The sequence below is a fragment of the Aegilops tauschii genome, chromosome 6 (assembly GCF_002575655.3).
Source record: "Aegilops tauschii subsp. strangulata cultivar AL8/78 chromosome 6, Aet v6.0, whole genome shotgun sequence".
Taxonomy (NCBI): Eukaryota; Viridiplantae; Streptophyta; class Magnoliopsida; order Poales; family Poaceae; genus Aegilops; species Aegilops tauschii.
The window spans coordinates 287,283,509-287,355,597 of NC_053040.3; the positions used below are offsets into that span (position 1 = coordinate 287,283,509).

The 72,089-nt window shown below is 43.5% G+C and overlaps 1 protein-coding gene across 4 annotated transcripts; it reads left to right on the forward strand.

The window, feature by feature from the left end:
* The first annotated feature begins 3,156 nt into the window (after positions 1 to 3,156).
* Positions 3,157 to 27,275, forward strand: LOC109752118 (protein PHYLLO, chloroplastic). 4 transcript variants are annotated; one of them, XM_020310985.4, is made up of 27 exons: positions 3,159 to 3,585; positions 3,866 to 4,065; positions 4,155 to 4,272; positions 7,558 to 7,674; positions 7,799 to 7,900; positions 8,502 to 8,558; positions 9,061 to 9,129; positions 9,382 to 9,492; positions 9,556 to 9,750; positions 10,014 to 10,112; positions 10,555 to 11,121; positions 11,244 to 11,468; positions 11,909 to 12,211; positions 12,744 to 12,811; positions 13,471 to 13,629; positions 21,967 to 22,092; positions 22,166 to 22,303; positions 22,374 to 22,482; positions 23,806 to 23,958; positions 24,042 to 24,305; positions 24,408 to 24,575; positions 24,962 to 25,105; positions 25,187 to 25,648; positions 25,780 to 26,076; positions 26,152 to 26,309; positions 26,420 to 26,527; positions 26,711 to 27,275. In XM_020310985.4, the coding sequence occupies exons 1-27, from the start codon at positions 3,217 to 3,219 to the stop codon at positions 26,970 to 26,972; spliced, it is 5,148 nt and encodes a 1,715-aa protein (XP_020166574.1). In that variant the 5' UTR covers positions 3,159 to 3,216; the 3' UTR covers positions 26,973 to 27,275. The 4 variants fall into 4 exon arrangements, with proteins under 4 accessions (XP_073357487.1, XP_020166574.1, XP_020166575.1 ...); XM_073501386.1 differs by lacking the exons at positions 24,962 to 25,105; positions 25,187 to 25,648 and having other exon boundaries at positions 3,157 to 3,585; XM_020310986.4 differs by lacking the exons at positions 3,159 to 3,585; positions 3,866 to 4,065 and having other exon boundaries at positions 4,158 to 4,272; positions 7,498 to 7,674.
* The last annotated feature ends 44,814 nt before the right edge of the window (positions 27,276 to 72,089 follow it).

Consider the following 72,089-nt stretch of genomic DNA (forward strand, 5'->3'; position numbering starts at 1 on the left):
AAGGTGCTAACAAAGTGTGCAAGCTCCAGCGATCCATCTATGGACTGGTGCAAGCATCTAGGAGTTGGAATCTATGCTTTGATGATGTGATCAAAGCATATGGTTTTATACAGACTTATGGTGAAGCCTCTATTTATAAGAAAGTGAGTGGGAGCTCTGTAGCATTTCTGATATTATATGTGGATGGCATATTGTTGATTGGAAATGATATAGAATTTCTGGATAGCATAAAAGGATACTTGAATAAGAATTTTTCAATGAAAGACCTCGGTGAAGCTGCTTATATATTGGGCATCAAGATCTATAGAGATAGATCGAGACGCTTAATAGGACTTTCACAAAGCACATACCTTGACAAGGTTCTGAAGAAGTTCAAAATGGACCAGTCAAATAAAGGGTTCTTGCCTGTGTTGGAAGGTGTGAAATTGAGTCAGACTCAAAGCCCGACCACGGCAGAAGATAGAAAGAAAATGGAAGTCATTCCCTATGTCTCAGCCATAGGTTCTATCATGTATGCTATGCTGTGTACCAGTCCTGATGTGTGCCTTGCCATAAGTTTGGCAGTGAGGTACCAAAGTAATCCAGGAGTGGATCACTAGACAACGGTCAAGAACATCCAAAAGTACCTGAAAAGGACCAAGGATATGTTTCTCGTTTATGGAGGTGACGAAGAGCTCATCGTAAATGGTTACGTCGATGCTAGCTTCAACACTGATCCGGATGACTCTAAGTCACAAACCGGATACGTATTTATATTGAATGGTGGAGCTGTCAGTTGGTGCAGTTCCAAGCAAAGCGTCATGGTGGGATCTACGTGTGAAGGGAGTACATGGCTGCTTCGGAAGCAGCACATGAAGGAGTTTGGATGAAGGAGTTCGTATCTGATCTAGGTGTAATACCCAGTGCATCAGGTCTAATGAAAATCTTTTGTGACAACGCTGGAGCAATTGCCTTAGCGAAGGAATCCAGGTTTCACAAGAGAACCAAACAAATCAAGAGACGCTTCAACTCCATTCGTGAAAAGGTCAAGGATGGAGATATATAAATTTGCAAAATACATACAGATCTGAATGTAGCAGACCCGTTGACTAAACCTCTTCCGCGGGCAAAACATGATCGGCACCAAGACTCCATGGGTGTTAGATGCAAATATGCCCTAGAGGCAATAATAAAGTTGTTATTATTATATTCCTTATTCATGATAAAGGTTTATTATTCATGCTAGAATTGTATTGATCGGAAACTTAAATACATATGTGGATACATAAACAAATACCATGTCCCTAGTAAGCCTCTACTAGACTAGCTCGTTGATCGAAGATGGTCAAGGTTTCGTAACCAAGGACATGTGTTGTCACTTGATAACGGGATCACATCATTAGGAGAATGATGTGATGGACAAGACCCATCCATTAGCTTAGCATATGATCGTTCAATTTATTGCTACTGCTTTCTTAATGTCAAATACATATTCCTTCGGCTATGAGATCATGCAACTCCCGGATACCGGAGGAATACCTTGTGTGCTATCAAACGTCACAACGAAATTGGGTGGTCATAAAGATGCTCTACAGGTATCTCTGAAGGTGTCTGTTGAGTTGGCATGGATCGAGATTGAGATTTGTCACTCCGTGTATCGGAGAGGTATCTCTGGACCCTCTCAGTAATACGCATCACAAGAAGCTTGCAAGCAAAGTGACCAAGGAGTTAGTTACGAGATGATGTATTACAGAATGAGTAAAGAGACTTGCCGATAACGAGATTGAACTAGGTATGAAGATACCGACGATCGAATTTCGGGCAAGTAACATACCGACAGACAAAGGAAATTACGTATGTTGTCATAATGTTCGACCAATAAAGATCTTCATAGAATATGTAGGAATCAATATGGGCATCCAGGTTCGCCATTGGTTATTGACTGGAGAAGCGTCTCGGTCATGTCTACATCATTCTCGAACCCGTAGGGTCCGCACGCTTGACGTTATGAGATGTGAGTTGATGACCGAATATTGTCTGGAGTTCCGGATGAGTTCACGGACATGACGAGGAGCTCCAGAATGGTCCGGAGGTAAAGATTGATATATAGGACGATGCTATTTGGTCATCAGAAAGGTTTCGAAATGTATCGGTAGTCATCGGTTCACCGGAAGGGGTTTCGGGAGGCCCCGAGAGGTTAATGGGCCATATGGGCCAAGAGAGGGGAGCACACCAGCCCACAAGGGGCTGGCGCGCCCCACCTCTAGGCCGCCGGCCCTATGGATGGTAAGGGGGGGAGGGCTAGACCCTCCTGCTTTCCCTCCACCTAAGAGACAGGAAGGGGGGGTGCCACCCCCTCGTGCCTTCCCCCCGCGCGCCCAAGAAGGAAGGGGGGGGTGCACGGCCAGGGCAGGGGCCAAGGGTGGCTGCCGGCACCCTTGGGGTTGCTCTAGGCTGCCTCCCCTCCTCCCCCACCTATATATATGCATGGAGGGAGAGAAGCAACACACATCACGATCCCTAAACCGTGTGCGGCGCCCCTCTCTCTCTAGTTCGTCCTCGGTCATATTTTCGTAGTGCTCGGCGAAGCCCTGCGGAGATAGTTGCATCACCACCGTCACCACGCCGCGAGCCGTCGTGCTGCCGGAACTCATCTACTACCTCGCCCGTCTTGCTGGATCAAAAAGGCGACGACGTCATTGAGCAAAACGTGTGCTGAACGTGAAGATGCCGTGCTTTCGGTACTTGATCGGGCGAATCATGAAGATGTACGACTACATCAACCGCGTTGATAAACTCTTCCGCCAAACAGTCTACAAGGGTATGTAGACACTCTCACCCGCAAAAAAAACTATACATCTTTATGGATAGATTTTGCGTGTGCGTATAATTTTTTTTTTAATTCAACCTTACTCAACAGAGATAAGGTTGCAGGTCGGGAGTGATGGAGAGAAAATCGTTCGTGTGAACCCCCAGTCGGACCGGACGACGAGAGTGTGACGTGGCAACGAAACGAGTCTCAAAATTGTCTCAAAATTCGTACCAGAAAATCAGACGGGGATGAAGCAGTTCGGGCGGCGACACCACATACCAAACGTGCGAACTAATCATTTGGATAAAATATGGTATTAGATGTACTCACGAAAGAAAAAAAGTTCTAGGGATGCCCTTATCCTTCTCTAAAACGCCCACCCCGACTACCTCGCCACGGCCATTCGCTTTCTCGTCGTCGCGGAAATGCTCGTCGTCTCCCTTTCTCCGAGCTCACCCCTCTCCTTCCTCCCTGTCCCGAACCCCCGCCCTTTTGTCGTCTCCCCTCTTCGCCGCTACTGCCTCCACAAACACCACAAGCGCCGGCAATGCCGCGGTGGCAGTGGCCTACCACTCCACCTCCTCCACGCCGTCGCCAGGAGGCGAACGGGCATCGTGATCGACGTCGACGAGGTGAATGATATCGGCGACCGTGACCTCCCCGTGGACGTGTCATTCACTCGGAGGCTCCCGCCGGCGCTCACCCTCGTTGACGGCATTGCCGCACTGCGGCGGGCCGCCGAGGAGGTGAAGGCCAGCCCGCCTGCCGCCGGGAGCGGCGTGATCCGGTTCGAGGTGAGCGGGCGCAAGTTTGTGTAACCGAAACATAGGCTTAGGCGCGGTCGCTACGTGTAGTGTTCTTGGAATTCACTAGTTGATTCGGTCAAGAGCAGCGCTGCATTTTGATTGATTATGAAATATGAATATGACGATGTTTGTGAGGTTGAAAGACTACAAACAGCATTCTCCCTAATTATGTTTACCAGCATTGTGAACCTGGTTGATTTCCCTTCACCTCCATGAACACACCAGTAGACCTAGAGGAGATGATTAATTGAACACACAAATGCTGCAGGTACTTGTTCCACCCAGTACGAAGGCACTCAAATGGTTATGCTCTCAGTTTAGGAGATCATCATTGTTCCCTCAGTTCTATCTATCAAGGAAGCTAAGCTCCAATCCGTCAGTTCAACTTGAAATATCTGGTGTTGGTTCTGCACTTTGCTTGCATGGTTCCTCTTCTCAAGTAAAAGATGGATATGATATGATATCAAGGTGCCTCTCTCGTTCTCGTGCACAGATGCTCCCTTTCGCGAAGCATTCGACACTTTTTCTAACCAAATTAGACATTTTTGTTCCTGCAGATATATTTCATTTGATTCAGATTTGATGGGAGCTTATGGAGCAGTTGGCATGAAGTATAACGAGGAATTATCGTCAATAGAGGAGAAAGCTGGTTCATTTTACTTCTTTATTCCTCAGGTAATAACCTGCGCTTTTCCGTGGGTGCAGAATTCTTATTACCTTGGTGTGAGATACGCATTTCATGTAGAGGTCATTTGAAATTCAGCAGAAAAATTCCTGCACTAGCAAGTTATGTGATATTATGTGTGTGACTAGATATTACTTGATCTCTTGTCCGTGATTAAAAGGTGGACGCTCAAGCACACTCACATGCCTGAATGCGTCCCCTTCAGACCAAGACTACAATTGACAGAGGTCAGGATAAATCTGCGATCTCACAGAGTTCCTACTAAGGCCCACTCATGTGTGCAGAAGATGGGCTGGTTGAGCCTGTTAAGGCCCTGTCCGGTTCACGGGAAATGAAAACAAGGGAAGATAGAGAAATAGAGGAATAGGAAAGGAACGCTCCTGTAAAACAGAGGAATGACGAACATCGGAAACGGCAGAGGGAACCATGCGAAGGAGTGTTCGGGTTGATGGAAAAAAAGCACATGAAAGCATCTTACGTATGTACAGCTAAAAGGACATTGCTGCAGTTTTTTTTATTTGCCTTGCCTTTGACTAGACCTCAAACATCTCATCCCATGGAATATTTTATTAGGGCTTACACGCCAGCCGCGAGTGCTTTACCTCGGGCTTCTGCCAAAACATTGGCTTGGGCTGGATTTTTTCAATCCTCTGGTATCGGTGGGAATCTGCACGTGGAAGGAATTTTCCCTGCAAAATACTGTTCAACTTTCCTTTGTCCCAAATGCTGTTGATGATAACTTTCCAGAGGAAGGTGTTACCCATGAAATTCCTGCAACTTTCCCGTGAACCGAACAGGGCCTAAGTATATTATATCTCCTCTACCTATCAAACTGGTCTTTTGGGGTAGTTCGAACAGGGCCTAAGTACATTATATCTCCTCTACCTATCAAATTGGTCTTTTGGGATAGTTGGTTGATAGGAATATCTAACATGGTATCAGAGCTGAGGTCTTGGGTTCAAGTCTCAGTCCCTGCATTTTCCCCAATCGTTTATCCACATCCACGTCGGGAGTGGGGGGAGGTGTTGGTCATTCCATATCCACGTACGATGTGAATCGGGGGGGGGGGGGGGGGTTAAGTATATCATATCTCCTCTTCCTATTAGATTGGTCTTTTGGGATAGTGTCTTGGTTTCAAGTCTCAGTGTATATATATAAACTCGGGTGAAGAATATATAAAGTCTATTCATCATCTCGGGTGAAGAATAAGTAATTCTTCACCCTGGTGTAAACTCTCTCTACACATGATTCCTTTTGAATGTTGTAATTTTACCTCACGCACGTCGTAGTCTTACCTCACCGACATGTTGTAATCTTACCTCACATGCATTGAATTCTCACCCGCATGTTATAATATTTCCTCATCTCAAGCATGCATGTGGTAATCTTACCTCACACGCCTGACACATTTCTTTCTCATGGTGGATGTTAAGAAGACCTTAACTACACACCATAATATTACCTCGCATGCATTTTGGTTCTTACGGTGACTATAGGGTGCATGAGAAGGTGGGGTGAGGAATAAGAATTCTTCACCAAGGGTATGTATGTATGTATGTATATATATACATATACAAATGTTTCCTACAACCCGGTGGTAGTTACCGCCACTTGAATTTTGTATGCTGTATGTTGTATCTATCAAATCGGAGAGTATGTACGCGTAGTATGCTGTATGTAGTATGTAGTATATCAAATCAGAGAGTATGTATGCGTAGTATGTAGTATATAAGAATGTTTAGGTAGTATACATACTACTTTTTTGGTAGTATGTATCGTAGTTTGAGTATGCGCCTTTTTACGTACAAATATGTACGTATTTCACAAATATAATAAAAACCATGGGCCAACTTACAATTTTTTCATGTAACTCACTTTGAAATCTCTTATATATAGTATATGGACACACTTACAATGAAAGTAGTATATATACTACTACATTTTTGTATATGAGACATGAGAGTAACTACCTCAGGTGGTAGGATGTATTTTCCCTATATATATAACATCCTACCATGTGGGGATAGTTACCCCACATGTCCCATATACTGCCATATGGTACTATATATACTACTTTATCATTTTAAATATGTCCATATACTATATCTAAGATATTTTGAAGCAAGCTATACGAAAAAGTTGCACGTGAGTCCATAGTGTTTGTATATTTTGAAAATACCTTCATATTCATACGTATGAAACAACATACTAAAAAATAGTACATACTACCTAAAAAATAGGATATATACTACCCAAATATTCTTATACATTACATACTACATGTACATACTCTTGGTTTTGACAGATACTACATACAAAACTCACGTGAGGATAACTACCACTGGTGGTAGGAAACATTTGGCCTGTATATATACAGAAGTTGCCACCACTTGCATTTTGTATGTTGTATATAGTATATACAAATCGGAAAGTATGTACGCGTAGTATGTAGTATATAAGAATATTTAGGTAGTATATATACTACTTTTTTGTTGGTAATATGTATTGTATTTTGAGTATGCTCTTTTTTACGTACAAATATGTATGTATTTCATAAATATAATAAAAACCATGGGCCAACTCGCCATTTTTATGTAACCACTTTGAAGTATCTTATATATAGTATATGAACATACTTACAATGATAAAGTAGTATATATACTACTCCCTCCGTTCCTAAATATTTGTCTTTCTAGAGATTTCAACAAGTGACTACATACGAAGCAAAATGGGTGAATCTACACTCTAAAATATGTCTACATACATCCGTATGTTGTACTCCATTTGAAATGTCTAGAAAGACAAATATTTGGGAACGGAGGGAGTACTACATAATAGTATATGAACATACTTACAATGATAAAGTAGTATATTTTTATGGTAGGATGTATTTTCCCATATATATAGTTTATGTAATGTTTGGCAATGGAACACATGCTCTGTGACCAAATTTGGCGATCGAGCGTTCATATTAGAGATCCTGATTCAGTGGCTGGGTCACTGGCCGTACACCATTTATTTATTGTACATCTGAAGTGCTAAAAACGGAAATCAGCTCTGATGGGGAACATGTAAAAGCTAATGAATCATTTTCCTTCGTGATGGGGAACATGTAAAAGCTAATGAATTGTGTTCCTACACATTTATTTTCTGCAAACAATCCATATAACAGGCTCTGGCAATTTACAGAACTGTTTTTTGGTTATTATTTGCAGGCATCACATAGATATTTGATCTTGTAGCATTCGTGATGCTCAGCAACATTGAATTTACAGGTTGAGTTGACCGAATTTGTTGGCTATTCTGTGCTATCATCAACTATGGTTTGGGATCATTTTGTATCTCATACATTTGAGGATTCGGTTTGTTTGTTTGAATCTTGTTTCAATCAGGTATGTGAAACTAAGCACAATGATGATAGATCTTCTGTGTTGCTTAACGTTCTTAAAATCATAGAATGTCTGCATATATCTTCTTTACCACTGGACTTCTTTTTTGTGCACCTTCACCTTGTAGGTATGTGGTAGCTATGATTCTGCAGCTAGCAGCTGTTATGAAGGCATGATGACGAATTACATTGGAGAATCACATTTGTTAGAGACTGTGAATGCTCAGTTGGTAAATATTTCTGTATATTAACTACTTTGGTGATGATATAAGTACATACTCTTGCCTATTTATTTCCCATGTTAGTTCCTTCTGTCATGATGCCGCAGTCCTGTTAAATATTTATACCACGATTAGCTATTTCAGTTATTCCAATGTGCTAGCTCCTTTATCCTAATTAGTTCACGTGGCTTCGAGGCTGAAATAAAATTTAGCTTCCTCATTTGAAGATAAGAAGGGCAGGGTCTTACTTGTTACCGCTATGATAGTACCTACTTATTGGTTGAAGTTTGCAATACTGATTCTTATTTATCTAAAGCTATCTCTTTCATCCATTCTTATGATCAAAAAACCTTTGTTGCAACAGAATTTTTGTTTGAAATATGAAGCGTCTGCATTTTAAACGAGAGATAAAACAGGCTGGCCTCCAATAATTAGCTTATGACCAATGCTAAAGTTAGTCGCTCATAACCTATGCAAACTTTTGGCCATTCATCTTGAACCAGTCTGACAGTTACTGCGGTGGTTATTGTATTTCAACAATACTCCAATATTCCTATTATCATCTAAGACCTTAGTCTTAAGTTTGAATTTACTGGACCCGCCTTTCCAGGTATACTTGGATGGCGAAGTTCTTGTCAAAGTAGATGCTGAAATCAGCATGCAAAAGGTATCCTCTTAACCTTGGTAAGTTACTTGAAATTAACTATTTCTTGCTTTGGTTTTAAAATAACCTTTTCCTGTGTAAAAGATTATTGTGCTTCTTTCTTTGTGGCTTCTGGACGTTGTCCTTATCTTGCTGGAAAGTACATATCACGATTTTGCAATATTAATTCGGGATTAGGTTTTGGTCCTTAGACCATTGATATGGCTCCAAAGTATTTCTTCAGTTTAAAGACCCGTCAAATTTATAGATTTTATGAGTCATTGAGGTGGGGGCGGAACGAATTAGTAGGTGCCCCAGTGTCAGTATCTGTAAATAGACTTATTCCTGTAATTGGCAGACCAAAAAGGTAAAGTTAAGTTTACACCTAAAAATGAACACCAAAGTTGGGCAAACAGAATTTCTATATCAATTTTTCTTCCTTTTGAATTTTTCTGTAGTTTATACTCTCTGTTAAGAGTGCCTTTGAATTATTGTCCTGACCAGAACTGCCATTTGTTCTTTGTAGGAGAAATTTCTGATGTCCGAGCAGTCATTTATTCGCTTTTCACCACACTTCTTATTTTCTGCAAACATGGTAAATTTCTACCTGAGTCTCCTTTGCAACCAAACCGCCAATGAATTATCATTTGGAAACATAGCCTTGGCGCACTAACATTTTTTGTAGCAATTTTCAGCTCTGAGAAAGAACACCAAACATAATCATACAACTATACAATGACATAGACTAATTAGATATGAGAACTGCCATTTATTCTTTGTAGGAGAAATTTCTGATGTCTTAAGCTGTCGTTAACAAATGCTAAAACTGTTCTCTCGTGTCCTGTAGGACCTACGCTCAGAAAGCAACAAAACCGAATCTTCTATTAAGAGCTGCTCTAACATTAATTCGGCATGGGCATCCCTTATAGTTGAAGAGTGTGTCAGGCTTGGTTTCACGGTAATCTTAACACACTAAATAGTTTTGCCATGTCTACCATGCCTCTGATGTGCTTTGCCTTAGTACTTTTGTATAGCTCCAGGGTCAAGGTCATCCCCACTCGCACTTTCTGCCACAGGCCACCCTTTGACAACTTGCATATCATGTTATGATGAACGTTCACTTGGATTTCATGCTCTTGGCTATGGGAGAGGTTCTAGAAAGCCTGCTATAGTAATTACATCATCAGGAACTGCTGTATCAAATCTTCTCCCTTCGGTGAGTGGCATATTTCACTTTCTTAATTTCTTTTCTTTTCTTACTGCTGCCAGCTTTCTACATCATCAGGAACTGCTGTATCATATCTTTTTTATCGAACCATGCGCTACTGCCAACTTTCAGAAGCCCTCTGGCTAGAATGTATGGCTTATGAAGGCATACATATGATCCCTTTGTGCTAATACATGTATTGTATGCTGCATTTTTCAAAGAGAAAAAAAAGTCTATAATATTACTAATATTCAGTCAAGTTTCCCATCTAGGTGGTGGAGGCAAGTCAAGATTTCGTACCAGTTATCTTGCTCACAGCTGATCGTCCTCCCGAGCTGCATGATACTGGAGCCAACCAAGCGATTAATCAGGTGCTTATGATCAATCAATGTTTAAATACAAATTTCTTGATGCCAGCTGTTCCTTTTCTAAAACTGCATGATTACTTCGGTATTTTGGCTACCTTTTGATAGCCTTAAATTACTTAAGATTTTTCAAGCACAGAAAGATATGTCATGCTGTTTCATTCACAATATTATAATTAAATGCATTTTACTCAGAAGTATCAAGACCATAGTGTCTGTTTTATCACATAGAAGTGAAACCCTATATATTGCACAGAGTGTGAACTTGGACTGTTTGAGTTATCAGGACTGCTATTGGAGTTTACGCATTTCAATTATTTTACTTTATTTACTTGCTTTCTTCGCATCCTGTTTGTACACAAATTCATGTCATGGTTGTATTTTTCAGTTCTAATTGTGGACAACGCATCTCAACTCCCCCCCCCCCCCCCCCCCACCCATTTTGCAGGTCAATCATTTCAGTAACTTTGTAAGATATTTTTTTAATCTCCCTCCACCTGGTGATCAGATTTATGCAAGAATGGTTCTTACAACAATTGATTCAGCAGCCTACAATGCAATGCAAGCACCACAAGGTCCGGTGCATATAAACTGTGCTTTTAGGGAACCACTAGATCACAGCAATCAAAATTGGAGTTTTGATTGTTTGAGAGGATTGGACAGGTGGTTTAGAAATGATGAACCATATACTAGATACCTAGAAATGAAAATGGTCTCCGCATTTGGTAATTATTCTTGTTCAGTAATAGAGGTTCAAGATATCATAAAGAAGGCAAAGCAAGGGCTTCTATTAGTTGGAGCTATTCATAAAGAAGATGACATGTGGGCTGTGGCTTTACTAGCTAGACAACTTTCCTGGCCAGTTGCTGCTGACATTCTGTCTGGACTGCGAATGAGGAAAGTTCTAAATTCATTTCCAGGATTTGATAAGAGTATTTTGTTTATAGACCAAATAGACCAAATTCTACTGTCGGACTCTGTCAAAAGCTGGATAAATCCAGATGTTATTGTGCAGGTTTAGCTCCTCATTTGATTCTATTCCTCTGCACCACTTACATTATCTTTGCATTTCTAGGTATTATGTGATATATATTTTTTGTTCTAACTTTCTGAAGCTTGGTTTTGTTCAACTGGCAGATTGGAAGCCGGATTACTAGCAAACGCATGGAAATGTTTCTCGAGTCCTGCTTCCCATCTTCATACATCTTGATTGATACACATCCGTGCCGCCATGATCCTTCACATGTTGTCACTCACAGAATCCAGACTAGTGTAGCTGACTTTGCTGCTAGTTTGTGCCAATGTAATTTAGAAAGGAAGACAAGCAGATGGAAGGATATTTTGATGGTTCTAAATTCAGCGGTATGAACCAGAACATGCTAACTACCTTGAAACGATGCAATGAAATAATTATGGTCATATAATGGATAGATAAGCATAGCTTCTCCATATGTACAATCAGTCCTCTATGGACTTCGTCGTTTCTTGCAATCCTTCACTCCAGCACGCTTTTATATGTTACATCTAGGCTATAACAATGAGTACAAGAGTTTGCCACTCGTTGAAGCTTGAAAATTGTATCGACACTTCATACGTTTTCTATATAAACTTTGTAGCTAACATGAAATAATTTAATATTATCACTCAAGAGATGAAAATGAAGTAAACAGCAGGCTGTAGTTAATTTAGTTCTGCCCATATTGAACAGAGCTTTTACTGGAGCTCCATCTCCCTGGAAATGACTAATAAACTTCTGATTGGTTTCAACTGCCTTTCGTTTTGATAACTGCTTCTTATTCCAGGTTTCACAGGAAATAATGTTTCATGTACATGCGGAATTCTTGCTTACAGAACCATATGTTGCACATGTAATTGGAGAGGCACTTTATGGTGATGCTGCCATGTTTGTTGGGAATAGCATGGTCATTCGAGACTTGAACATGTTTGGGAAGGGCTGGCTTGACCATACTACCAACGGAGATAACATGATGATGCATAATATTCCAGATTTCATTGGTGCAACAGTGTCTGGGAACCGAGGAGCAAGTGGTATTGATGGTTTGCTTAGCACCGCGATTGGATTCGCTGTTGGGTCAAACAAGCATGTAAGTCATTTGTCCAGCTCATGAAGCAGCATGAAAACTCCACAGATATCATGTGTGATTGAATTGGTTATATTAAATATGAAATGTGAGTTTTCTGTACTAAACTAGGGATGAAGAGTGAAAGAAAATGTAACTCCCCAGAGATGATATTCCTAGTTATATCCTAGAGAGAAAGAGAGAAATAAGTACTCCCTCTGTAAACTAATATAAGAGCGTTTAGATCACTACTTTAGTATTCTAAACACTCTTATATTAGTTTACAGAGGGAGTAATAACCTATCATAGTCAGCAGTCAGCAGTAGTTCTCAAACTATTCTGAATAGCTGATAATCTTTTCTCGTGCATTTTCTAGTCAACTTTGACATAACCTTAACATAAGGGTACTTCTCATAGTACTAAATTTGAGTGAACTGTAGCATCACATTCGTTCAAACAAAGTTGCTAATACATTTATGCTGAACCTTTACTGGAGAATACCAAACGCCATTGTAGGCTTTCGGCAAGAACTTGACTATAGCTGCATTATTGTCAGGTATGCTGTGTGGTTGGTGATGTATCTTTTCTTCATGATACGAACGGATTGTCACTTCTCAACCAAAGGTTTGCAGTTTGAACCCTTCTCTGCACCAGTCCCTTTCCACCCTGCAAAGTTTGAACCTTTCTATCCACTATCGCAGCCAATGTCCTTTCCACAATTTATGTTTCACGCTGGCATTCATATTGACTTTATCATTTACATAAAACAATAGATTAGTATTGACTATTGGTACAGAGGCAGACATTTGGCTCTCGGGTGCCAGTGCACCCAAATTGCAAAAAAGGTTAAAAATTTCTGAAACATTTTGTAAACAAACATGATCAAGTGTTATTATCGTGTAAAAAGTTTCGCCAAGGAATGGTTTTCATGGTATTCTGGGTGAAAAAAAAATCAACACTATATACAAGTTTCTATTCACACTTTTTGTCCTCGAAAATTTGTGTTTCGAAAAATCAACACATACTTCTAGTTTTTTTCCTTCGCGGAACTTTTTATATGAGTACAACAGGAGATCAAGTTTGTTTCCAAAAATTGTCAGAATTTTTTTACTTCTCGCACTTTCCATATCAGGTGCACTGGCACCCGAGAGCCAAAGGGGTATTTTCCCTATTGGTATCTTTTTTAGCCAAAGCTAATTTTTATCATCATGTGCTTAAATTATATTCTTTCAGGATAGTGAAAGATATATTTATTTTTTTATAATTCTTTGACATAATTGAAGGGCCCAGAGGAAACCCATGACAGTGATTGTAATCAACAACCATGGTGGTGCAATCTTCAGCCTTCTACCAGTTGCAAAAACAGCTTCGCCCCAAATTTTGCAGAAATACTTCTACACCTCACATGACATATCGATTTCTAAACTCTGTGATGCACACAGGTAAAAACAAGTGATTTAGTTGCAGCTTAGTTGCTTACTTGCATCATGGATGTGAAATTATCAAGCGCTTTTCTTATTTATAACTAGATTTTGCTATTAGAACTATACTGTAACAATAGTTGGTCCTGAAGCTACATAGGATATACTATAGTTGATTCTGGAAGTTGATTATTGAATTTTGGGGGAAAATATCTGTCATGTCTCCCCCTGGACACCCTCTCCCTTTTATTAACTCTTTTCAGTTTAGACCCTGTACAACCAGAGTATTACACACACACACCAACACTCCCCCTCAAGATGGGTTAAAGATGTCAACCATGCCCATCTTGCTACAGATTACAGCACCCTCACTAGGTCCTAACCCTTTAGTTAGACAATCTGCTAACTGCTCACCAGATTTTACATAACCTAGCTTTAACATTCCACCATCTATCTTCTCCTTTATGAAGAATCTATCAATCTCGATGTGTTTGGTGCGGTCGCTGAACAGGGTTATTAGCAATGTTTATTGCAGACCTGTTATCACAATGCAGCACCATTGTGTCGTTTCTTAATACTCGAAGCTCTGACAGCAGGCTCGGCATCCAAATCATCTCACTCACGCTTACAGCCATAGCTCTATATTCAGCCTCTGCAGTAGACCTCCTACAACATCTTGCTTCTTGCTCCTCCATGACACAAGATTACCTCCCACAAATATGCAATAGCCTGATGTGGATCTTCTGTCATCTATGTTGGTTGCCCAATCAGCATCACAGTACCCTTCCACATCAAGGTGTTGGTTTAGTTTGAACCATAGTCCCTTTCCTGGACTTCCTTTCAAGTGCCTTAGGATACGATAAACGGCTTCCATGCGCCCAACCCTTGGGTCATGCATATACCGGCTCACCACTCACTGCATATGATATATCAGGTCTTGGGTGACAGAGGTAGATTAGACGCCCCACTGGCCTCTGATAACTCTCCTTGTTGACAGGATCACCTGATAGAGCACTTATTTTGTGGTTCCTATCCATAGGTGAGGCAATAGGACGACATCCCAGCATCCCTGTCTCATTCAGCAGATCAAGAACATATTTCCTTTGGGTCAGAATTGCTCCCTTGGATGAGCGAGCAATCTCAATCGCAAGAAAATACCGAAGTGGTCCTAGATCTTTGACCTCAAATGCCTTCCCCAGTCTCTCCTTTAGATACTTGATTTCTTCTGCGTCATCACCAGTTATCACTATATCTAGAATAGTGATGTGTTTCTGCCTATGCATGTAGAAGACCGTATGGTCTCCATTGCACTGGGAGTATCCCATCCCAACAACCAGTGGCGGAGGACGAAAAAAATTTAAGGTGGGGCGAACTCTAAGCCTAATAAATGATGTGATGCAATATCAAAATAGCTTTTACGCAATAATAGTCCACTCATAATTTTACGTGATTTTAAACTAATTCAAATACAATGGAAATGCAAGCATATTTAAATAAATCTGAAAACATATGGATAATGAAGCTTTTTTTTTGAAAAAGGAGGCTTGCCCCCGGCCTCTGCATCTGAGCGATGCATGCAGCCATCTTATTAAAAAGTCTCAAAGTATCAGAGAGTCATAAAAGTATTACAGCTCGCAAGCGGAGCAAAGAGAAAAATAAAAAGGCTCAATATCACAACCGGTATGACAACAAGGGACAAACTCCCTAGAATCATATCCTGTTACGCGTTTGCCATCCAAACCGGTTGAATATAGCCCGTGCTACCATCTCCCTCTGGTTGCACCCAGTAACCATTGGCTCCCTGGAGTCCGTAGGAGTGAGTAAGGACCACGTAAAATGGACAAACATTGCGAAGCTATTCTCAGAAAATTTACATCATAAATTCGCAACATGAAAATGTGGAAATTTATAGCTCTCCATGTGATGGCGTTGTGTACTGTTTTTTTTCTGAGAGAGAAAGTGTGGTTATTTTAGAAAAAAAAATAGCGTGTTTTTATTTTGAGAAAGAGTGACAGCGTGTTGTTTTTCAATGTAAGAGAGATAGCGTGTTGTTTTTCAATGTAAGAGAGATAGCGTGGTGTACTGGTGCGTGCAAACGGTGCCCAGCAGCAGGAACTCATGGGCCTAAATAACATGGAGAGAATCTGACGACCGACTAGGCCTACTCGTTTTTCTTGGTTCTCTTCTTTTTCTAGCGACAGTGACTCCAGAACCGGACAGCGACAGCGTATGCGTACATGTAGAAATCGTTTTGCCCAAAATCAAGGTAGGGCGGGCGCCCTGCCTCGCCCTACCGGGAGCTCCGCCTGTGCCAACAACCACGCGCTTGAATCTATCAAACCATGCCCGGGAAGATTGCTTGAGACCATATAAAGATTTCTTAAGCTTACATACCTTTCCATCTGTTTGACTATTTCCGAATCCAGGTGGTATCTCCATATAGACCTCCTCATGTAGGTCCCATGGAGGAATGCGTTTTTCACATCCAATTGATGAAGTGCCCATCCAAAAATCACAGCACAAGAAACAAGTGCCCTCATAGTGCTTATCTTTGCTACAGGTGCAAAGGTCTCATCATAGTCTATTCCATAAGTGCCCTCATAGACCTTTAGCAACCAATCTTGCCTTGTACCTGTGCACGGTTTGCTTCACTGTGAACACCCACTTGCAGCCCACTACCCTTTTTCCGGGTGGGAGTAGCACAAGATCCCATGTCTTGTTCTTTTGGAGTGCACTAAGCTCCTCCGTCCACCTGGGATCCTGCTTTGCTGTTCTCCAATCATTTGGAATGGATACAGATTGAAGAGATGAAATGAATGCTTTGTATGCAGGTGAAAGGCTTGAGTATGACACAAAATTGGCAATGTCATGTTCAAAACCATACCAATCTGGGGGCTTTCCAGCATTAATCTAATTGCTCTGCGTTGGGCAATAGGTAATTCCAAATGCAATGAAGAGGGAGAAGCATCATCACCTATCTCTGATGACGATGAGGATCTTGATGGTGAGAGGCCTGGAACATGAATATCATCCTGGCACTGTGGCTGCTCTAGGGGTTCAGACTATTGTAGTTCCTCCTCAGCTCGTGCAACTTGTTCATTTTCATCTACTGTTTGTTCCCCCTGATTGCGAAGATGCCTTCTCTGGTACACCTGCAACTCCTTGGTTGCACCTATTGTTTGCTTCCCCTTATTGTGAAAATGCCTTCTCTCATACACCTGCAACTCCTTGGTTGCAACCGGTCTCTCAGGAGAAGAAATCACCATAGGGCAGGGAATGGTTCCCACAACTCCTTCCTCTCCCATAGTGCCTCCAACAATTGCTTCTTCTTCCATAGTGCCTCCACTCCCCCCCTCCCTCCTGTCACCACTCTTAATGTCATCACCCTCAATGACAGGGGAGAATTCACCCAAAAACTGCTCCAGGTCCCCTGCATTCTTGTAGTATGGCTCAGAATCCGGAAAAGTCACATCCATACTCACGAACAACTTCTTCTCAATTGGATTCCAGCACATATATCCATTTTTTTTTATGCATAGCCAACAAAATACACTTTGTCGCCCTGGGATCCAGCTTGCCTATACCTGGACGGTGATCATGGACAAAGCACACACATCCAAACACCTTTGGAGGTAATTTAAATTCTCTTTCACCCAATAGAATCTCACATGGAGACTTCATACCCAAAACTCTAAATGGCATACGGTTTATCAGATAGGCCGCTGTCGTCACAGCTTCACTCCATAAATTCTTCGGTACATTCATTTGAAACATCAACGATCTGGTTGTTAGATGTGTATAGTCCCCTTTTCTATATATCCCCATTGTATAAGGGGCTTCCTGCATTTTAGCTCACATGTACATGTATTGGCCTTTGCCCCCCTGTGAAAGTTAGTTGCTTATTATCCAACATGGTATCAGGTGCGAGGTTAGCCTCTCCCTCGCACGATGCAACTCCGTGCCTACTTCGCCCGTAACCAGATCCGCCCGTCGCTGGCAGTCCCTGCCCGGATCTGCTTGGTTCCACTACCTGGATTCGTCCGGTCCTGCCTGGCCATCTCCTCCTCGTCCCGCAGCCGCCGCCGCGTGCCCATCCGGCCGCTGCCACTCCCTCCTCGCCCTGCCGCGCCCGGTTGCCGCAGCCGCCGCCTGCCTCGTCCTGCAGCAGCCGCCGCCGCCGCCCGCCACGTCCTGCAGCCGCCGCCTGCCTCGTTCGGCAGCCGCCACCGGCGCGACACCTTGATCTCCATCGTAGCATCATTGTCTTCTCGCCAATCTTATGCTTCTACGACTATTGCTACCGCTTAGTGATAAAGTAAAGCATTCCAGGGCGATTGCATTGCATACAATAAAGCGACAACCATATGGCTCCTGCCAGTTGCCGATAACTCGGTTACAAAACATGATCATCTCATACAATAAATTTAGCATCATGCTTTGACCATATCACATCACAACATGCCCTGCAAAAACAAGTTAGACGTCCTCTACTTTGTTGTTGCAAGTTTTACGTGGCTGCTACGGGCTTAGCAAGAACCGTTCTTACCTACGCATCAAAACCACAACGATAGTTTGTCAAGTTGGTGTTGTTTTAACCTTCGCAAGGACCGGGCGTAGCCACACTCGGTTCAACTAAAGTTGGAGAAACTGACACCCGCCAGCCACCTCTGTGCAAAGCACGTCGGAAGAACCAGTCTCGCGTAAGCGTACGCGTAATGTCGGTCCGGGCCGCTTCATCCAACAATACCGCCGAACCAAAGTATGACATGCTGGTAAGCAGTATGACTTATATCGCCCACAATTCACTTGTGTTCTACTCGTGCATATGACATCTACGCATAAAACCAGGCTCGGATGCCACTGTTGGGGAACGTAGTAATTTCAAAAATGTCCTATGCACACGCAAGATCATGGTGATGCATAGCAACGAGAGGGGAGAGTGTTGTCCACGTACCCTCGTAGACCGAAAGCGGAAGCATTAACACAACGCGGTTGATGTAGTCGTACGTCTTCACGATCCGACCGATCAAGTACCGAACGCACGGCACCTCCGAGTTCAGCACACGTTCAGCTCGATGACGTCCCTCGAACTCCGATCCAGCCGAGTGTTGAGGGAGAGTTTCGTCAGCACGACGGCGTGGTGACGATGATGATGTTCTACCGACGCAGGGCTTCGCCTAAGCACCGCTACGATATTATCGAGGTGTAATATGGTGGAGGGGGGCACCGCACACGACTAAGAGATCAATAGATCAATTGTTGTGTCTATGGGGTGCCCCCCTGCCCCCGTATATAAAGGAGCAAGGGGGGAGGCGGCCGGCCTAGGAGGAGGGCGCGCCAAGGGGGGAGTCCTACTCCCACCGGGAGTAGGACTCCTCCTTTCCTTGTTGGAGTAGGAGAAGGGAAGGGAGAAGGAGAAGGAAGGAAGCGGGCGCCCCCCTCCCTAGTCCAATTCGGACTAGTCCATCGGTATGTTACTTGCCCGAGATTCGATCGTCGGTATCTTAATACCTAGTTCAATCTCGTTATCGGCAAGTCTCTTTACTCGTTCCGTAATACATCATCTCGCAACAAACTCATTAGTTGCAATGCTTGCAAGGCTTAAGTGATGTGCATTACCGACAGGGCCCAGAGATACCTCTCCGACAATCGGAGTGACAAATCCTAATCTCGAAATACGCCAACCCAACAAGTACCTTCGGAGACACCTGTAGAGCACCTTTATAATCACCCAGTTACGTTGTGACGTTTGGTAGCACACAAAGTGTTCCTCCGGTAAACGGGAGTTGCATAATCTCATAGTCATAGGAACATGTATAAGTCATGAAGAAAGCAATAACAACATACTAAACGATCGAGTGTAAGCTAACGGAATGGGTCAAGTCAATCACATCATTCTCCTAATGATGTGATCCCGTTAATCAAATGACAAGTCATGTCTATGGCTAGGAAACATAACCATCTTTGATCAACGAGCTAGTCAAGTAGAGGCATACTAGTGACACTCTGTTTGTCTATGTATTCACACATGTATCATGTTTCCGGTTAATACAATTCTAGCATGAATAATAAACATTTATCATGATATAAGGAAATAAATAATAACTTTATTATTGCCTCTAGGGCATATTTCCTTCAATAACCTCAGCCTTAACACCTCCTACAGCACAATGAGCGCGGTTTCTCCTTGATCAATATACCACAGTCTATTACGCCATGTTCTAGTTCCAATCATCTTCCCAGTCCTCTTTTCCTGGAAAAAGAAGCATCCTCATCGAATATGACTCTGCACTTGAACTGTTTGATAGCAGAACTCAATGAAAGGAGATTGACTGGAAATGAAGGGACATGCAAAATTGAAGCTAATGCTAGTGATGATGTGCATCCTACAGAACCTACACCCTTGATTAGTTGAAAGGTTCCATCAGCTATCTGAATGGTCTCTGAATAATCATGCGGAGTATAAGATGCAAATGCATCAAGGGAACCAGTAACATGTCTAGATGCCCCTGAATCTATAATCCAGTCAACATGAGGATGCAAGAGCCCAAGCCGGAGTACCTTTGCCCAACCTTTGCCCACTTGGGCATAGTTGGCATAATTACCAAAGTGATCCACCTGAGGTATCGTGCCAGATCCCTGTGAACTTTCTGATGTATGGCTCTTCTGGCATTTCTCCCATTGTGGTGCTTTCTCACCTGTAAGCACGATGTGTGATGTTTCCTCTGCAGCAGCATAGGCTCTGTGCTGACACAACCTCTGCCACGTCCACCACGGCCCCCACGATCACCACCTCGTCCTCCACGGCCCTCACCTCGGCCTCCTCGGCCACCACCACGGGTCGCGCGTCCGCGTCCTCCAGATGGTGGAGCATAACACTCATAGCTCAGATGTCCTGTCCTTCCACAATTGTAGCATTCCCTATTGTCAGCCCCATACGCTGACCGAACGGGATTGCTGCTACCCACCATCACCCGCAAGCGAATCTCCTCCTGGACCATTGCTGAAATTGCCTCTTCCATAGTAGGCAATGTTGTCTGGTGAAACATGGCAGCCCTCCTTGGCTCAAACTCTGTTTCAGCCCCTTTAAGAAGTGTGTAACCCTTCTACGTTGCTGCCAAGCCTCATCAGCCTCAGTATCACTAGAACATGTCAATTGCAATGGATCATAGTGGTCCAAATCAGACCATAGTTGCTGCAGCTCACTGGCGTACTCTTGGACAGTTTTCTCCCCTTGCTTGAGTTCATCCACCTTACTCTGGACCTCCACCATCATCATCACATTGCCAGCCCCAGAGTACATATTGCTCAACGTTTTCCAAATTGCTGCTGCGCTTGCAATTGCTTCAATCATCCTAGCAATCAATGGAGAGACGGAATTCATCAACCATGCTGCAACCACAGAGTTGGTGGTGCATACTCGCCAATCAACACTTGTTCTATCTGCAGGTTCTATGAATGTTTCCTGCACACAGTGCTCTACACCCTTTGTCCTCAAGATCAACTTCGCCTTCCTTGACCAGCTCAGATAGTTCTTGCTCCCTTCTAACTTCAATTCATTCGGCATCAGCTCCAACTTCAACTCGGGAGTTCCCACTGAAGCTTTTGATCCCATTATCCCCATTGCCATAGGATCCTGCAGCAAACTTCTCATATCACCTTTCGTAAAGAGTGTGGATTTTCCCTGAGCCTCCTTCTCCAGCTTATCTTGTGATGCTTTCCTTGCAGCTTCAGCCTCCTCAGGACTCATCTCTGCTGAACACAAGAACAGAGCCCTCCAGGCTGCTGCACTTCCTCACACAAAAGAAAACAACAGGGAGTATACCCAGCAGCTGTCTTCTTCCTCCCCTTACTCACACCCCCGTGAGCAGTCTTCCGGCTGCAAATCCTCTTCTTCCCAGCCTTCGAATCGGCCGTCTGGCCAGCCTCACCAGCTGCACGGCAGGGAGCAGCTCTCCACCTCTATGCATAGTCAATTCTCCCCCTCACCTCCAGCCATCATGGAGCAGCACTCCTCCACAGCCGCTGCGGCCACCACCTCTTGGAAACCTAGCTCTGATACCATATTGAACTTGGGGGAAAAAATATCTGCCCCGCTCCCCCCCCCCCCCCCCCCCCCCCCCCCCGCCCGCCCGCCCGCCCGTACACCCTCTACTTTTTATTAACTCTTTTCAGTTTAGACCCTGTACAACCAGAGTATTACACACACACACACCAACATTGATAAAATGGTGTCTGTTAAGACTTCTGCCAGTTTTACATAATTGGTTACGGAGTCAGCTTTGTTATATGATGAAGTACTTCTTAGTGTTGACTGCAAAATTTTGTGTCTCACCGATGTCACCGGTTGTGTTGCAGAGTGAAGCATTTTTTGGTTCAAACAAAAGCAGAACTTCATGATACATTGGTGAAGACCCATGCAGAACACCTTGATTGTGTGGTGGAAGTAGAGAACCAGATTGATGAGAATGCCAACTTTCATAGGTTTACATTCAAATCTGTTCTAACAGTAATTTAGTCTACCCTGTGAGTTTATATGTTTCTCCTTGTTCTGCAGAACTATAAGTATGTTCGTTGATAATACTGCAACCCACTATCTGGAGTATCTTCTCGGGGATCTGTATTCTAGCACTACGAGTGATTTAGATCGCATGTACAATACGAAAATTCATGCAATAGAGTACATGTTGTACAGGTATGTCCGTAACCATTTAATATGCAGCCCACTCATTCCTGGCATTACCCTCAAACCTTCGTTTGCACAGAATCCAGCTTTCTGCACCTCGTACTTCAGGAATTTCAGATAGCAGTTGTTTCCATGAAGGCTTCATTCTGAAGCTACGTATGGATGACAACATTGTAGGATTTGGTGAGGTTTGTTTTTATCACCACTGCAATTTATATGGCATCTTTTATTTATGCTAACTTAAGTTGCCATTTTGAGTTGCAATAACAACAAAGCCTTTCAGTCCCAAACAAGTTGGGGTAGTGTATGTTAGAGTTATATTATGTTTTATGTAGCCTGTATATTTTCTTCACACTGTATGAGGGGTTTCCTGCATATTTACCACATGCACATTTATATATATAGGTAAAATTGGATGTATCAATGTTGTCTTGGGAGCCTGTTAAGGCTCGTTGGATCATCTTATATTATAGGTGTGTATCAATGTGTGTGTATATATATATAGGAGAAAACAAATCTATCAACCAATCCCTGGTTAACTACTATCTTGGCCATTCAATGCTTTGAGATGCGCATTGGAAATTCCATTTCTCTTCCCTTTCTCCATTTTCTGGTTACTGGCGCTCTCGCATCGAGACATCCCTGTCTCTGTGCAGCAGTCTGCTGATTGCAGCGGCTTGGTCGGCTTAGTGCGTCTCCACCTTGAATGGGTGGCACAAGCTGAATGACTCCCAAAATTAGTCTTAATAAACTGAATAATTCCCAAAATTAGTCTTAATAAACTCCAAATAATATTCCAACATTTTTCCAACTCCTTTTATTTTGAGATGGATGTGTGGCCACACGAGGAAGGATCGAGTCCGGAATGATGATATACGAGATAGAGTTGGGTCAGCACCAATTGAAGAGAAGCTTGTCCAACATCGTCTGAGATGGTTTGGGCATATTCAGCGCAGGCCTCCAGAAGCTCCAGTGCATATCGGACGGCTAAAGCGTGCGGAGAATGTCAAGAGAGGGCGGGGTAGATCGAATTTGACATGGGAGGAGTCCGTTAAGAGAGACCTGAAGGATTGGAGTATCACCAAAGAGCTAGCTATGGACAGGGGTGCGTGGAAGCTTGCTATCCATGTGCCAGAGCCATGAGTTGGTTGCGAGATCTTATGGGTTTCACCTCTAGCCTACCCCAACTTGTTTGGGACTAAAGGCTTTGTTGTTGTTGTTGTATATTATCTTCTCTCACTAATTTTCTTCAGTGAAAAATAGCTGAATATTCTGGAAAAAATCAAAATGTATTGAAACCATGGTACACAACAAATGATTCTATTAACATCCTAATTTCTAAAATTGGGATGTTACAACCTTCCTATTTTACATCTTACAGAGTAAGGTTATTCGAGTTAATGCCTTTTCAGTTTTTTTTCGTACTAAAGTTGTACTAAAGCTGTGACAAGTAATATGGATCGGAGGGAGTACTTCAAACTTAAGTATCTTTTATACATTTCATATAACAGGTTGCACCAATCGAAATTCACCAGGAGGATATAATAGATGTCGAAGAGCAACTTAGGTTTCTGTTTCACAGAGTGAAAGATTGTGAGCTAGATGTTGTTCCTTTGTTGAGAGGGTCTTTCTCCAATTGGATATGGACAAGCATTGGGATTCCTGTAAGATAACTCGAGAAACTTGGTGACCATTCATGTCTGACATCTCAAGAGATTGAAGTCCTCTCTTTCTTTTTCCTTCTCAGCCTTCTTCTGTATTTCCAAGTGTCAAGTGTGGCCTGGAGATGGCCATTCTTAATTTGCTGGCGTCACAGCGGAAATGTAGATTATCTGAAATTCTCACTGGTTCCAACCCCTTACTAAGAGATCAGAGTCTGGTGGAATATAATCAGAACAGTTCTGCAGGCATACATATCTGTGCACTCTTAGACTCCGACGGTACTCCGATGGAGGTAGCACTTGCTGTGACTAAACTTGTTGATGAAGGCTTTACCACAGTGAAACTGAAGGTAGTTCTTCCACTTTTTCAATTGAACTTTTTTTTGTTTCAAAATATTATATCTGCTAATCAATCAATATGAAGAAAATTCTTTCTAAAATCTCTTGTGAAGGTTGGACGTCGTGCAAGTCCCGCTGAAGATGCAGCTGTTATTCAAAAAATAAGAGAGGTTGTAGGATATAAGATCAATATCCGTGCCGATGCAAATCGAAAATGGACATACAAGCAAGCAATTGAATTTGGATCCAGAGTAAAAAGCCTTTGTTTGCAATACATTGAGGTAACCTACACTTTATTCGTCTGCTGTATTAGAAACTTCAAAATAGAGAAAATGTGAAACTCGCCTTCCTTTTGCTGCACCTTATTAACCGAAAAAGGCTTTCGCCCCGCTTTATAAATAAAGCAAACCGCCAGAGAGCACACATACACGGACTAGTTCACACACACTCACCCAAGTCGCACAAGAGGAAGTACAATAGGTTCTGCTGAGGGCACAGCTCAACAAGCCCAAACAAAAAAGAAAAAAAAAGGGCGCCGGAGAACAAATCAGGCGCCTAATCGGGCTCCGGAGGAGGCGGAGGGGGCGGCATTATTATAGAGCTCTCATTTCCCAAGCGACATTCATCTTGTTCTTTCTTGGGAATCTTCATGTTTCTTACTTGACAGGAACCAGTGAGCTCTGTACATGATCTCATCAAGTTCTGTGAAAACAGTGGTTTGCCTGTTGCTTTAGACGAGAGTATCGACAACCTTAAGGGGGGTCCAATCCAAAAGCTTCATCAATTTGTACATCCAGGGATAGTTGCTGTTGTGAGTACAAACTCTGTGAGCTATTTCTCAAGCTTCTCCTTTCATTTCTATATTTCACCTTGTTTCCATCTTGATGGTCAGGTTATAAAACCCAGTGTTGTTGGCGGCTTTGAGAATGCAGCTCATATAGCAAAGTGGGCTCACATGCATGATAAGATGGCTATCATCAGTAGTGCGTACGAGAGTTCTGTAGGTTTGGCGACCTACATACAGTTTGCATATTATGTTGACAGGCAACATGACCTAATCTCCAGACTAAAGAGATATGATTCATGTGGAACTGTGGCTCATGGGTTTGGAACATATCAATGGTTAACAGAAGATGTATCAGAACAAAAGTTAAAAATTCTTGTTCCCCCGCTTGGTGATGGAATGGGAGCTTCAGTGGAAGATGCCCATGGCTATCTCCACCACTTAAATATAAATGATGAGAAGATTGAAAAAACATATAGTGAAGAAAAACTAAACTCATATTCTATCCAAGTCGACGGGGATCATTTTTCTTATGTAGTTAAGGTTCAAGAGGCTGGTGATTGTACAAATGTAAGTATCGCTCAACTTATTTAAAAGAATGTGGTTTATGTGCCTACCTTGTTGTACAAGATATACTGTTTCCCCCTAGGAGATAGGATAGTGCTGCTGCAGTAACCAGTGCCATGATTTAACCCATGTAGGATAAGGTCGTTCTTTTTCTTCATGGATTTCTTGGCACAAGTGAGGACTGGACTCCCATGATGAAAGCTCTCTCTCCCAGTGCACGGGTCATCGCCGTTGATCTTCCTGGCCATGGAGAGTCCCAAATTCTGCAGCGCGATGATGAAAATTTCAATCAAATCTCTCTTACAATTCAATCAGTTGCAGACTTGTTGCTGAAGTTGATATGCAATATAACTGATGGAGAGGTGGTTGTTGTTGGCTACTCAATGGGTGCAAGGATTGCACTCCAGATGATACTAAATGAAAATCACAAGGTAATCTTGTCAAGATTGCAGCTTGTTTGTTTCGCTCTTTATTTGAATGATCCTAAGGTAGTCTTGTCAAGACAGATTAGTGGAGCTGTTTTGATATCGGGGAGTCCTGGATTGAGACATGAAGCAAGTAGAAGACGACGTACTGCTATTGATAAATCACGAGCTCAATTCCTGTTGACTTATGGACTGGAATGTTTTATCAAGACATGGTACTCTGGAAAAATGTGGACCAGGTGGAGGAATTAACTTATTTGATTTCTTGACTCTACGGTAGGAAGAAATTTTGCATAACATGTACTAGTATTTGACATGCCTTTTCTTTTTGGAACCTTTTCTGTTGCAGTCTAAGAGAACACCCACAGTTTGATTCCCTAGTGAGGACACGCAGAAAACACAGTAACATCACGGATCTATCTAAGGTTCTGGCTGACTCGAGCATAGGGAGACAAAAGTAAGATTAGCTTCTGCTCTCAGTAAGATTTCCATTTAGCAATATTCATGTGGCCATAAGATATTCAGTTTATCAGTTTAGTAATATTCACTGATAGCATAGGTGACAAACAGTTTCATAGGTGCATTGCATTGCATTTTGCATGAGAAGAAATGCAACCTCATGTAAGTTTCCATGTATCAGGTCCCTGTGGGAAGACCTGAAACACTTGGAGAAGCCTGTCCTCATCGTTGCAGGTGAGAAGGACGTAAAATTTAAAGAGATAGCGGAGCGAATGTGCAGCGAGACAAGAGAGTACGGCGAACGTGAAGCTGATTGTCGTAGCAATCAGGAGCTATGTGAAATGATCGTTGTCCCGGAAAGTGGCCATGCTGTGCATGTTGAGAACCCTCTCCCCTTAGTTAGAGCCCTGAGGAAGTTCTTGGTAAGGCTACACCAGCCTTAACGCTTTAGTATCCGTGGATTACATAGCAATAGTCTGAGAAATTTTTGAACTACCAGCTTGGCAGGCTGAGTGGTCGGATTATATTTGTGGGCTATAAATGTTGCCGGAAGTAAGGGGTTTTCTTTGTGTCTCAGTCTGCTGTTGCGTAGGGGTTGTAAGTTTGTCACTCGGTTGTTGGTGGCAGTCCGTGCTAAGACTAGCCACAATGGATAGTAACATAGACTACCTCTATAGTGGGGAGTAACATATGTGTGGTAATATGCAACACTTCATTTATTAGGCTATAGACTCATTTTGCCTTGATATGTGTGATGTTACTCATACTAGTACTAACTAGCTATGTTACCATATGCCTCTCTTCCTTCATTTATTGCTTGCCACATCATCTATTCTATCTAGATATGTGTGATGTTACTACCTATGTTACTCCCATTGTGGGTAGTCAAGCGTCGTACCTTGTATTCTTGCGCGAGTCATGAGCCCAACAACAACGACAACAAGATTAAGAGGATAGTGGTCCCAGCCTATTAGAACTGGTACTTGCATTTTTTTAAATTTATTTCGGTCCTTTCGGCGATGTCGGTTCAGTAGGAGGATACATTTACGTTGACTATGAAGATGATTTCATCAATCTTAAGATGATGTACCGGTTTAGTCTAGAAGGTGCTCATAAGGGTAGGGTATGCGTGCTTGTTTTCATAGGAGTGAGTGAATATGCGTATATATGAGCGTTTGCGTCTATACTGTGTTAAAAAACAAAAAAAGAATGACAAAGCCTTAGTCCCAAACAAGTTAGTTGAAACCCCATAAAATCTCGAAACCAACTCATAGTTCTGGAACATGGATAATTAAGTTCCACGCATCCTTATCTATGACTAGTTCTTTGGTAATATTTCAGTCCTTCAGGTTTCTCTTTACGGACTTCTCTCATGTTAAGTTTGGTCTACTCGACCTCACTTAACATTATCAACATACTTTAATGGCATGTGTTGTATATGTCTAAACCACCTCATATTATATTGAACAAATTTCTCTTCGATCGGTGCTATGCCAACTCTAGCATGCATATCATCATTCTGGACTTGGACCTTATCTTTTCTTGTGTGGTCACACATCCATCTCAACATGCACATCTCCTCTATGCCTAACTGTTGAATATGTCGCCTTTTACTCGACCAACACTCAGCGCCATACAACATCGCGGGCGAATTGTCGTCCTATAAAACATGCTTCTTAGCTTTTGTGACACTCTTATCACAGAGAATGGTAGAAGCTTAGCGCCACTTCATCTATCCTATTTTGATTTGATGATTCACATCTTCATCGTTATCACCATTTTTTCTGCAGCATTGACCCTAAAAATTGAAAGGTGCCCTTCTCAGGTTCTATCTGCCCATCGAGGCTAACCTCCTCCTCCTTGTGCATAGTAGTACTTAAACTGCACCCCATGTACCCAGTTTCTCATTTTTAGTTCTACTAAGCCAACAACTTTTGGATTTCAAAGTTTGTCTCCATAGCTCTAACTTTTTATTAAACCCCGCCCGATTATCATCGACTAGCATCACATCATCCATAAAGAGCATACGCCATGGGATATCTCCTTGCACATCCCTTGCGATCTCATCCATCATCAAAGCAAAAAGATAAGGGCTCAAAGCCGACTCTTGCTGCAGTCCTATTTTAATCGGGAAGTCATCAATGTCAGCATCACTTGTTCGAATACTTGTCACAATATTATCACACATTTTCTTGATGAGGATGAGGGTAATGTACTTTGTTGGGATTTTGTGTTTTTCTATGCCTCGCCACATGACATTCCATGATATCTTATCGTAGGCCTTCTCCAAGTCAAGGAACACCATATCGTCCTTCTTTTGCTCCATGTATCTCTCTATAAGTTGTCGTACCAAGAAAATGGCTTTCATGGTCGATCTTCTTTTGCTCTTTGTATCTCTCTATAAGTTGTCGTACCAAGAAAATGGCTTCCATGGTCGACCTCACAAGCATGAAACCAAACTGATTTTTGGTACACTTGTCATTCTTCTTAAACGGTGCTCAATGACTCTCTCCCATAGCTTCATTGTATAGCTCATCGGCTTAATTTCACGGTAATTAGTACAACTTTGAACATTCCCCTTGTTCTTGAAGATCGGTATTAATATACTCCGCCTCCATTCTTCTCGCATCTTGTTTGCACGAAAAATGAGGTTGAAAAGCTTAGTTAGCCATACTAACTCTATGTCTTCGAGGCCTCTCCACACCTCAATGGGGATAAAATCAGGGCCCATATTCTTACCTCCTTTCTACATTTTTAAAGCCCCTCTACCTCATACTCTTGGATTTGTTGCATAAAATGCATGTTGGTATCATTAAAGGAGTCGTTTAGCTCAAATGTAGAGCTCTCATTCTGTTCATTGAACAACTTGTCAAAGTACTTCCGCCATCTATGCTTAATCTCCTTGTTCTTCACCAGCAGTTGATCTTCCATCCTTGATACATTTGACTTAGTTGACATCCTTCGTCGTCCTTTCTCGGATCTTGGCCATCTTATAGATGTCCCTTTCGCCTTCCTTCATGCCTAAGCTCTAGTAGAGGTCTTCATATGCCCCACACCTTGCTTCACTCACAGCTTGATTTGCTGCCTTCTTTGCCATCATGTACTTCTTTATGTTGTCTACACTCCTATCTAGGTGTAGGCATCTGAAACAGTCTTTAGTCTATTTAATAGTCTTCTTGCATCATTGTTCCACCACCAGGTATCTTTAGCTTCATTTCTACTTCCCTAGGTCACTTCAAACTCTTCTGAAGCCACCTTAAGGATGCAATTTGTCATAATCTTCCACATATTTTTTGCATCCCCTTCTTCCTCCCAAGGGCCCTCCTTAATGACCCTCCTTGAAAGCCTAAGTTGCCTCCCCCTTGAGCTTCCATCACTTTGTTCTAGTGACTTTGGTGCACTTATCCGGCTAGACACAAATCTAAAAGTGGAAGTCAGCCATTACAATCTTATGTCGAGGGACATCACTCTCTCTAGGTATCACATTACAATGTAGGCAATCACGCCTATCTTCTCTTCCCTAAAGGACGAAATCAACTTCGCTAGAGTGTTGACCACTATTGAAAGTCGATGCAATTCTATCTTTTTAAAAAGGGTGTTAGCTACAATCACGTCATAGGCTAGAATGAAGCTTAAGTCTTCTTCCCTTTCTCGATTCTTGATGCCATAGACAAAGCCCCCATGCACCCCTTCAATACCTATCTTAGATGTATCCGTGTGGCCATTGAGGTCTCCTCTTGCAAAGTGCTTCTCGTTAATTGATTTGTCACTCAGCTGTCAAAATGTTTTTTGGGTCTGTCACATGAATGGGTTGATCAACAAAGAAAGGATACACATCTGGCAATTCCTAAATCATGAGTTAATGTGTGCTATTATCTTGGGGTGTGCAAGTCTTATATTTATTTTCCCCGTCAGTGTGAAGATCACCTTTGAAGTTAGTCAAAGTAACAACCTAGTTCCTGGTTGTCAAAAGAAAACAAAACCAACCTAGTTCCCCTCCCCCCAAAAGGAGGACTTAACACAACGTGCTGTCGCCAGTGTAGGAGCATCCTAGAGCGAATGATGCAATCACTCCTAATTGCCCCTGCGAGCAAATGCAAAAGAAGGATCAGGATCGTAGGTGCTAACGCGTGAACGAGCACCAGTTTGGCTCAGTGGCCTGCAGCTTTCCTGTTGGGCCTCCTAAACAACACTTAGTAAAACTACACATAAAAAATACACACATGAAAATTGCAATGATAAACTACAAAAGTAGGAAATACCCACAGGAAATTGCAATGCTCAACTACAGAAAACCTTACACGCCAAAAAATATCCACAGTAAATATTAAAAAAGAAAAGAACCAAACATTGCCATGGTGCACTACAAAAAAGAAAAGAAAAATTGTGCCTGACAATTTGCATGTTAATTTAATAAAGATGTATGTGTTAAGTTATCGTGTCTGTATAATTTAAGTTCCCATGACAATGAAAATTGAGTTGCCATGGCAAAGAGTTTTTAGTTTCATGATGATGATGCATTTTTTTTGAAAATGTTATACAAATAAAAAATTGCCATGATGGAAATAATAAAATTGGAATGAAATTAAAAATAATTTTTGTACTCTTAATAATGAAATGGTCATGTTGTATACTTTGTCATAACAAAAAAAATCACATACAAAAATTGCCATCATCAGAATAATGAATTATCATACCGTTTAATTTTTTTACCATAATCTAGATAATAATTTTTGCCATGATTTTATAAGAAAATTGCCATGCTATATATTTTCCATGCCATAAAAATCACATGAAAGAAAATTGACATAGTAGAAATAATAAAATGTTGTGGGATGTACAAACAAATTTCTATGGAAAGATTGAAAACTACAGTACACAATTTTTCCATGTTCCGTGTGAAAATTTATGAAAATTTTTGTTCACTAAGAAAATCATGGAAAAACATTTGTAAAGAAAAAGACCATGTTTTAATGGTCATGGCAAAAAATCTATGCACAAAAAGAATTTGCCACCATATGTACAAATGACATGCTAAAGTTCAAAAATAAGAATTTGCCGTGGTATACAAATAAAAAATGAAATGGTCAATACAATAAATTTGCCATGGTCCAACTCAAAAAGAATACCTACATTTGCCATGTGAATAATTTTTCAAAAATGTTGTATAGAACTGAAAGTGCCCATGTTAAAAACATCAGAAAGTTTGCCATTAGCTAGTTTATAGCTAAACACTAGTAAATTGACTTGAAATGTAGGTAAATCTCATACACAAATTAAGATGCCATGGCATAAACATCTTAAAAGAGTTTTGCTATGGCCTGTCTATATATGTATTACAAAACTTAAGGTGCCATGACAATAACACATATTAAAGTTGCCAAGTCTATTATATAGATGTAGTACAAAACTTAAAATGGCCATGGAAAAAATATTAGAAAAATTCCATGGAAAAGTTTATAGCTAAGAAAGCAAAAAATAAAAATGCCATGTCAGGTTTGTAGTTGGAGCCGAATAAAAACATCATAAGTAGTTAAATAAAAACAACAATAACATGGCAACAAGCTGTGAACCTAAACACATACCACAAAAACAGTTCCCACAATCTCAACCAAAAAACTGAGATAAGCAGGGATTTCATGTGCATAGAGCAAGATAACATACAAAAACAACAATGCTCATGATGCATAGACGCTACTGCTATTGTTGAAAAAAAAACATCATCAAGACACACTAGTTGTGTAGATTTTTCATAATGCAAACATACTGATTGCCATCATGCTTATACACTACTTGCCATGCTCTAGATAAATTCATAGTTGATGGCCAATTATTCAAAAATAGCTATATGGTTCATGGCAAATTTATAAGAAGCAATTTTCATGATTTTTTCAGGGAGAAGCCAAAAAATGTACATTTACCATTTAGAAGGTAGAAAAATATCCAAAATTGCCGTGATTTTAGGAAAAAAATCATAGACTTGCCAAGTGAACATTAATATTGAAGATTTGCATGTTTTGGAAAAATAAATAAAAAGATCTGAATTTGCCATGTGTGGAGAACAAAACTTGCCATGTGTGGAGAGCAAAACTTCTTAGAACTTGCCATGGGCCAGGATAAAACATTTGCCATGTTTCATCACCCGATACAGTGAGAGTATTGAACAAAGCACATAATGGGATTTGCCATCCATGTAAAACTAAAATAGTCTTTTACATAGAGCAAGATAACATACAAAAACAACAATGCTCATGATGCATAGACGCTACTGCTATTGTTGAAAAAAAAACATCATCAAGACACACTAGTTGTGTAGATTTTTCATAATGCAAACATACTGATTGCCATCATGCTTATACACTACTTGCCATGCTCTAGATAAATTCATAGTTGATGGCCAATTATTCAAAAATAGCTATATGGTTCATGGCAAATTTATAAGAAGCAATTTTCATGATTTTTCAGGGAGAAGCCAAAAAATGTACATTTACCATTTAGAAGGTAGAAAAATATCCAAAATTGCCGTGATTTTAGGAAAAAATCATAGACTTGCCAAGTGAACATTAATATTGAAGATTTGCATGTTTTGGAAAAATAAATAAAAAGATCTGAATTGGCCATGTGTGGAGAACAAAACTTGCCATGTGTGGAGAGCAAAACTTCTTAGAACTTGCCATGGGCCAGGATAAAACATTTGCCATGTTTCATCACCCGATACAGTGAGAGTATTGAACAAAGCACATAATGGGATTTGCCATCCATGTAAAACTAAAATAGTCTTTTACATAGAGCAAGATAACATACAAAAACAACAATGCTCATGATGCATAGACGCTACTGCTATTGTTGAAAAAAAAACATCATCAAGACACACTAGTTGTGTAGATTTTTCATAATGCAAACATACTGATTGCCATCATGCTTATACACTACTTGCCATGCTCTAGATAAATTCATAGTTGATGGCCAATTATTCAAAAATAGCTATATGGTTCATGGCAAATTTATAAGAAGCAATTTTCATGATTTTTTCAGGGAGAAGCCAAAAAATGTACATTTACCATTTAGAAGGTAGAAAAATATCCAAAATTGCCGTGATTTTAGGAAAAAATCATAGACTTGCCAAGTGAACATTAATATTGAAGATTTGCATGTTTTGGAAAAAATAAATAAAAAGATCTGAATTTGCCATGTGTGGAGAACAAAACTTGCCATGTGTGGAGAGCAAAACTTCTTAGAACTTGCCATGGGCCAGGATAAAACATTTGCCATGTTTCATCACCCGATATAGTGAGAGTATTGAACAAAGCACATAATGGGATTTGCCATCCATGTAAAACTAAAATAGTCTTTTACATAAGTAGTTAAATAAAAACAACAATAACATGGCAACAAGCTGTGAACCTAAACACATACCACAAAAACAGTTCCCACAATCTCAACCAAAAAACTGAGATAAGCAGGGATTTCATGTGCATAGAGCAAGATAACATACAAAAACAACAATGCTCATGATGCATAGACGCTACTGCTATTGTTGAAAAAAAAAACATCATCAAGACACACTAGTTGTGTAGATTTTTCATAATGCAAACATACTGATTGCCATCATGCTTATACACTACTTGCCATGCTCTAGATAAATTCATAGTTGATGGCCAATTATTCAAAAATAGCTATATGGTTCATGGCAAATTTATAAGAAGCAATTTTCATGATTTTTTCAGGGAGAAGCCAAAAAATGTACATTTACCATTTAGAAGGTAGAAAAATATCCAAAATTGCCGTGATTTTAGGCAATAATCATAGACTTGCCAAGTGAACATTAATATTGAAGATTTGCATGTTTTGGAAAAATAAATAAAAAGATCTGAATTTGCCATGTGTGGAGAACAAAACTTGCCATGTGTGGAGAGCAAAACTTCTTAGAACTTGCCATGGGCCAGGATAAAACATTTGCCATGTTTCATCACCCGATACAGTGAGAGTATTGAACAAAGCACATAATGGGATTTGCCATCCATGTAAAACTAAAATAGTCTTTTACATTTGTATCCCTAAGCCCACCCTCCCACCCCCACCCCCGCGTCGCCCGCGCCTGGCGACACGGGGGAAACCCTCGCCGACGGGAGCCCCCCTTCGACTCCGCCACGCCCGCATTGCCGCCGCCGGAGGGCCGGCTGGCGAAGCCGCGCCACGCCCGGGGATGGTGGCGGCGGGGCGATTCCGTTCCCGCCCTGCCTCGCCCCTGCATCGCGCCGCCCCTCCACCGTCTCCCTGCAACGCCGCCGCCGGAGGGCCGGCCGCGCCGGCCGTGCCGGCCGCGCCGGCCGTGCCGGCCGCGTCGCGCCTAAGGATGGCTGCGGTGGAGCGTCCGCCTCCCCCCGGCGCTCGCACTGGAGGCCTTCCCACCCCACGGCCCCAGATCGGATCTGGCATGCCGCAGCCACTCCCCCCGTCCAACTGCTGCACACATCCTGCTGGTCCTGCTCGTCGGCGCGGCTGTGTCCGTGCTGATCCTCCCCCAGTCCGCGTCTTGCCCCCCGTGGTGCAGCCCCTCTTCTTGCTGCCGTCCGTCGGGGCGGGCGTGACCCTTGGGGGAGGTGGCCGGAGCTCGGTCCTGCCTAGGTGCAGGCCAACATCGTCCCTGACAATGTCTCCTCCGAGCTGCTGTGACGACCTCTGTGTGTGTGGTGACGGTGGCCCTCTGGCAGCATGTTAGAAGCTCCATGGTGGATTTTGTCGACACCGCTCCGGTCCCGGCCTCCATGGACCTGCGTTCTCCAGTGTTCTTGGTCCGCCGGCATCCTCTACCGGTGTGGTCTCGGCCCCAATGCACCGGCAGCTGCGCCTCTTCCAGCTTCGGTTCACTGGCGTTCTGGTGGCTCTGCCTCCGGCGGTACGGATCTGCGTTCCCTTCCGGTTCCGGATTGCCGGCGGCGCCGGCCGCCATCCTTCCATCCGCATAGGCTCTTTACCCTGCTGCCTCTCCGACCCCGTCCACCTACACGCCATAGGTTTCAAAGCTTGCGTTTTTCGTCGGCGACATGTGCAGCCCCACCGCTATCTGAGGTAGCGGTCGACAAGCAGGTTGTCTCCGGCATCTTTGGATCCTGATCTGGCGGCTTTGGGATTGCTCGGACTAGGCCAGGCGAAATCCATGCTCGGCTTGCCAATGCTGGCAGCGGCGACACCCGCGGGTGTCGTTTCCCTTCCTGGAGGCGCTGCCATGGCCTTTTCCCTGCACCCCTTCGAGTATCGGGGGAAACCCTAGGTCCGGTTCTCTGGATCGGATGGCGACGACGTCTCGACATCGTTCCCCTTCTTGAAGGCGCTATCTTGCTAGCTCGTGATGTCCCGGTGTTGGAATTGAAGATGTTCGACGTCCTTCTGAGTTGGTCTGCTCCTCTAGTTTTAGGTTTGGTGGTTGTGTCATTCCCCCTATTCGGGCTAAGCACCCCGTCGCTCTATGCTCCGGACACCATGTTTATGCCTTCTTGTGTTCATGGCATGTGTTGTACCCTCTGATGTACTCTTTCTTCTTTCTTCTATCAATGAAATGATACGCAAGCTTTGCGTATTCGCAAAAAAAAAAAACATTTGTATCCCTAACTCGAACCCACTACTCAGATTTACCCCTAATTTTGAAGTGTGCTCAAATTTACCCATCTGTCGTTAGTTTCCCTTACGGAAATACCCTTCTGTGACGTTACCGTCTGGTCAAAGGGTTTTGACCGCCCATTAGACGTTTTTTGGACATTGTTTCCCCTGCCTCCTTATCTCACTAACACGCGGGACCCACTCTAAAAACAACTTAAGGAAAAAAACTCTTTCTCTCACCCCCTCTCTCTAACTCACTTACATGTGGGGCCCAACTGAAATAATAAAAATATTTTTTCTCTCTCACAACCTCTCTCCCTCTGACATGTGGGCCATGGAACCCACTGTCAAGGTCAACGCGTTGCCAGCCATGAGCGGTTGCATGCAGCGGTGGCCGCGTTTGCCGGTGACTCGCCGTAGGTTGCCGGAAGACCACGGGAGGAGGAGCGAGGCACGCGGTGTATCGCGTGAGGTGCGCTAGATACGCTAGGCACGATAGGTGTAGGCGGGCATGCGCACGGCCTGTCCAGTTGTGGTTGGTCATGGCGGCCGGCTTAGGGAAGGGGCATTGGGCATGAAATCGGGCGGGGGAAGATGTGAGTAGGGACGCAGGCTTTCCATGACGACGACGACAAGGAGGTCGGGTAGGTCAATGGTGGCTCAGGGCGGTCGAATTTTGAACAGAAGATCGACGACTGTGGGAGAGATCCAGGTCCAGGCGTCGTCTACGGGTGGCCCCAGGCCCAATTCACTGCGCAGGGCGGAGGAGAGGCGCCCTACATATCTTATGGACTTGCTCGTTCTGATCGATCTGGCCTCCGGCCATGATGGCTAGCAACAACATCCTCAGGAGAGCTCTAAGGCGCTCTCCGACGAACTTTGAGCAATGTGCTATAGGGCAGGAGGAGGCTTGGTGAGTGGGCCAAATTAACCAGGTGGTGACATACGCCGCGACACACTCATCTGGATTAATGGAGAGGCACCGGAGCGTCGGCTCCGACGATAGCTGCGGGCGGCGGTGTTATGCTGAAACGGTGTCTTCCCCATCCATGGCGTCACCGTACGTCGCCATTCGCGTCGGCCTCCACGACCTCTACCAGACCACCCTGAGCCTTCCCCCGCTCCTCAAACGAAGATGCGCCGCCCCTCGTCGGTGACGGCCACCGGCCGAGCCGCCAAGTCTCGCCATGACCAGGTGCAGGCCGGTGTTGACTTTAACAGTGGGTCCTATGGCCCACATGTCAGGGAGAGAGAGAGGGGGTTGTGTGAGAGATTTTTTTGATTGGGTCCACTTGTAAGTGAGATAAAGTGTCTGTAAGAGTTCTTTTCTGTTTTTACTATGGGGTAGTTCCCACGTGTAAGTGACATGTGCATGGAATGACAAATATGTCCAGAAAACGTCTAATAGATGGTCAAAACCCTTTAATCGGATGGTAACGACACGGAAGGGCATTTCTATAAGGGAAACTAACGGCAGAGGCACTGGTACCGTTACATGCTATACAAACGGTTTTTACCCCTTTTTCGCGACGGAGTTTTAAATCGTAGCCTCGTCGGTGTGTGTGTGGGGGGGGGGGGGGGGGGGGTGGCGGCTTCCCACACAACCCAGAAACCGTCGGGGATAGGCGAGCGGCTACTGACGATTGCCATAGAATAAACATATGAGAAGTCGCGTCTGTCTCACACGTTATGTATCGACGTTACGTTTCTAACCCGAGAGACATCCGAAACGATTACGCCGTTATAGTCGTGTGGAAAAGGTGGATATCACAAACATTTAATCTATCGATGTGTTTGGGATAGATACGTTATCGCACCCAGTTCAAAAATGTAAAATGTGTATGGTGCCTCTACGTTAAAAAAATGTAAAATGTGTATGATGCCTCTACTATCGCCAACGTGTCTATTTTCATAACTATGTGCAATAGGCAGTCCTATCACACACGGGGTCCATATATGCACCGTCTTCTTTTTGTCCAATATTACACACGCATACACATTTGAAACGTTTGCCATATTACCATGAATCACATATGCATATGAGGCAAAACCGTATGTGCGTCCATCGAGCATCGCAAATGTTTCACGTCAAAGAACCGTCTGTTCTCTATTTTTCCGTCGCACATGCTGTTTTTCTCTAACAGTGTGTACGTTATTTTATTCGCTCAGGTTTAATTTTATTTTTCCCTGTAATTTATTATTCGAATTGAAAATTTTGAAATATGAGACGTGACATTTAAATTCTTAGCATAATGGTTCAACAACGAATCCATAATAAAATTCTCAGTACAATATGTTCAGTAATTACAGGATTAGGCAGCAATTAACTATGATGAACCACAATATTTAGAGGCGGTAAAACTGAAGAGACAAGTGTAAATCATTTTGGCTGCCAATGGTGTTGAGGAAGCGAAATGCCCATAATGTGCCCTCATGCATGCCATATGCACGAATAACTTTTGTCCAACCCCTTATGACGATCGCCCGCCCATCCTTCACCGCCTCCAGGAAGGCTTCTAGACCATTATCATGGTAGTATGAATTATATACTTTAACCTTAGTTGCCTCCACTTCGGTCATGTAGTTTGCAAGGTAATCATCAGTAAATTGCTTCAGAAACCACTCAAAAGAGAAAACTTTCAAATACTCATGTCTAATAGAGTAACTCATTGTGGGCAAGGGGAAAAGTCAACACATTACTTACCATCCTAAAGTTCAATGTTGTCTTGGACAAAGTGTAAATAAAGAGCTTAATTCCGATCACCCGTCTCTTTCGCCTAACAATCTTTCTTAGTTTCCTCACTCGACGCTTGTTCATAAATATCTCATTGCCCCATATACAAAAGGGATTGAAGCGTGGATCAGTACCGCTGACATATGTACCTACAGGCAACCGGTAAATGTTAGAAGCTAAACTGCGATTGCACAAATGATGTAAAATACAACTACCTCCGTTCCTAAGTATAAGTATTTTTAGAGATTTCAATATGAATTACATATGGATGTATATAGACATAGTTTAGATTAGAATGTAGATTCACACATTTAGCTTCGTATGTAGTATATATTGGAATATCTAAAAATACTTATATTTAGGAACAGATGGTGTATAAGACATGGGATGCAGCTAACCTCGACGGCAAACAACAACATCGCCCATTGTAGCCCTGCGTAAGTACATGGAAAGACAATGTTAACTACAACAGGGTTAACATCCACCAAAAATAGTAAATGGTAATAAAACGACAACATCTGTAGTGATATCTTCATTGCAAAAGAATAGCACGGTAGCAAAGGACCGATTAAAAAATGGAAAAAGTTTCTTACTACAACAAGCACGTTTCACTACAGACAACCTAGTATAGCCATTGAACTGGTACTGATAGAAATGAAATTGACAGAGTTAAACATCACAAGGCAGGTGCTGCTAGAGTAGAGAATGCCCCCGTTGTCTATAAAAAGGTAGGAAAAATAGATAAGACGGGTTAGACATGTTTACTAAAACATGCTTAATACATCAACCGTACAAAGCATAGCCATTGCAACTGGTATTGGTAAGATTGAACTGGTCACTTCATACTTGGTAAGTCCTGAGGGGTAGTTCCTGGGGCACTTCCTATGGGCAAGAGCCCGCCCCAAGTCGGCCGTAGCGGAGGCGAGGTGTTCCTCCGGGTCGAAGCATGGATCAGGACCACTGGCATGTGTACCTACAAGAAGCAAGTAAATGTTAGAAGCTAAACTGTAATTGCACAAATGATGTAGAATAATGTAAGACATGGGATGCAGCTAACCTCGACGGCAAACAACAACGCCGCCCGTTATGGCCTTGCGTAAGTACATGGAAAGGCATGTTAACTACAACAGGGTTAGCATGCACCAAAAATAAAAAAGAAAATAAAACGACAACATCTCTAGTGATATCTTCATTGCGGAGAGTAGCATGGTAGCAAAGGGACAATTAAAAAAGGATACAACTTGCAATAGGCTTGACAATATCCTAAGTTATGTTTTGTAAATTTGTAGCTGCTATTGGTGAAATTGAGTTGGACAGTTCATACTTGAACATCGCACAGTGTGCAATACTGAAAATAACAAGGCACGTTTAACTACAGGCAACCTAGTATAGCCACTGAAACTGGTACTGATAAAAATGCAATTGACAGAGTTAAAAATCGCAAGGCAAGTGCTGCCAGAGCAGAGAATAGCCCAGTTTTTTATAAAAACGTAGGGAAAATAGCTAAAACGTGCTAGGCCTGTTTACTACAACATGCTTAATACATCAACCGTACAAAATATAGCCATTGCAACTGGTATTGGTAAGATTGAACTGGTCAGTTCATACTTGGTAAGTCCTAAGGGGTAGTTGCTGGGGCACTTCATCTTGCCCAGAGCCCGCCCCAAGTCAGCGGCGGCGGAGGCGAGGTGTTCCTCCGGGTCAAAGCGTGGATCACTGCCGCTGAAATGTGTACCTACAGGCAACCAATAAATATTAGAAGTTAAACTGCAATTGCACAAATGATGTAAAATATTGTAAGACATAGGGTGCAACTAACCTCGACGTCAAACAACAACACCGCCCGTTATGGCCCTGCGTAAGTACATGGAAAGGCATCTTAAGTACAATAGGGTTAGCATCTACCAAAAATAGCAAATGAAAATAAAACGACATCATCTCTAGTGATTTCTTCATTGTGGAGAGTAGCACGGCAGCAAAGGGACAGATTTAAAAAGGATACAACTGTTAATTACAATAGGCTTAATAGCATCCTGAGTCATGTATTGTAAGTCTGTTGCTGGTATTGGTGAAATTGAGTTAGACAATTAATACTTGAACATCACACTGTGTGCAGTACTGAAATATACAAGGCACAAACATGCTTAATACATCAACCGTACAAAACATAGCCATTGCAACTGGTATTGGTAAGATTGAGCTGGTCAGATCATACTTGGTAAGTCCTGGGGGGTAGTCGCCGGGGCACTTCATCTGGGCTAGAGCCTGCACCAAGTCGGCGGCGGGGTGTTCCTTTGGGTCGACACGCATAACGGTCATCGCGCCATCGACCACCATTAGCTCCTCGACATCTACGTGGTATGTGGTTGAGCTTGCACGACGATGCTCTAGAGGTAGGGGCGGTGGGCACTTGTCAGCATGAGGATGTTTTGCAGGCGCCATTCAAGCAATCAGGCCGGGCCATGATAGAGATCGGTGGGTTACCTGACTGGATCGACGATGCTCGGGTAGAACATAGATGTGGTTGAAGCTGTGGTTGTGGCAGTAGCGGTTTGAGCTGCCAGGGAGGGGGGGCAGGGTGGGGAGATACTACGGAAATGTGATGGGTGGGGATGTGGTGGGACGAATAAATTCTGAAAACACGCGCCTAGTAAAAATTTCACTGCGAAACTTGAAACTTGGGCGAGGGAAACACACAACACAAACGAAGCGCGTAAAATACTCGTGTGTGAGAAAAGAGAAAATTGGCGGATCCCGTCTCCAAAATAATCTACATGTGTAGTTGATTTTTTTCGGTCAATGGTACGCTTTCTTTATTAGAAAACATCGCACACGTAACTGACTTATGGATTATTAATGCAAAACAACGCACACGGGTACGCCATAGAAACCGTGTGTTTTGTGATCTTCTAATAATTCTTATATCTATTAGTATCTACAGCCGCACTTGCAAATTTAAAAATCTCTTTCATTGTAGCAGGGTTATTCAATGTACATTAACGAGGCAAAGGTGACACTCGATGAACAATAATCGGTTTATGAAATGCAATCAAGTGTCAACCTGCATCGCCCACATAGCCAGAATTGATTCTATGCAACAAAAGAGAAGCGTGCTGCCATCCGCCGTCATGGCTATTTAAGCCGGTATGGCTACAAAACTTCAGTGAACACATGCTAATCAATGCTCAAAGCCCTCAGAGGATGCGCTTATCGACATTGTACATTAATAATAGATAGTACTAACTTAAAGTACTACTAGTAGATTGCTCTAAAACTAGTACGCAGTACTGGTAGATGCTCGTAATTAATTATACAAACTTACGGGCGACACACGCACTAACTACTTCTCACATGCTCGCATCAGGGCATGCTGGCCAGACGCCGTCGTTCACCTTCATAGCCTTGTCGGCGGCAGCCCACCATGCTTGGATCTCCGCCAAGTTCTCCTCAGCATGGTGTGCGGCCTCTTATTTCTTGCGGCGATGGGACTCTCTTTTCTTGACCGCTTTCTGCTTTTTCCGCTCCTTCTGTGCGGCTTTGGCCGCCTCTTGATCCACCACCCATTCGGCCATGGCAACATCAAAGTCCACCCATGTACTTGTGCGGCCATGGGCGGCGATCAACTTGGTGCGACGGGATGCCATCGCTTCCTTACCATGTGTGCGGTCGCGGGCGGCGAGGAACTCGGCGCAACGAGATGCCATCGCTTCCTTACCAGTTACTGTGCGGCGCGATGCCATGAATTATGCTTGGAGAGAGCTCTGGGGCGGAGTGGCCGGACAGCCGTACAGTGCGGTGGTTTTTAAGAGCTCAAGGACAAACGATGAAGGAAATTTAGCTTCCCATACAATCTTGGTCATTCGTTATCACACACGGTTCATCTCCGCCGCCTCCGGAAACAGTGTGCGCTGAGCCTATTGTGTGTTGCATTATGATTGGCCGGAACCCCAGCCACGCGGATTGCGCGTGTACACCGTAGGATGCGCCGCGATTGAACGACAATCCATGTCGCTCTCATCACACACTACTACAGGATGCTGCTAACGCGACACTACGATCAGAGACCCTTTGATGAAACTGTGTGCGATGCATTAACCGCAAACAGTGATGTAAAAAACCCATCAAAAAAAGATGCAAAACATTTGCGATGAAGGATACATCAAACACGGTTCAGATTTTAGTTGCGTGTGCGATGCGGGGCATACGGTTCATTTCAATGAACTGTTTATGATGAGGCAGAACAAAAGAAACGGGCAGCCAGATGAAGGCATGTGCGATATACGGCATACAGTTTGCTCGGATAAACTGTTTGTGATGATGCGAAACAACAGAAATGGGCAGCCAGATGAAGGTGTGTGCGATATACGGCATACAGTTCACTCGGATGAACTATTTGCGTTGAGCCAAGAGAACATAAACGGTTCAACCTAACAAGATGTGTGTGATACATGGCAAACAGGTATGTAATCGGAAATGTGTGGGAAGACCGATAACAACACAGACAATTCTTGTTAACAAGCTGTGTGTGTTGTGAGCAAATGATTGCTGGTATACAATTGTCAGTGATTGATGAAATCATCACCGATGGGTTCCATTGTTTAGTCCGTGTGCGATGTGATTTGCTCTGTCTATAGAGCATCAACATATATACTTAAAAAGACAACATTGCAAAACCAAATTAAGCATACAATTACACAAGTGACTACACACATAACATTTCCACACACCAAAGTAAGCAATTACATGCATACTAAACTAGGAGAAACGAGCATCCAATCATCTACTTGTTGCGACGAAGCTTGCCATTGCTCTGCTTCCGGCTGGATCCCTGGCCGTTTTGGGGAAGGAGGCACTTCCTCATGTCAACGATCTGCCTGTACATCTCATAGCTCGTTTACGCCTCCTTGGCCGCATACACGACGTGAGCTTTGTCGAGTTTCTCCATCCAGGCTGAGTTCCAGGCACGCTTGTCCTTGTTGCAAGAATCCTTCATGTCTCTATAGTAGGGATCGATGATGGCCTCGGTGAGGTGAACTAGTGAGTCCTTCTCATGCTCATTGCTGCCCCAGATCTTGTATTGGCCCTGGATGTCGACAAGATTCTGGCAGGGAATGCCCGAATTCTTGAGCACCTTTACATTGTTGGTGATGTCCACTGTAGCGAACATGTAGTGGGGGCTGTTGACAAACCTGGCGAAACGCTCGCAAGGCCTTGTGGCCAGGCAGTAGTGGTAGACGAGGACGTGATTGCACATGCATATCTGGGCGACGGTGACCTTGGGACGAGACACAACACGAGCGTGGGTGTACTCGAGGTCGAACCCGACTACCTTGTACTTCTCCTCAACAAGCAACAACTCCATGATGTGGATGGAGTGCTCCACCCAGACCGGGTTGTTGTTGTACACCATCGAGAGCTCCGTGAACCTTTTGTGGGTGTCCACCACGGCATGCATGGTGAACTGCTGCTTGTCGTCGGCAGCCGCTCGGAGCACCATTCGAGTCGCGCAGGATACCCTCTATGAATTTGTCATTGTGGGTGTGCTTCTTGCAATGGTGGGGCGCGATTGAAAGGTTGAAGAGACACAAGGGTTAAATGGCCGATGTAATAAATGGGGGCCGGCCGGCCTGTAATCGTCACGTCTTGTCACCGCATTCATAACGGAGGATTCCAGTGCACGCTTGACAACACCGCACGCGTATCGTTTGACCACGCGTGGGCTCGAAGAGGCACCAAATGTATCGTCGGTGAGCCTGTTCCCGTGCTACCGCGCAAGCTTCCTGCCCGGCTAGTTTGGCCACGCGTCGGCTAGAAGAGGGACAAATCGTGTGCGTTTATCGGCAAAAAGCTTTGTAAAAACGAAGTGCATGGAATGACTTCGGTCATAAGTTTACCCGTGGGTGATGAGGTCAAAGTTACACAGAAGGGTGATGATGGACACTCAAGTGCGATAATTAATTATGCGCTCTACAGGGCACACGATTGAAGAAACCAACTGTGTGCAATAATGTCGAAGATCGCGGTCGAGTTAGCTGTACAGATCGTGTGCTATGAGATCGACAAGGTAAACAAATTCGAGAATGGTTAATAAAATCTAATTCCATTGCATATTAAGGTCAAAATAGTACTACCAATATACGAGTCTCATATGATGCCATTTCAACGATTGTACCACAAAAGCTCGAAATATTACAAGGTTCAAATTCCAGAGTTATATGGCTTAAATTCGAAGATTACAAGGTTCAAACTGATATTAGAAATGAAATTCAGCTCATCAGCTGCAAACGCTCGCACTGATCCGCCGAACATGGATATAAGAGAGGTTCAAACTAATATTACCACTTGTAAGGCTGGTTTCGAAACCTCATAATTTTTGCAAAGGGGTCAGCCACTGAGAAGTCATGTATGGGGTTGACACGACGACTTCCGATTACTCTGCCATCTGACGTTACAAAATAAAATTCAGCATTTTCGAAGCCTATTCCATTCTGCCGCAGCCGCCGATGCTGATCAACAAACCATTCATTTTTGCGCAATAAATGTAAGGCAAACCTCATTACCTTCAGCACCCTTGCCCTGACAACAAAGAACCTGACAGATATAATCTCCGGTAAAGTCCCTCGGTAGGTGTTCAAAGTAATTTCTGAGAGATGCAGATCTAGGCATTCGATGTGATTGTTATATTGTATCACATTATCCACCATCGGGCCTAATCTTATCTGCAAAAGAAGAAAATGTGTTAGTGCCTACATGCAGTTATGAACACTACTACATGCCTATTTGGTTTGCGGGATTTGTAAAATGCACTAACGTTTCATCTTCGATCCAACATGATTAACATGGGAATTTCATTACAATCTAGAAAAATGTAGCCTTCTTCACAAGAGGTTGGAGTGGATGAAAATTTCCCTAAGAAAACTAGTACAGAGGAATCCAAAGGAGAAATACTTATGGATTGTAACCATGTGGATCAAGCAACCAATATGGGGGGGGGCATGTATGTACTGAAATCCTCCAAAAACCCTTCAGAAATCGTAGTACATTGTCATTGTAAACGTGGAAAAAGGTGTCACAAATTGAACCCCCTTATGGTTAACATTTAACAGGAAAGGAACATCACCTCGATATATAGCTTCTCCAGGCATGGAAAACATCTCAGGAAACTGACAACTTGCTCGAGGTTGGGGCTGATAGATTCTAGTGCCAAGACCTTCATTGTGCGCAGTTTCAAGGTGAAGCTTGTCAGAATCATTTTTTGGATGACAGACGAACATACATCTTCAAAATTAGAAATAATGTTAATTTCTAGAAGGAGAGGTAGAAGGTGGCTGTTGTACCTGAATGGGTGTGGATCCAATAACAAGTTCGGAGTATTTGTCAGACGAGTAGCCCACCACTGTCAATTTCGGCGCAGAAATGACATTGATTCTTGTTGGACCTTCTTGAGCAACTACAAGTAATCTCTCAGTGAATGTGTGTCCTCAATGACCATACCGTGGTACACATTTTGTGATGTCTTCTTGCAGCACCAGTAACACACATAAATAGTCCGGAGAGTCATGGAGGTGATGTGGAAGCAACTCAACCCATTGATCGCCTGAAGACAAAGGTACTCGAGTGTAGTACAGCCATAGAGCAGGCGCTCCATGTCACCGTTTGGGAGGCAGACGACGACGAGCTCGAGGTGCTTCAGTCGTGGTAGAATAACAGCGGGCGCGTCATTAGGGGGGATGGCAGTTACTGAACTTGGCGATGCGCAGCGTGGGCACGAGGGGGAGCGTAGACGTTGGTAGCGAGCGCATATGCCCATTATCAAAAGTGAGCTCCTCGAGCTGATTTAGGGCGGGGGATCAGAACCGGTCGTCAAGCTTGGCTTGGTACTTGCCGTTGGAACGGAACTTGACCATGCTAAGGCCTCTGGTTGGGCCAGGGTGACTACCGAGGATCTTGGAGAATGCATCCAAGCTTTTGCAATATCCATGGCAGAGCTCGTGGGTGTCGATGAGGTCAAGAGGGGTGGAGTTCCATAGGGGGCGCCACCGCTGGGAAAGGACGGTTGTCCGCGCCCTATATTTGATTAGGAAGAGGGTGATAATGACTGTCAACATATCATCGGGGAGGCTGCTGATGAAGTCTAGGCCTGCTGGAGTCGCTTGCGGTTCTTGCTTGACCCGCCTCCGCTTGTTGGCAGCCCTGTTCTCCACCTCCAGAGTCTCCTCATCAGCGGCACTTTCTGATAGAAGTGGAGCACAGGGAATATTTAGTTAAAGGGACAATTCCATTTATCCCCCCAACTTGAGCCACCACCTGGCATTTCCCCCTAATTTTCAGGTATGCTCAAAAATACCCCTCTTCCGTCAAGTCACCTTACAGAAATGCCCTTCTGTGCCGTTACCGTCCGGTCAAAGGGGTTTGACCGTCTGGTGAATAGTAAATTCGAAAAAATAGCAAAAAAATTCAAAAAAATCTGAAATTTTGTGGGATCGAAGATACTCAAGGGAGCAAGGCGCGTGCAAATTTTGGCACAGTTTGGACATTCCAGCAGCTCGTGTCAAACGAAAAACTTTAAAATGTACGCTGTGAGCAGTGAATTCAAAAAAAGCAAGAAAATTCAAAAAAATATGAAATTTTTTGGCATCAAAGAGGCTGGGGTGCGCAAGGTGCGTGCAATTTTTTTGCGTTTCGACACTGTAGGAGCTCGTGGAGAAAAAAACAAAATTTGGCGCAGAAAAAAACTTTGAAAAATGCACTATTTTGTTTTTTTGCTAGAGCACCTCGCATGTCATTTGATCACAAAAATTTGCAAGTGCCTTGCGCACCCAAGCCTCTTTGATGCCAAAAAAAATCATTTTTAAAAAAAATTTCTTGCTATTTTTTTTGAATTTACTGTTCACAGCATATAGATTTAAATTTTTTCCTTTCCCATGAGTTCCTGGAATGTCCAAACAACGCGAAAATTTGCACACACCTTGCGCCCTTAAGTATCTTCGATCCCACAAAATTTCAGATTTTTTTGATTTTTCTGCTATTTTTTTGAATTTACTGTTCCCCATGTTAGTATTCATCAGACGGTCAAACCCCTTTGACCGGACGGCAAGGGCATTTCTGTAAGGTGACTTGACGGAAGAGGGGTATTTTTGAGCATACCTGAAAATTAGGGGCAAATGCCAGGTGGTGGCTCAAGTTACGGGGATAAATGGAATTGTCCCTTAGTTAAAACAGGGCAATAGAAAATTGTAATGGTAACTAGAAGTTAGTAGGTAGGAATAGTGTAAGAAAATGGAATAACAATTGGTTTCTTAAATACTACACAATTCCTTTGATATTGCTGGGTATGTCAACATGCAGATACTTGAAAAGACACTTACTTCGAACAATGTCTGGACGGATGATATCATCGGGGAAGTTAGCATATATCTCGTGACCAGGGTCTTTTATGTGTAGTGCAATTTTAGTGCCGGCTTTCAGTACATAAAACTTAGAAATTTCTGTCCAAAGGCCCTTGGCAAAATAGGAGTGACCACATTCATCAAGTCTTACAGAAGCAATGATTGTAAATCCATGGTTTGTGTTCAGTATGACATCCCTGCAGACTTGATTTATGTAAAGCGAAAGTATGACATCCCACATTCATCAAGTCTGATCAGGGCCGCAACGAAAGAGGAGTCGTCGTCATCCAGGACAGCGACGACGACGATGCGCCGCTACCACCAGTCCGCGTTGGCGACGCCAGTCAGGGGTCCACCAGGGACGGCCGCGTCAAGGAGGAGAAGGCCGCCGACGACGACTACTCGGCGTTCAACGATTTCTTTTTTTAGTTACATTTGCTATGTACCGCCGAACATGTCAATATATGCCAAACTTCGCCGAAATTTAGCCGTGTTTAACCGAACTTCGCCGAACGTTTTTTTTCTGAAAAAATTATATGCATCTGGGGGCGGCCCTGGGGCCGGCGACTGGGGACCAACTTGCCCCCAGGCCCTTTTTTTGCGCCGGCTCGCCCCCAGGCGGCGATTTTAGGCGCCCCCTGGGGGGCCAACGGCTGGAGATGCTTAGAGTTAGTTTCTATCTCATGACTAACCCTGAACTAACTCTAGCCAAAGAGGTGTTTGGATGACAGGGTTTGATTGACAATAAATGCACGAGGAGAACTAGCTCCAATTAGCACCTCTTGGGTGGGATAGTTTTTTTGGGTGGGTTAGATGCAACTAGCTCAAACTAGCCCTCATGTTTGGATATAATTTAGTGCTGTTTGAGCCCAAACAAGCTCAAACTAACTCTAAACCATGGACACAATAGCAGTTAATCAGCCGATAAGTTGTAAGAATGCAATAAACTCCCCGCGTACCATAATATAAGATGTTAATTCATCTAATATGTGACTGAGGGAGAGGGGATGTTGTACTACATCATTGTGCAATTGATGTTTAGCTTCTAATATTATCTTGGTGCTTTTAGGTACATATGTCATTGGTAAAGATCTGTGCTTCGACCCTTTCTGCGTATGGGGCAATGAGATATTTTTTTGACTGTACGGGCAATGAGATATTGATGAACCAGCATCAAGTGAGGAAGCTGATAAAGATTGTTAGTAAAATGGGTCAAAAGATGGCAATTAAACTATTTGTTCATACTTTATCCAAGACAACAGCGAACTACATGATGGTAAGTAAGAACCCTGCAACCTTCGTTTTACTGCCCATAATAGGTTGTGCTAGACGACAATGTCTGAATCCTTTTCCTTTGCAGTGGTTCCCAAAGCAGTTTACTCAAGGTTACCTCTGAAACTACATGATTGGTGGTCATGCAAAGGTTAAAGTATTTCTACCGGAACACGATGATTATCTAGATGTGTTCATGAAGACAGTGAAGGATGGGCGGTCGGCCATCACAAGGGGTTGGACTAGAGTCGTGCATGTCTTCTGCATGGAGGAGGGCACAATATGGGCATTCCGCTTCACCTTATTCAACAACCAAAATGTATTTCACCTCTTTCTTTACCATCTTTAATAGTACAAGTATACAACTGTGGTTCATCATTCTTTATTTGGTGCTTACGTAATTCTTGAACATATGTACCTATGAATCGAATAATGCATTGGTTGTTTGAACCTGATGGATATGAATAAAGCTATAACATACTTTCAAATTCAAATCCGGTACAGTTTGAAATAGCAACAATTACATTACGGTGAAATTATGCTCCGTAGGTCATTACGGCGCACACGGTCGGTAAAACACAAATGTTTGTGATATAAACCATAATCCGACACGGTTCACAGAGAGGAAATGTGTGCGAGCATGCACACAGTTGCCGTTTGCAAACCGTGTGTGATGTCAGACAATATCACAAACGGCGTGGGCAAACTAAACGTTTGTGATAGTTGCTTTATCATACACGATTTGCAGCAATGAACTGTTTCTGATGTGTTACGCATCGTAAACGTTACGCCACATAATAGCGTGTGTGATAGTTATCATGTACGACGATGTTACGACGGTCCGATGTTTCGTTATCCTATACGACACTCATACGATGATTAGCTAATCTTCTTAATTAGTTATCGCACACAGTTCAGGAAAAGTGAATGTGTTTGATTTTCTTCTTATCATACACGTTCTATAATCGTGAACCGTTTGTGATGGGCCGCGCATCGTAAACGTAGCACCACAAAATACCGAATGCGATGGCAATCCGAGCACAAACGAGTAGGGACAACTGTATGCATCAAGGCTCCCTATCCCCGACGGTTTCTGGGTCGTGTGGGAAGGACCCCCATATCACAGTCACTCACTTGGCGACGGTTCAAAACACCATCGCGGAAAGGGGTTTAAAACCATTTGTATAGCACCTCACTGTACCAGTGACAACCGTGCAGCTGTAGCTGGATTGGATTTATCTGCGCTAAATGCCTAGAAAATGCAGATAATCCCCTAAATATGGTAAATGAGTTCGGAAAAGTGCCAAATTTGAACACGGTGATTTGCAGGGTGTATGTTCATCATAGAAAAAAATCAAGCACAAAGGACGAAGGAAATTTCGATTCCTCTTCAATCTTGGTGATTTCCCTCTCGAAACCATGAAAATTCCTCGGTGATGGTTCAATTTATGAAGGGTGTGCATGATGACATAAGCCAAACCTTCTCAAATTTTTACCAGAGCATGGTGAGGCCATACCATGGCACCATGCCATGTGTCATGTTTTTCAAGCATGTATTTCATTTTTCTAGTTCAAAACCAATAAATGACACGTTTGTGGTTGACTCTTGCCACACATATCCTTGAAATATCTGCCCATTCGTTATAAAAGGCACGATAATTTACTAAATACCACGAGCATGGTTTTCCAAACCGTTCTTGTGCACCTTTTGATGCATCGATTGTATGAATTTGGATTATGTGCATTAATGCCCAGAAAATCACATAATCGCCTAAATATGGTAAATGAACCTGGAAAAGTGCCAAATTTGAACACGGTGATTTGCAGGGTGTATGCTCATCGTAGAAAAAAACTCAAGGACAAAGGACGAAGGAAATTTGGATTCCCCTTGATGATTTCCCTCTTGAAACCATGAAACTTCCTCGGTGATGGTTCGATTTATGAAGGGCGTGGATGACGACATAAGCCAAACCTTCTCAAATTTTTACCAGGGCATGGTGAGGCATACCATGGCACCATGCCAGGCGTCATGTATTTCATTTTTCTATAGTTGAAAAAGTAATAAACGACACGTTTGTTGTTGACTCTTGCCACACATATCATTGAAATCTCTGCCCGTTCCTTGTAAAAGGCATGAGAATTTACTAAATAGCACGAGCATGGTTTCCCAGACCGTTCTTGTGCACCTTTTCATGCACCGATTGTTTGAATTTGAATTATGTGCATTAATGCCTAGCAAATGCACATAATTGCCTAAATACGATAAATGAGCCCGGAAAGTGCCAAATTTGAGCACGGTGATTTGTAGGGTGTATGTTCATCGTAGAAAAAAACTCAAGGACAAAGGATGAAGGAATTTTTTATTCCCATTCAATCTTGGTGATTTCCCTCTCAAAACCATGAAGCTTCCTCAGTGATGGTTTGATTTATGAAGGGCATTCATGACGACATAAGCCAAACCTTCTCAAATTTTTACCATGGCATGGTGAGGCCATACCATGGCACCATGCCAGACGTCATGTTTTTCAAGCATGTATTTCATTTTTCTATAGTTGAAAAACCAATAACGACGTGTTTATGGTTGACTCTTGCCACACATATCCTTGAAATCTCTGCCCATTCCTTGTAAAAGGCATGAGAATTTGGTGCATTAATGACTAGAAAAGGCACATATTCGCCTAAATATGGTAAATGAGCCAGAAAAATGCCAAATTTGAACATGTTGCATTGGAGGGGGATGTTGATCATAGAAAAAAACTGAATGACAAACTAGGAAGGAAATTTGGATTCCCATTGAATCTCGGTGATTTACTATTGCACAAGATTCATCTCCGCCGCCTCTGCGAACCAGTTCACCCACACATCCAAAAGGAAAAAACAAAACCCTCACCCCCTGCCCACTTCGTCCCCACCCACTTGCTGCGCACTCCTCTGCAACTCTGCACCTCATCAACTTCCATCACAGCGGCCACCCTAAGCTCGACGGCTATCAGCGGCGGGCGGAGGTCGCGCTCCAATCGGCACGGGATTTCACCCCTACCGCTTGCCGCTGGCTATCTACATGGACTTGCACCGACTTTCTGGACTCTGGTCGATTGGGGTTTTCAGCGGGATTGGGCCGGGATTTTTCTCATGGAGAAGGTAATTAATTTAGCGTAATATTCACTCATCTCTTATTGCAGTCCGTCCATCGCTGTTAATAAACCGCCGAAAATCACCGTGAATTCATTTTTCTTCTAGCTGATTCGAGAGTTTTCATTCAAGTGTCCACAGTGCGAGCACAAATCAGGCAAGTGTGGTCGCGCCAGTCGGAAACGAAGTTCTATCTCACCATTCCATATGACTTCAGGGAGCGCTCGGTATGTTCAACCTCACCCTACCACGGTAGGCATGACCTAAATTTATGAAAATATACTATATATTGCTGCATTTGGATAAAAGGTATGGTGCCACATGTAGCCTAGATGTCGAAGACGATTTTTTTTCTAAATTAGGCAAATTAAGGATGTATTGGTCATTCAGTTACTCTCATATTTGCATCAAATCTTTGTTACATTATCTATTTTAATTATATATTTTTGTACTTTGCTTTCAGGTATGTATTGTTCTGTTCTCTCAACTACTCCCATATTTGCATGTTGCTCTATTATTTCAATATATCTAATTTACGATCTTAATTTTCATTTCAAGGAGTACATCCCTTGCTTTGCAAGAACACAAGTAGAAGGAAATCTTGGGCTTTAGTTTGTTGATGACTCCATGGATGTCATATTGACAACACAACATGGATTTACAATGACAGTTAGCGTAAAACTTGATAAAGATGGTCACTCCTATTTTGATGCGAACTTTTGGAGAAAAATTTCTAAGTTTTATGAACTAAAAGCTAGAAATAAAATTCTAGTGTGTGCACCATAGCCTGGTCTAGTTAACATGGATGTTTACTTCCCCAACATCATGAGGCGTTCACAGTCTGATCGAGGTTAGTGTTCTTTCAAATTTCTCCATGCTGACATATTACTTAGCAAAATCGGGGTATTTGTTCTGACTAACTGATCACTATTTAAGCAACCAATTGTGATTTCATTTTCTGACTCCCTTCCTAGAGAGCAAAAAATTATATTTACCAATTTATACCCGCTATATATTCTTCTGCCATGTTCTGAATAAATAATACCTTTCCACCTTTTAAGGAGGATATGTTGGATGCATAGTTAATGATCTGTATGTTACTCGGCGTACCAAATTTCACTGGGAATACGTGAAGCATGTCATAAAATTTGTTGATAATCTGACAAAGATAGCACAACATATGAATGTTGGATTTTGGATGGGATTAATTCTACCTATGGTTCACACATTGAACAAGACCAATTGTGTGCACAAAACGCTAGTACAAAGTCTTAATTTTTATGTTGATGTTCATAATATATATATATATCTTCAACGATATGTTACAATTGGTTTTTATTCTACATTGCAACAGAAATTGCCCACTGCAGCTGTTCCTGAATCGATTTCCCGGCATGGTCGGATTACACTTGTGCCTGCTAATAATGCCAAAGTGATTGCAAGGTACTCATTTGCCGCAGAAATGGAACCATTCAAATTTACAAGTTCTCACTTTTTGTAGCAATGCGTCCACATTGGAAAATTGGAGACACTATTCTACTCATGCTCTACCAAGGCACATGAGGGTTCTTCCTTTTCATTGACGAGATGCCGAGTCACCGTGATCAAGCTGCTTCCAGCGGATAGTTGTGGTTGTTGGCCCCCAACCTCTTATAATGTGCTAGTTTTTACTATGATAAGTATGTAGATATGGACCATATATGGTTGTCAAAATCTTTAAGTACCGTGTTACCAAGATCCGCCTATTGTCGAATAGTGTCACCACTATATATATGTTACTGAAATGTTGTTAGCCAAGTTCCTTAAATTTTCATGGAAAGTATTAGTATCGTACACAATTCATTCAGTTTAAGCATGTGCCCGGTAGAGTAGAGGATGTCCATGTTTTCGATGTGGCGATCAACACCGATGTTCGGAAGGCATTGCATATTAATTGTCCATATTGCAAATCCGGATAATATACAGATAGGCCAGCCCATACAATTGACATATTTGATATGCATGAAGAAGTCAATCGAGCATATATATCGCTAATTTACAAGAATATAACAAACCACATGCGCACAAAAGAGCTAATGTGCACCTGACGCCAACCCAGCACACACATAAGCCATCGTCCATCAGCGTGTCGATCATGGGCTCAGTGGGAGCGGAGGCCACCAAGTCGATGACCTACACACCTTGATCGATCCAGGCTGGGGCAGACTCGACATCGGGGATCGCCGGTACTGCCTCCGGCGCAGTGCTCACCAGGGCTACCGCGACCACCGGGTCTACCCCGGTGATGTCCAGCGAGACGACGTTGGCTCTCGCCAGGGCTGCCGTGACGGCCCCCAGGCATGCCCCAACGACGTCCGGTGTTGCGCCCCCCTCCATTTGGGACATAAGCCCACGCCTTGTGCGGTGGTCGCCACGGCCATAGTTGTCCTTGCGTCGTCGCTGTTCCTGCTCCGCTGCCTGCACAACCCGTCGCACTCTGCACCGAGCCAACAGTATCGCCCACTGGTGATCCATGTCTGCTTTTAGGACGACCCTGGCTAACCTGGCGGCTTGCTCGTACCGTGTTTCCTTCTTCCTCTGGCTATCGTCGGGAGAGGCGGAGGCATGACCATCGACCGCCAAGCTGACCATCGCGACTTCAGCCTCGATTCCGCCGTCGCGCAACTCCATCCCATCGTCGGCCATTGGGGGTATGCCGATATGTGTGGGTAACTAGCTAGCAAGTGGATCAGTAGTGAGTCGCCGCCGCCAGCCATTGCTGTGGTTATTTATAGCTAGCAGCTGGCTAGGGGATTGGGGACTTTACAATTCACCCCTGTGGAGCGCGGGAAGCCTTCGCTGGAGTGCGGGAAGACTAAGTGGATCACACAACCCGACAACCCTATGCGGTGTCACATGTTATCACACACGTGTTAACATAAGGAAACATCTAGTAACCATCTGTGTTATGTTTTCTCATTGCAAACAGTTCATCCGAGTGGGTTGTTTGTCGTGTATCACACAAATCTTGTTTACACGAATCGCTTGTGTTCTTTTGGCTCATAGGAAACAGTTCATCTATGTGAACTATATGTCGCATATCACGCACATCTTGTTAAGTTGAATCATTTCTATTGTGTTGCCTAATGGAAAAAAATTCATCCAAGTGAGTTCTATGCCGTATATCGCACACACCTTGATCTCGTTGGTTGTTTCTGTTGTGTTCCCTAGTTGCAAACAGTTCATCCAAGTGAACTGTATGCCGTATATCATACACACCTTGACATGGCTGCCAGTTTCTATTGTTCTGGCTCATCGCAAATAGTTCTTCTGTATTAACCATATGTCATGCATCGCGCATGCAACTATAATCTGAATCGTGGTTGATGTCTCCGCCATTGCAAATGTTTTATATATTTTTAATAGTTTTTTACATAACCGTTTGCGATTAACGCGTCACACACAGTTTCGTCGAAGGGTCTCTGATTGTAGTGTTGCGTTTGGACCATCCTGCAGTAGTGGGTAAATTTGAGCACACTTCAAAATTAGGGGTAGATCTGAGTAGGTGGTTCGAGTTAGGGACAAAAATGTAAATGGCCCGAACTAAAATGTCCACTCAACATGAGAAGAAATTTTCCATGTTCTATAAAACCATGGTATCTAAGAAAACCATGTGAACATAATTAATTTTTCTAAACTTGCAATGTGAACAAAACGAAATTTTCTAAAAGTTGCCATGCTAACAGAAAGGTGGTATCTAATCACAAAGAACGTGGCAAATTACTAAAATTTACAATATTTTGGGAAACATAAAAGTTTGGAAATTCCCATGTGATCATTAGAATCATTTTTTGGATTCGTTCTTATGTATAGAAGATGCCAGACAGTAAAGTTACCATGCTGATAAATTAACAAATTTGTGGATGAGTTATTTAACAATACAACGAATGATGGAGTGAAAATTTACTGATAAAATGACAAATAGAACAAGAATGTTGTTTCAAATCCCAAATATGCCAATTGATGTGCCTCTCCTAGGTGATGGCATGGCAATTTAGGGAAGTAATCACGATCCATACCTATGCCTCTGCTGGAGGAGATGATGGAAACTTGGTCTAGCGCTGACAAGAGCGAGCAAAAAGTGATGTCAAGGGAGGCTAACACGGGAGGTTGTCCTAGAGGTGTAATGACCAACCTGATAAGGGTTTGGATCTGCTTGTTCACTGTGCCAGCCGCTGGATCAAATCGCTAGCATACAAGGTACCGACGTTGAAAGTGCATTTCTTGCCTTAAGTGTTTTGGTGTTGATGACAATGCAATTTGCGAACTAACAGTGTGCCCAAGCTACATAGGTATACTCTATATGGCACAAGACGCTTGGGCACTCCTCTGGATGAAAAGAGAGAAAATGACATTTCCCGATGCTTTAATTGTTGGGATACGTAGTAGAAAAAAAATCGCGCCTACGATCGCCCAAGATCAATATGAAGATGCATAACGGGTTGGGATCACGATTGTTACCATCACCGAGCAGCAGCGGAAGAAGATCGTGTCAGCATAGATCGTACTTGGAGTCCCTCAAACCGTCGATGAACGATCCCTTGTACCGCCCACGTACAGACCCTCAAACCGAAGACCAAAAGCATGACCTCTCTACTTGGTTGCAAGTGTGCAGCCTTCACGATCCGCCAACGCTTCGCCGTCCAGAGCTAATCGTCGTTGGAGAATTATAGGGAGGAGATTAGAACCACACGGGGCTTCTAATTATGAGGACAAGAGGATTAGCCTAGCTCTAATTAGTCAACTAGGACCAACTAGAACTAGGGCTAGAAGAACTAGAGGAGGTTCCAAAACATATATGTTCAAAGGCCAAAGTCCTCAAGTATATATAGGTTGGAGGGAGGAGAAGGGGTGCCACAAGGGAGGAAAATCCTTCCCTTTGGTCGGCTAAGGAGGGGGAACCCCCCTCCAATTCGGCCTCCCCTCCCTTCCCTAAGTGGAAAGGAGGACGCCACCTCCACTTGGGCCCAAGTGGCCCAACTAGCGTTCCACCTCTTGGCCTTTTAAGGCCCATTGATATTAAATGAAATATAAAAGCCTTCTAATGAACATTAGACCCTTTTATATATAATTTAACATCCCTAAAAACATTTCCACCTATATATAATTATCGGTAATACCTAGTATTACCAGATATTCACCGAAATCCTTCCAGTGAACCCAAAACGCTTCCGGATCCTCTCGAAACTGTTCCCAATATTAATGAAACAATTCCAGAAATTTATTATCATCACTCCCTTCCTACTAACACTAAAAAAGTCGTGATTTCCTTAAGCTTGTGATCCCATAGGTTCGGTAACTCATAGACATGAACGAAACCGTTCATTCAATGACCGACAACGGAACCGTGGATGTCCATATTGATCCCTATGAGCACACGAATGATATCTGAGTGAACCTTTGGTTATCATGTGTTCTTCCCTTTCCTTTGCGATAATTTACAAAACTTGGGATGCATCGGTATCCTCCTAAGTCATCACATGCTTAATATACCAAAATCTTCATTACTAGTTTTGTTTTTTTTTTCTTGTTATTGTGTTCCGGCATCCCCGTGACGTATTCACCTATGTATGGCCAGACGATGATGGATGCATTCACACTAAGAGGGCCCTAAGAATATCTCTCCATCGTCGGAGGAGCAAATCCCACTCTCGAGCTATCTAGTCCCTTGTCAAACTTTCCGATGAGCCTGTAAGTTGTCATTATGATCACCATGTTATAGGTGACGTTTGAGCAACCCCAAAGTCCACCTTACGGTAAGAAGTGACTACGATACTCTCATGGTCTAAGGAGCAAAGTCACATGTTAAGACTTTGTGTTATTACAGTTGATTACGGTCAATATTATCTCAATTCATAAGAGAAAGTTTGGGTCGATTCTATATGATCGTTCTTCCAACGTCATAATTGCCAACAACACTTGAGCTAGTATTAGAGGCGAGACTAGGAACCTTTATTTTATCCATCTATCATTTCACATGTGGATATGAGTTTTCCACTGAATTGCATATTCCAGGGTCACAGAAGTTATAACATGAAATATAAACACTTAATTATAAATATGGAAATATAATAATACAATGCGTTTTTTGCACTGTGCCCCTGGTTCCTTAGCCATACTCATCCATCCCCACGCTCTTAACGTTTGCTCACTTTTCCCCACTCTCTTGTTCGAAACCCTCAGAAATGGTCACAAACGATGGATGCCGTTGGGTCAGTGCTTTGACCGTTAACTCCGACGAGTGGGGCCGTGCTGGACTGTGTCGCCCGTTGGACCTGACAAGTGGGGCGGCCTTGGACGGTGGCGCTATTCGACCGTTGGGCCGTGGTTTCGTTGGCCTGTTGGGCCGTTGCATGAAACGTCTGCGTGCGCCGCCATGACAGAAGCCTGCAATGCGTGCACACGTATCCAGCTAGCCTACTATGCATGCATGCAGCTAGCCTGCATGCATGCGCCGATGTGTGCCGACTGAGCCACTTTCGTGCATGCCAGCCGCCACGGACGCAGCGACGGTCGCTGCCTGCATGCGCCAATGCTTGTCTCCTCGATTTAGAACATCGTTTGATCCTTTTTGATCCACTCGCATGTGCACCTGTTTTTCTACGACAAATAAATTGAACAATATTTTTTTATTGTTTTTGGCTGCATGCACTCGGTGGCTACATAGCTCGAGATTCTCAAAACACTTTGAGGCTAGTCAAAGGCCGTGGTAGAAGATGGAGAGGGCCAAAACTCTCCTGACAAGGTCAAGGTAACCCCACGGTCAAACCCTCCTCTTTTCACTCCTTCTACTCCTTGTGATGAGTATCTTGATGTGGAGGATAATTATGATGATGATGATATAGATGACCATGTGCTCCCTCAAAGGAAAGAAGCTCACAATGTTTCGTATGCTTAAGGAGATGGTGAGTAAGCACACCATCACCATTAAGGAACTAGAAACCCTCGTCACCGAGGAAGCTTCCTCGACATGGTGGTGGCTTGTTTAACTATGCATGCACTAGGTTCTTACGAACAAAGCAAGCTCTCTCAAAAAAATCAATAATTCAAAAAAGTACAAACTAGCAAGAACTTAATAATAGGATAGATAGAAAACTTAATAGTAGAACTTAATAACATAACATAGATAGGGCCAACAAGCCCAGAGCACGACCATATAGTTCACTTACAACTTAATAACATAACATAGATTCAAAAAAAGATAGAGGGTTCTAAACCCTAGCCGCCACCTTCTCCACCTCACTCCTCCTCACTCCTTCTCGCTCCTCCGCCACCTCGCTCCTCCGGGTGCCTTACACTGCTCCTCCAGGGTGTTGTCGATGGGGCATGACAGAGTGTGCTTGCACGACGCGGTGGGGAAGATGTTGCTGTTCTAAGATGTTATGGGTGGTGAAAGCGATGAACTCGTAGCCACACCAAAACTGTAGGATCGAAAGTACGTCTAGAGGGGGGGGGTGATTAGACTACTTGACCAAATAAAAATCTAGCATTTTCCCAATTTTAAGTCTTGGCAGATTTTAGCAACTTATCACAAGTCAAGCAATCAACCTACACATGCAAATCTAAGAGTATAGCAGCGGAAATGTAAATCATTGCATATGAAGGTAAAGGGGAGGAGTTTGGAGGGAGCAAACGCAATGTAGACATGGAGATTTTTGGAGTGGTTCCGATAGGTTGTGCTATCGTACATCCACGTTGATGGAGACTTCAACCCACGAAGGGTAACGGTTGCGCGAGTCCACGGAGGGCTCCACCCATGAAGGGTCCACGAAGAAGCAACCTTGTCTATCCCACCATGGCCGTCGCCCACGAAGGACTTGCCTCACTTGGGCAGATGTTCACAAAGTAGGCGATCTCCTTGCCCTTACAAACTTAGTTCAACTCCACAATCTTGACGGAGGCTCCCAAGTGACACCTAACCAATCTAGGAGACACCACTCTCCAAAAGGTAATAGATGGTGTGTTGATGATGAACTCCTTGCTCTTGTTCTTCAAATGATAGTCTCCTCAACACTCAACTCTCTCTCACAGATTTGGATTTGGTGGAAAGATGATTTGAGTGGAAAGCAACTTGGGGAAGGCTAGAGATCAAGATTCTTGTGGTTGGATTGGAATATCTTGGTCTCAACACATGAGTAGGTGGTTCTCTCTCAGAAAATGAATGCTGGAAGTGTAGGCATGTTATGATGGCTCTCTCCACGAATGGTGGATGGGTGGAGGGGTATATATAGCCTCCACACAAAATCTAACCATTACACACAATGTACCAAACTCGGTGGGATTGAATCCTCAAACTCGATCAGACTGATTTAGTTCAAAATGTGAACGTTAGGATTTTTGGTGGAACCGACATGTCAACTCGGTGGGACCGATTACATTAGGGTTAGGGCATAACGTAATCTCAGTGAGACCGATCACATGAACTCGGTGAGACCGATTTCTGTAATAGGCAAACTCGGTGGGACCGATCACTCATTTTGGTGAGACCGAAACGTTAGGAAAAGGAAACAGAGAGTTTGCATTGCAAACTCGGTGGGACCGATCACTCATCTCGGTTAGACCGAAACGTTATGAAGGGAAACAGAGAGTTTGCAATCCCATCTCGGTGAGACCGAGATCCGCATCGGTGAGACCGAACTGATTAGGGTTTTTGGCTATGGCTATGTCAAATGAACTCGGTGGCGCCGGATAGATCAAATCGGTGGGGCCGAGTTTGACTTTTGGTTTGGGACATATGTGGATATGAGAAAGTGGTTGAGGGCTTTTGGATCATATCGCTAAGCATTTTGAGCAAGCAAGCCATTAAGCAACACCTCATCCCCTTTTAATAGTATTGGCTTTTCCTATGGACTCAATGTGATCTTGGATCACTAAAATGAAAAAGTAGAGTCTTGAGCTTGTGCCAATATGTGTCCTTAGCATTTGAGGGGTCCACATGTCTAGTCCATGCCATGCCAATCATTGAACTTTTTTAAATGATCATCTTGAAAGAGAATTAGTTCAATGAGCTATATGTTGTTAAGAATTACCAAAACCACCAAGGGATTAGTTGCACTTTCAATCTCCCCTTTTTTGTTAATTGATGACAACATATAGATCAAAGCTTGGACAAATGATAATAAGAATGAAATATATCGTCGCATTGAGAAGTATGTGATAAGCAAGAGCTCCCCCAAAATTTGTGCATTATTTAAATTTTGCTTTGAATGCAAAAGCACAATCGATTAGGATCATGGGTTACTCTTCTGTGTCACATACATCTTGGTGGATGATATGTCTCCATCGTATCTATAATTTTTGATTGTTCCTTGCCAATATTATACAACTTTCATACACTTTTGGCAACTTTTTATACTATTTTTGGGACTAACATATTAATCCAGTGCCCAGTGCCAGTTCCTGTTTGTTGCATGTTTTTTGTTTCACAGAAAATCCATATCAAACGGAGTACAAATGGGATAAAAACTGACAGAGATTTTTTTGGAATATATGTGAATTTTGGGAAGTGGAATCAACGCGAGACGATGCCCGAGGGGTCCACGAGGCAGAGGGGCGCGCCCCAGGGGGCAGGCGCGCCCCTGACCCTCGTGGACACCCCGTAAGGGTGTTGGTGCCCTTCTTTCGCCGCAAGAAAGCTAATATCCGGATAAAAATCGTGTTCAAATTTCAATCCAATCGGAGTTACGGAACTCCGGGAATATAAGAAACGGTGAAAGGGCAGAATCTAGAGCACAGAAACAGAGAGATACAGAGAGACAGATCCAATCTCGGAGGGGCTCTCGCCCCTCTCAAGCCATGGAGACCAAGGACCAGAGGGGAAACCCTTCTCCCATCTAGGGAGAAGGTCAAGGAAGAAGAAGAAGGGGGGCCCTCTCCCCCTCTCTTCCGGTGGCGCCGGAACGCCGCCGGGGCCATCATCATCACCGCAATCTACACCAACAACTTAACCGCCATCATCACCAACTCTTCCCCCCTCTATGCAGCGGTGTAAACCCTATTTTACCCGCTGTTATCTCTACTTAAACATGGTGCTCAACGCTATATATTATTTCCCAGTGATGTATGGCTATCCTATGATGTTTTAGCAGATCCGTTTTGTCCTATGGGTTAATTGATGATCGTGATCGGTTTGAGTTGCATGTTTTATTATTGGTGCTGTACTATGGTGCTCTCCGTGTCACGCAAGCGTGAGGGATTCCCGCTGTAGGGTGTTGCAATACGTTCATGATTCGCTTATAGTGGGTTGCGTGAGTGACTGAAACACAAACCCGAGTAAGGGGGTTGTTGCGTATGGGATAAAGAGGACTTGATGCTTTAATGCTATGGTTGGGTTTTACTTTAATGATCTTTAGTAGTTGCGGATGCTTGCTAGAGTTCCAATCATAAGTGCATATGATCCAAGAAGAGAAAGTATGTTAGCTTATGCCTCTCCCTCAAATAAAATTGCAATAATGATTACCGGTCTAGTTATCGATTGCCTAGGGACAAATAACTTTCTTGTGTGACAACAAGCTCTCTACTAAAACTAACTTAGTTGTGTATTTATCTAAACAGCCTCTAGATTTTATTTACATGCTCTTTATTATCTTGCAAACCTATCCAACAACACCTACAAAGTACTTCTAGTTTCATACTTGGTCTAGGTAAAGCGAACGTCAAGCCTGCGTAGAGTTGTATCGGTGGTTGATAGAACTTGAGGGAATGTTTGTTCTACCTTTAGCTCCTCATTGGGTTCGACACTCTTACTTATCGAAAGAGGCTACAATTGATCCCCTATACTTGTGGGTTATCAAGACCTTTTTCTGGCGCCGTTGCCGGGGAGTTATAGCTTGGGGTGAATATTCTCGTGTGTGCTTTTTTGCTTTATCACTAAGTAATTTTTATTTGCTGTTCTAAGTTGTTCTCTATCTTTAGTTATGGATATGGAACACGTAATACCAAAGAAATTAGGTGTACTTGCTACTCATGGAGATGGGGAACCTCCTAAAACCCTCGATGCTCATTATGTGAAAGATATTATGTACTACTTTAATAATCCTGAGAAAACCCCATTCAATTATGTTATGGGAGACACGTTGGATCAACGTGAATACTTTAGGGATTATCGCTTGACTCAAAAAGGGAAACTATTATGGGATCAAATTTATATGTTACATTGGTATGCTCAGGATCTATGCTTGAGACATGATTATACTTGTTGCTCTAGGATGAAGGCTCCACACCTTCCCTTTTCATGCAAATTTAATGATAATGAAACCTTAGCTTCTTATGCTAATGGTATATATGATTACTATGATGTGGAACAAATAGAAGAGTTTGTTGCTTTTATGGGTGCTTATGAAATTGAATCTTTGTTTAAAGAGTTTGAAGATTTTGATGATTTAGTTGATAGACCTGAAAATTTAGCTATCCTTAAATATTGCTATGAGAATTATGAATTCAATTCTGATATTGATGATTTTATTGAGAGAGTCTCCGCTGTCCAAGAAGAGACTAATATTTTGCAGGAGTCTATGGAAGAAGAAATTGATGAAACTGTGAGCTCATTGGATGAAAAAGATGATGAGGAGAGCGAAGAACAAAAGGAGGAAGAGCGGATTAGCTACCCGTGCCCACCTTCTAATGAGAGTAACTCTTCAACTCATACATTGTTTAATTTCCCTTCGTGCTTACCGAAGGATGATTGCTTTGATGATTGTTATGATCCCGTTGATTCTTTTGAAATATCCCTTTTTGATGATGCTTGCTATGCTTGTGGCCAAGATGCCAATATGAATTATGCTTATGGAGATGAACTTGCTATAGTTCCTTATGTTAAACATGAAATTGTTGCTATTGCACCCACGCATGATAGTCCTACTATCTTTTTGAATTCTCCCGACTACACTATATCGGAGAAGTTTGTCCTTATTAAGGATTATATTGATGGGTTGCGTTTTACTATTACACATGATGATTTTGATAGATATAATATGCATGTGCTTTCTGCTCCTACTTGCAATTATTATGATAGAGGAACTATATCTCCACCTCTCTATGTTTCCCACACGATAAAATTGCAAGAAACTGCTTATGCTATGTATTGGCCTTTACTTGATGTGCATGAATTGTTCTTGTATGACATGCCGATGCATAGGAAGAGAGTTAGACTTCGTCATTACATGATATATGTTACTTTGTGCTCACTACTAAATTACAAATCATTGTTAATTAAAATTGGCTTTGATATACCTTGGGATCCGGGTGGATCCATTACTTGAGCACTATATGCCTAGCTTAATTGCTTTAAAGAAAGCGCTGCCAGGGAGAAAACCCAGAAGTTTTAGAGAGTCATTTATTTCTGTTGAGTGCTTTTATATAGTTTAAAAACAAACAAAATAAAGAGGGGAACCCAAAACTTTTCAAAAAGGAAAGTGAAAGTGAGAGAGACAAGCATTGTTGAAGTGGGGGAGCTCCTTGAACTTTGTTCATGCTCACGGAAACTTTGTGAATCTTGATTACAGAAACTTTTCAACAAAAAATATTTATCCCCTTGTACAATTCCATTTTATTATAAAAATAATGTGCCAAGATTTGCCTTTAGGATGTTTACATTGCTTGTTGGTTTGTGCGGTGCAGAACATAAACTTTGGCTGTAGTGCGCGATTTTACATTTTTTTACTGGAACGTCAAACGGTTCTGAAACATTTTGCACTGTCTCTATATACAAATTGTTTATTTTTCCTAATTGTTTCAGAATTTTTAGAGTACCAGAGGTATGGTGAATGTTCAGATTATTACAGACTGTCTTGTTTAAGACAGATTCTGTTTTTGATGCATAGTTTGCTTGTTTTGATGAAACTATCGATTTCTATCACTGGTTTAAGCCGTGGAAACATTATATTACAGTAGCTACAATGAAAAAACAAAATATGAATTGGTTTGCAACATTACTTCTAGTAGTGATTTGCTTTATTATACTAACGGATCTTACCGAACTTCCTGTTAAGTTTTGTGTGATTGAAGTTTTCAAGTTTTGGCAGAGATCACGATGGATGAAGGAATAAGGAGTGGAAAGAGCCTATGCTTGGGGATGCCCGAGGCACCCCAAGGAAATATTCAAGGACTCCCAAGCAACCAAGCTTGGGGATGCCGCGGAAGGCATCCCCTCTTTCTTCTAACAATCATCGGTAATTTTACTTGGAGCTATATTTTTATTCGTCACATGATATGCGTAAATCTTGGAGCGTCTTTTGCATTTAGTGTTCACTTTTCTTTGATGCACCATGCTGGTATGAGATAGTCCTTGGTTGATTTATAGAATTCTCATTGCACTTCACTTATATCTTTTGAGTATGGCTTTATAGAATGCTTCATGTGCTTTACTTATATCTTTTGAAGTTTGGATTGCCTGTTTCTCTTCACTTAGAAAACCACCATTTGTAGAATGCTCTTTTGCTTCACTTATATTTGTTAGAGCGTGGGCATATCTTTTGTAGAAAGAATTAAACTCTCTTGCTTCACTTATATCTGTTTAGGGAGATGACAAGAACTGCTCATTCACATGGTTAGTCATAAAATCCTACATAAAACTTGTAGATAACTGAATATGATATGTTTGATTCCTTGCAATAGTTTTGCGATATAAAGATGGTGATATTAGAGTCATGCTAGTGGGTAGTTGTGGGTTGTATAAATACTTGTGTTGAAGTTTGTGATTCCCGTAGAATGCGCGTATGGTGAACCGTTATGTGATGAAGTCAGAGCGTGATTTATTTATTGATTGTCTTCCTTATGAGTGGCGGTCGGGGACGAGCGATGGTCTTTTCCTACCAATCTATCCCCCTAGGAGCATGCACATAGTACTTTGTTTCGATAGCTAATAGACTTTTGCAATAAGTATGTGAGTTCTTTATGACTAATGTTGAGTCCATGGATTATACGCACTCTCACCCTTCCATCATTGCTAGCCTCTTCCGTACCGTGCATTGCCCTTTCTCACCTCGAGAGTTGGTGCAAACTTCGTCGGTGCATCCAAACCCCGTGATATGATACGCTCTGTCACACATAAGCCTCCTTATATCTTCCTCAAAACAGCCACCATACCTACCTATCATGGCATTTCCATAACCATTCCGAGATATATTGCCATGCAACCTCCATCATCATCATATACATACCTTGAGCATTCATTGTCATATTGCTTTGCATGATCGTAAGATAGCTAGCATGATATTTTCATGGCTTGTCCGTTTTTTGATATCTTTGCTACGCTAGATCATTGCACATCCCGGTACACCGCCGGAGACATTCATATAGAGTCATATCTTTGTTCTAGTATTGAGTTGTAAGTAAATAAAAGTGTGATGATCATCATTATTAGAACATTGTCCCAGGTGAGGTTATCAAAATAAAGGAGGCCAAAGAAGCCCACCGAAAAAAGGAGAAAAAAATAAAAAAATAAAAAAAATGAGAGAAAAGAGAGAAGGGACAATGTTACTATCCTTTTACTACACTTGTGCTTCAGAGTAGCACCATGTTCTTCATATAGAGAGTCTCTTGTGTTATAACTTTCATATACTAGTGGGAATTTTCATTATAGAACTTGGCTTGTATATTCCAACGATGGGCTTCCTCAAATGTCCTAGGTCTTCATGAGCAAGCAAGTTGGATGCACACCCACTTAGTTTCAGTTTGAGCTTTCATACACAGCTCTAGTGCATCTGTTGCATGGCAATCCCTACTCCTCGCATTGACATCAATTGATGGGCATCTCCATAGCCCATTGATTAGCCGCATCGATGTGAGACTTTCTTCCTTTTTGTCTTCTCCACACAACCTCCACCATCATATTCTATTCCACCTATAGTGCTATGTCCATGGCTCACACTCATGTATTGCGTGAAAGTTGAAAAGGTTTGAGAACGTCAAAAGTATGAAACAATTGCTTGGCTTGTCATCGGGGTTGTGCATGATTTGAATACTTTGTGTGGTGAAGATGGAGCATAGCCAGACTATATGATTTTGTAGGCATAAACTTTCTTTGGCCATGTTATTTTGAAAAGACATGATTGCTTTATTAGTATGCTTGAAGTATTATTGTCTTAATGTCAAATGATAGACTATTGCTTTAAATCACTCGTGTCTTAATATTCATGCCATGATTAGATTACATGATCAAGATTATGCTAGGTAGCATTCCACATCAAAAATTATCTTTTTTATCATTTACCTACTCGAGGACGAGCAGGAATTAAGCTTGGGGATGCTGATACGTCTCCGTCGCATCTATAATTTTGATTGTTCCATGCCAATATTGTACAACTTTCATATACTTTTGGTAACTTTTTATACTATTTTTGGGACTAACATATTAATCCAGTGCCCAGTGCCAGTTCCTGTTTGTTGCATGTTTGTGTTTCGTAGAAAATCCATATCAAACGGAGTCCAAACGGGATAAAAACTGACGGAGATTTTTTTTGGAATATAGGTGAATTTTGGGAAGTGGAATCAACGCGAGACGATGCCCGAGGGGGCCACGAGGCAGGGGGCGCGCCCCAGGGGGACAGGCGCGCCCTGACCCTCGTGGACACCCCGTTAGGCAGTTGATGCCCTTCTTTCGCCGCAAGAAAGCTAATATCCGGATAAAAATCGTGTTCAAATTTCAATCCAATCGGAGTTACGGATCTCCGGGAATATAAGAAACAGTGAAAGGGCAGAATCTGGAGCGCAGAAACAGAGAGAGACAGAGAGACAAATCCAATCTCGGAGGGGCTCTCGCCCCTCCCAAGCCATGGAGACCAAGGACCAGAGGGGAAACCCTTCTCCCATCTTGGGAGAAGGTCAAGGAAGAAGAATAAGAAGGGGGCCCCTCTCCCCCTCTCTTCCGGTGGCGCCAGAACGCCACCGGGGCCATCATCATCACCGCAATCTACACCAACAACTTCACCGCCATCATCACCAAATCTTCCCCCTCTATGCAGCGGTGTAACCCCTCTTTTACCCGCTGTAATCTATAATTAAACATGGTGCTCAACGCTATATATTATTTCCCAATGATGTATGGCTATCCTATGATGTTTGAGTAGATCCGTTTTGTCCTATGGGTTAATTGATGATCGTGATTGGTTTGAGTTGCATGTTTTATTATTGGTGCTGTCCTATGGTGCTCTCTGTGTCGCGCAAGCATGAGGGATTCCCGCTGTAGGGTGTTGCAATACGTTCATGATTCGCTTATAGTGGGTTGCGTGAGTGACTGAAACACAAACCCGAGTAAGGGGGTTGTTGCGTATGGGATAAAGAGGACTTGATGCTTTAATGCTATGGTTGGGTTCTACCTTAATGATCTTTAGTAGTTGTGGATGTTTGCTAGAGTTCCAATCATAAGTGCATATGATCCAAGAAGAGAAAGTATGTTAGCTTATGCCTCTCCCTCAAATAAAATTGCAATAATGATTACCGGTCTAGTTATCGATTGCCTAGGGACAAATAACTTTCTTGTGTGACAACAAGCTCTCTACTAAAACTAACTTAGTTGTGTCTTTATCTAAATAGCCCCTAGATTTTATTTACGTGCTCTTTATTATCTTGCAAACCTATCCAACAACACCTACAAAGTACTTCTAGTTTCATACTTGTTCTAGGTAAAGCGAACGTCAAGCGTGCGTAGAGTTGTATCGGTGGTCGATAGAACTTGAGGGAATATTTGTTCTACCTTTAGCTCCACATTGGGTTCGACACTCTTACTTATCGAAAGAGGCTACAATTGATCCCCTATACTTGTGGGTTATCAGTGGAGCGCTCAAAATGATAGAATATTAAATATGCACTCATCACTATCTGCGTTCTGGGAACGGGGGTACCCAGACTTGCCTGCCTGCAGCCCATGGCGTGGCTCCATCGCGGCCCGGTATGGCCCAGCTTCAGCAGCAACAACTCAAGACCCTCGCGAGGGGCCAAGCCTCGCGAGGCGGACGACACCAAGGCCTCCCTAAGGGAAGCCTCGCTAGGCTGGCTCCCGAGGTGCGGAGATCTCAAGGCAAGGTGCACCTCGCGAGGCTCACATGACGTGAGCCATGACAACCAAGGCCAGGCGGGCGCCAGCGGGCGCAGTGTACCAGTTTCCTCTTTGGTGCTAAGGAGGCAAGCGTAGGCGCGGGGGCCCGAGGCATCAGGCAAAGGTTTCCATATAGGTGCAACAAGACCAAGACCGCCACGATGGCAGGACGGAGGTCATCGCGGAGCCCACGACAGTGTCACCACCAGAGCCTTTTGCAGGCGAACACTACTTTTGTCAGGATAGCTTGTGCTAGTTGTCTCCCTTCAAATCTGGCCATTGTGGGATCCCTTCCCGACTAACATTTGGGAAGAGGACCAAGGCCACTATAAATAGGACTTATACATCACCATAGAGGGGGATCTCTGGAATCGGGGCCATCCTACTCTGACCACCTCACCAGCTCATCGAGCTCAAGAACACCTCACCTCCTTAGGCTGTTCATCCACTGTACTAGTTCATCCTCAGCCCCTTGAGGCAATCCAGCACAAAGCTGGAGTAGGGTATTACACCGCAAGGTGGCCCGTACTAGGATAAATCTCTGTGTCTCTCGTTCTTTGGGTCCGTCGAGCTAGGCCATGGGATCGTTTAGTGAGCGAGATGGGGAGAGAGTGTTCTTCGTGTGCACCCTAGAGGTCGATCCTCTCAAGGGTCCGCGGAACCCGTAATCCGACATTTGGCGTGACAGGAGGGGTGCGTTGAAATCTCTCTTCCGTCGACCGACGCACTGCCGCTCCACCGCTTGCATTGCTGATGCTCGTCGGGACCATGCTGAGCGCCAAGCCGCTCTCAACGCTCGCATCGCCCAGACGGCGCCCGTCGGTGGGCCTCCCGCCGCTCTCCATCACCCGTTGCCAACGCCGCCACCGGCCCGGCGGGGAACGAGCAACAAGCTTCACCGCTGTACCCCTCTGTGCGGCGGGACGGACGTACCGCCACCCCGTCGCTGACTCCAGCCGGCTCGTCGTCCCACGCTCGTCGCGGGCCCGCGAACGAGCAGGCTACGCTGCTCATGGCGCGCGAGCTCTTGCGCTACTGTCCCGTCGATGACCTCTACGAGGACTGGCTGGATCGCATCGCCGAGCTCGTCAGCGCCGCTGGGGGCTCTCCTTCGCTGTCCCTCTCGCTGCCTCGTCCGCCCCATGCTACGGGCGATGTAGCCCATGGAGCGCCTCCACCACCTCCCCGTCAAGATGTCGGCATCGGGCCGAGACACACGGCCCCGCTGCGTGACCCGCCACATAGGGCACCCGCGCGTGAAGAAGGAAGCTGCCAAGAGGTTCAGCGGCCACAAGGGGACGCTCCTGCACTCCCGCCACCACCACGTCAAGACCGCATGCCGCCTGCGGTGGCGGCGCGGGGATATCAAGACCAGGCTCCACCTCCACGATGAGCTCTGGTGACCACCGCGGGCTGCCGCGCCTTCACCCCCGAGCTACGCAGCGTTGTCTGGCCCGGCAAGTTCAAGCCTGACCTGCCTCCGCGCTACGACGGCACCCCTGACCCTGTTGAGTTCCTGCAACTCTATGAGCTGAGCATCAAGGCAGCCAACGGCGACGAGAAAGTCATGGCGAACTGGTTCCCATGGCCCTCAAAGACGGCGCGCACTCGTGGCTCCTGAACCTGCCCGCGGGATCGATCTCCTCCCGGGGAGAGATGCACGAGCGCTTCATCGCCAACTTCCAAGGTACTCACGACCGCCCGCCGGCCGCGGGTGACCTGCGGCGCATCAAGCAGCAGCCAGGGGAAACCCTGCAGAAGTACATCTAGCGCTTCAACATCGTTCGCCTCAAGATTCCCAAGGTGACGGACGAGGCCATCATCTCAGCATTCTCTGATGGTGTCCGTGATGTCAAGATGAAGGAGGAGCTCGCCATACACGAGGTCCTGCGCATGGCTCAGGAGATGTTCAACATGGCGACCAAGTGCGCGAGAGCTAAGGAGGGACGCCTCTCCCTCCTCGAGCTTCCAGCTGCCGACCCAGAAGACAAGAAGGCCAAGACCAAGGACATGAAGCACAAGGGGGCGGCCGTGCTCGCGGCTGAACCAGAGATGAAGCGCGGCTGTGACCACCCCGAGTCATCCAAGGGAAGCCGCCCGTTCTGCGCCTTCCACAACATACACAACCACAACACCAATGACTGCCAGGAGCTCCAGGCCATCCGCGACGGGCACTTTGGTCGACGCCCTGAGTGCAAGGACCGAGGCTACGGCCGCAGAGGAGGCAGAAGTGGAGGACGCTGGGACGACCGCAACCCCCGCTAGGAGTAGCGCGACCAGCCTCGTGAGGACCGCTGGCAAGACCAGCCTCGTGAGGGCGCCTAGAGGGACCAGCCTCGTGAGGACCATCCTCAGGGCA

Coding starts and splice junctions, on each gene's coding strand:
- LOC109752118 (XM_020310985.4), top strand. CDS start 3,217: ATGCTCGTCGTCTCCCTTTCTCCGAGCTCACCCCTCTCCTTCCTCCCT. Junction 8,559..9,060: donor CTGAAATCAGCATGCAAAAG/GTATCCTCTTAA, acceptor TGTTCTTTGTAG/GAGAAATTTCTGATGTCCGA. Junction 12,812..13,470: donor TTGTCACTTCTCAACCAAAG/GTTTGCAGTTTG, acceptor ACATAATTGAAG/GGCCCAGAGGAAACCCATGA.